A 72,089-nucleotide genomic window follows, 5' to 3' on the forward strand; every position below is an offset into this window, starting at 1 on the left:
GCAGTCACGATGTACCTGGTGGCAGTCATACTAATGATGGTTGACTTGTGATATTTTCTCATTGTACTTGAGAATTTCTCAAGATCTAGCTATCATAGCATTATCTTATCAATTACAGAGGTGCAGCAAGTACAGTGAGGAAACAAAATAATTCTTAATTCTGTCTGTAGGCTATTTATTACAACACTATTTTTTCCTTTGATGGTGTTTTTTATCTACAAACTAAGGCAGCCTCAATGGGCACAATATTCTCCCCTTCTTTAGCGAATTTATTTTAGTGTGGTGGGAGCAGCAAGCCATTTTTAATTTGAGTAATCCATTCTTTGATAGCATTATGTAGTATGGTGATTACATAGACAACCTCCTCATCACTTGCGAGGGCCGTCTATGTGGCATTCCAAGTTTTACTGACTATATAAATAATAATTACTATAGAACTTTTATAAACTGCAATACTTGTTATGTTATTTATCTGGTGGATAATGAGAACTGCTATATCCATTATGTAGCTGTATAATAGGTGCTTTAAAGAAACAAATATGAAAACACTTATCAGATATAGGTAACCTACAGGCTACCAATCCGTCTTCGGTTTCATGCATTTCACTTAATATAAAAAATTAATTGTGCTCTACAAGTTCGACGTGAATATAGATATGGTAGTATCTATTTCCAGGAATGACATCAATCGCCACCAGCTGATCACTACAATTGTTGTTGTGTATAGGATATACACTAAACTATGAAATACGGAAATAGTGCAATAACACATTCACAATGGGTAAATAATTAAAAGGGGTTTATTATACTCACAAACGAGCTTTAAAAAATAGGCACATAAAAATACAAGTTAAGCGTGGCATCTACCATCAAAACAGCATTGAGCCTTGTGAGTATAATAAGCCCCCTTTGAGTATTCACCTGCTGTGAATACATTATTGCACTATTTCTGTATTATAGATTCCATAGTATAGTGGATATACTATACACAACAGCTTGGATTGAAAACACAGTGATCGGCTGGTAAGGATTGACCTTTGTTTCTGGAACCTGAGGTGAAGCAATACTACCATATCCCTCTCCATGCTGAACTGGTAGAGCTCAATGAATATTTTTATTGCCTATGACTTTGGAAGAATTTTCTTTTACATAAGTTGCTGCTCCCAGTTTTTATATTCTTGTGCTATTGGACAGATGACCTTTTCGATTATTATTGTTTCCTGCATTTTACTGCTGTACATGGCGGTGACTGTTCTGGATTTAAATATTGTGAAATAGAGAGAGTTACTGGACCTATTAGGGGGGAGACCACAGGCTTCAGTTGCTGTATTGTGAGGCGTATTGGATCATCACATCGGCAACTCGACAACCGTTAGGTCTCAACATCAAAAACGATAATATTTACTATTAAGCAATATTAGGGTCTCATATCAGCATCTTTCGTCTTATTGACAACAACTGTTCAGAAATATTATATTATATTATATACTGTTATGTTCAAATATATATGCTTGTGTTTAAACAATTCTACAATGTGTATGTAACTCCCCAAAAAATGGTTTCGAGGGGGGTAATTATATGGCTATGACATTTTAATTGATGGTTGATAATCAATGTACACTCATTTGTACACACTATTTTAACTTTCACTTTTTACTGATAACTATGCTATGACTAAGATCATATAAGCTCGAAATGCATGATCTGTTATACTGTATTGGCCTTTAACCTTTTGAAAATAAAACTTGTTTTTATGGACAGACATAGTGATGGATTTTTCCTTGAAGTTTGATCCCTTTGTGCCAGCATATCCGAGTCACATGTTCAGATTCTGCGATTTACAACTGAGATTAAGGTCCTGCTGCATCTAGTTAGTAGCGTTCCTGCGCTACACGTGTATCTATCACCTGGTAGAGGCCTTTATTTTAGAGCATCTATACAATGTGTTGCTCAAAATTTTGAGAGGGTGAAGGAGTCATAACATTGGCTTACTTATACACTGAGAAGTTTCGAGAGGGTTCACATATCCTTATTTGCAAACAGCACAGGGAATCTTTCGGCTTTGTCGAATCTTACGGATGCTCTGAAGAAGAGGTGTCAAGTGACAGATGCTCTTATATAGCTTTTGGCCTTAGCCTCTCTCAATGTTTTTAGTGTATTTAATTTATAATCACACATAAGGCACAAAATACATTTTGGTTTTACTTAGACTATGCATCTGCACAGCTGCAATAATAAATATGGACACCAGATGGAATATCAAATGGCATAGATTGCACTAGATGGGATATTAAAAAATTTGCTCTTGTCTATATTATACTATATGAAGCTGTTGATAGAGAGACATTAAATAAAATAAAGTTGTCTCATTATCCTTTATATCATAAGTATCACAATATTGTACTACATACTAGATGCATTTTGGATAAAAGTTTCTTAGAATTTATGGAACACTTAGGCTTTTTTAGGGATTAGTAAAACATTGTTGATTTGCACCAAAAACAGCACCACTCCTATCCATAGGTTTTTGAAGCTCAACCCCTTTTACTTCAATGAAGCTGATCTGCAATACTAGACACAACCCACAGTCAGGTGCGGCTGTTTTTGGAAGAAAGCAGCAATGTTTTACTAATCCTGGACAACTCCTTTAATAAACCATAATGCAAGAAGTATAGTATGTTCTTGCCTTAGATCAGGTAGAGGACAGCTACTGTATTAATAGAATTTAAAAGGGTTCTCCACTTTTGACAATACCTACTTGTTAGAAGGGTCCCTTGACAAAAAGCTGTTAAAAAAGGAACCTGGCAGTTAGTATTTAAATTCCCTACCACATCTGCACAGGAGAAATTGAGCATTACACATTTCCCAAATCAATGGGTTGTCTGTATAATGCAGGACAAGACAAGACAAGACAAAACAAGACAGAACAGGTCCTCTGGAGAGAGTCTCGCTCTTTGTAACCGCTTTCTTCTCTGGCCAAGAGATAGGGATACTAAACAGAGGACCCACCACTATTTAATAGGAATTCCCTAATTGAGTATTTGAAAATGGGTTTCCGTTGCAAAAATCGCAACATTTGCTATTTTTTGCGAGTTTTACCTCCTCTTTGAATTCAATGAGAAAAACTAACAACAAAAGTGAAGAGCTGCGGAAAAAAATCTGCTGAGAAAACGTTCATAAATTGACCTTTTTTTTAAATTTGTGCTTTAATTTTGCTCATATCAAGACTAATTATATGGCTATATGCATGTATATAGTACTGTGCATAAAGTGATTCATTCTTCATCATCATGTAAAAAAGAGGAAAAGGCTTAATTTAAAAATTGTCCTGTAAAATTATGATAGTTTTACAATAAACATAGGGCTTGTTCACATCAGCGTCGGCCTTCGGTTCATGGGTTCCGTTAGACCTTTCTGTCGGAGGAACCCATGAAAGGAAAGCCAAACGGAAACCATAGCTTCCATTTGCATTACCATTGATTTCAATGGTAATGCTTCCATTGCAATTGGTTTCAGATTTATTTACATTCCGTAAGGTCTCCGTTTTTTTAGCGGAAACAATAGCGTAGTAGACTACGCTATTGTTTCCGCTAAAAAATAACGGAAAGCTTATGGGATGGAAACAAACAGAAACCATTAGCAACGGAAGCATTGAAATGAACTGTAATTCAAACGGAAGCTATGGTTTCCGTTTGGCTTTCCGTCAAGCTGTCATGTGCAAGGGAGAGAAACTGCACAAGACTGGAAGTGAGGTGAAACCGGAGTAAGATCTGTTGAGAGGAGTGGGTTGTGCCAGCATTCGTTGCTGCAAAGGCAGACGCTGTGGATCCTGCTAGGTAGTAAGAGCTAGTAACCTTCACCAAACCCAACGAGTGATTTGGGCTTAGAAGAGACGGAGGCCCGGTGTTTGCTGTAAGTGGTGATGGACTACATCCAGAGGAAGAGAGCTCCTCTACTGAGGCAGGTAGAGGCTGTGGATTCCTTCAAGAAAGAGTGACCAGAGGCTCATCTAAAGAGAGCAATGTTACACTGTGTAAAGAAAGTGTCATTAGTTGTGCTGTGGACATTTAGAGTTTAGTAACCGCCAAGTCCTGTTCCAGCTGAGAGAATGTAACTGCCAAGCCTTGTGACCATTAAGAAACAGTGATCGCCAAGCCCTGTCCCCACTAAGAGACTTTAATCGCCAACCCTGTGCCCTTTTGTGTCTATAACGTTTAAGACTGTTGCCTCCAAGTGTAGTGAAAGTAAAATTTCTGTTGGCAACTGCTATGTCCGACTCCATTACTGCGTCATCTTTGATGGGGTTCCATGTCAAACCTCTAAAGCACAGCATCTACTACTTGCGCATTACAGGTCGACACTTGTTTTAGTCTTTAGCCCTATCGTCCTGAAGCACGTAAGTAGATTTGATTTAGAATCATATTTTCTGTGAATTGACAATAAAGAATATGGAGGAAATTCATTTAGATGGGCATTTCATATGCCAGTTTTAATAAGATAAAAGCAGGAGTAAGATGTTGCAAATTTATTAAGAGGAGCACACCTCATAATTAATTTGTTGCATCTTCGGCCGTTTGTGCGCTACCAATTGAAATTTCCACTATATTCTATGCCAGTTTCTAGCATAATTTATAGTAAATGCGTCAGGCACAGGGTGACCAGCTCCTTTTTCTAAGCTCCACCTACTTTTAAGAAAAATGTCGAGAGCAGCGGAAACGATCCAAAAGTAAAAATTTTTACAACTTTTGAGCCATTTGCAACTTTTCTACGGCAGAAAAATGGCAAAGAAAAGTTGATAAATTCCCCTTATATGATTTTACACACTTTGGATTCGGAAGCTGTAAACAATAAGGTGCAGTTCACACTGAGGTTTTTTACGCTGATTTTGACGCAGAAACCGTGTCGAAATCAGCAGCAAAAAACGTCCGAAACCGCATCCCATTGCCTTAAAAAAAATAATCCACTGTGGTCTTTAGTCGCTCATAGTAAAAAAAAATAGCGGCATACTCTTTCTTGCCGTGGTTCTGCCTCTGACCTACCATTGAAATCAATGGGAGGCAGAGGAAGCGTTTCTCGCTGCATTTTTTGCCCGCGGCGCTCAATGGTTGAAGAATTTGCAGGCAGGTCAAAATCTGCCACACAATTCCATTAAGGAATTTTCAGGCAAATTTTTCTGCCTGTATAAAAAAACTCAGTGTGAACAGGGCCTAAAACTATCCTTTGTCGTTGATCAAAATTGATTGTGGAACATAAAAAGCATTATCACTGACTTAATCTGGACCAGATATGTACATTCAATTATATAGGTAATAAACTGCCTAGTTATTTAGAGTTGAAGAAGTTAATGGAATGAGTAGCGGTCTACAGTGGTTCTGGATTAAAAGGGTTTTCCGAGTTTGGCAAAATCTGACAATGGGGAGGAAATGCCATAAAACAATAAAATATCTATTACTCACCTGACAAATACCTAGGCGTACCAGCACAGTTGCTTTGGTACTCCCTGTTGCTCTCTGTTGACAGTGTTGCAGCGATGACATGCCTGGATACCCACGTGATCACTTAAGCCAATCACTGGCCTCAGCTGTCCAGTGCCTTATACCACTGACGCCAGTGATTGACAGGATAAATCACGTGGGAATACTGAACGTCATCGCTGCAGCACTGTCAACAAAAAGCGGATAGGGCTCAAGAGCGCAGTCAGGTGGGGCCTTGTCGGAGCGTCATCATTATTAGAAAAGCTCCAGCACTTCCTGAATAATTCATGAGGTTTGAACTGCACCATTTAGTACAGATTTTTTAATTAAAGTATATTAGTAAGATACTTAGTTTCACATAAATATATTATTGCAATGCAATTTTTGGTCCCCTTTAAATGTACTTTTAATTTTATTTTGTTTATTCTAAAATGGCCCAAAGGCCCCTTCTTTCCTTTTTTTATACCCTTGACTGAAAGGATTGGATGGAGTGGAGGCTTATTTCTCAGAGCTTCCATTAACCATGACATAGATGCGAGACAGAAAATATACAAGCAGTATTCTTTTTTTTCTTTTTTGTTCTACATACACTATAATTTTATAACTATATGGTACCATTCTCTAACCAAGATTTAAGTTAAATAAAATCTAGCATGACTATAGCGAGTGTAAGAAATTACTGAGCACTTGTGAACCCTGTCAAGCCATAAATACTACCTACCTACTAATACTATCTATCAAGCGCTTCTCAGCACTACTAAACAGGTTAATTGCACTTTCTACCATCCAACAGATCAGAAGAAGCATCTGGCATTTCCATCCTAAAGTGTTTGCCTTTGGACCAAGAGACTAAGGGCATGACCACACATGGCGGAATTCCTCCGCAACTGTCCGCATCAATGCCGCACAGAATCTGCGTTGCAGATTCTGCAGCGGATCTGCACAAAATGTGCAGAAAATTGATGCGGACTGGCCGCTGCGGACTGCAGGAAAAGTGCTTCTCTTCTCCCTATTCAGTGCAGGATAGAGAGAAGGGACAGCACTTTCCCTAGTGAAAGTCAAAGAAATTCATACTTACCGCCCGTTGTCTTGGTGACGCGTCCCTCTTTCGGCATCCGGCCCGACCTCCCTGGATGACGCTCCAGTCCATGTGACCGCTGCAGCCTGTGCTTGGCCTGTGATTGGCTGCAGCCGTCACTTACACTGAAACGTCATCCTGGGAGGCCGGACTGGAGACAGACGCAGGGAGTTCTCGGTAAGTATGAACTTATATTTTTTTTTACAGATACATGTATATTGGGATCGGTAGTCACTGTCCCGGGTGCAGAAACAGTTACTGCCGATCGCGTAACTCTTTCAGCACCCTGGACAGTGACTATTTACAGACGTCTCCTAGCAACGCTCCCGTCATTACGGGAGCCCCATTGACTTCCTCAGTCTGGCTGTAGACCTAGAAATACATAGGTCCAGCCAGAATGAAGAAATGTCATGGTAGTAAAAACAATACGCTCCGCAGCACACATAAGATCTGCGGACTTCATTGCGGAATTTTGACTCTCCATTGAAGTCAATGGAGAAATTCCGCCAGGAGTCCGCAACCAGTCCGCCACTGCTCCGCAACAGACAGAGCATGCTGCGGACACCAAATTCCGCTCCGCAGCCTATGCTCCGCAGCGGAATTGTACGCATCGTGTAAACGAACACTGCTAAATTAAAGTGAAAGTCAATGGAGAAACGGCTCCGCTGCGGATTAACGCTGCGGAGTGTCCGCAGCGGAATTTAAGTGAAATTCCGCCATGTGTGAACCCGCCCTAACAATCTGACCAGGAGTGGTGAGATGTGTCTGGTACTGACGTAGCCATCTTTATCTTGACTCTGCACAACAAAAGCCATTAAAAAGCCATTAAAAAAGTCAAGTTAAAATTTCTTGACACAGTGTATTTAATGCGTTAAAAGTCAAGATAAAGGCCCCATGCACACAAACGTCAAAACGCCCGTAATTACGGGCCCATAGACTTTTATTGGCCACGTGTACCTCCCCGTATGCTTACGGGAAGGTGCCCGTGCCGTTGAAAAATATAGAACATGTCCTATTTCAGGCCGTAATTACGGCACGGGCAGGCCCATAGAAGTCTATGGGGCTTCCTTAATTACGGGTGACTACGTGTGTGCACTCGTAATTATGGGAGCGTTGATAGGCGACGTCAGGGGATAGTCACTGTCCAGGGTGCTGAAAGAGTTAAATGATCGGCAGTAATTCTTTCAGCATCCTAGACAGTGACTACCGATCACAATACAGATGAACGTGTAAAAAAAATAGAAGTTCATACTTACCCAGAACTCCCTGCTTCTTCCTCCAGTTTGGCCTCCCGGGATGACGTTTCAGCCTATGTGACCGCTGCAGCCAATCACAGGCCAATCACAGGCTGCAGCGGTCACATGGACTGCCGCGTCATCCAGGGATGTCGGGCTGGATTTCGAATGAGGGACGCGTCACCAAGACAACGGCCGGGTAAGTATGAATTTCTTTTACTTTTATTACGGAAAGGGCTGCCCCTTCTCTTTATCCTGCATTGAAAGAGAGAGAGAAGGGGCTGAGGATTAGTGCAGTGAAATTTTGCAGCGAAAACGTGCCCGTAAATACGTTCGTGTGCATGAGGTCAAAGACGGCTACATCTGTAGCACTACTTTATTGATTACATGGTTCATGAGTGGATGGTAATTTCTGCTACAGTCATTCTATCTTTTATTTAATTAACAGAGAATTATATAGTATGTACATCTGTACCCAATAAGATACATGATCTACTAAACAGAGATACACTAATACCACCAAATGAGACTAACTTCGGGAAATAACACTAATTACACTTGTCTCATTTAGGGTAAGTCCACACGGTGCAGCCACGTTGAATTTATGTTGCGTTTTTAAACCGCAGAAAGTAATTTTTCAATAGAAGTCAAAGGTGAAATTTGTTTTATGGACAGACTGCTGCTATTATATTACAATGTGTTTTTTGTGCAGATAACTGCATCTTCATAATGTCCAACCGCATGCAGTTAATTACCGCGTTGCCAATGTTGTTGCTGAACTGCTTGTGTTTTTGCTAACAGTTCTGCAATGCCTTGTAATGAACTATATACAGGAAGCACCTAAAACTTTAAGGGGGGATTCACACAAGCGTGTTTTCGGTCCGTGCGGGCCGCGTGGTTTTCACGCGCCACGCACAGACCAATACAAGTCTATGGGGCAGTACAGACAGTCCGTGCTTTTTGCGCAGCGTTTGTCAGCTGCGCAAAAAGCGCGACAGGTTCAATATCTCCGCATATTTCGCGCATCACGCACCCATTGAAGTCAATGGGTGCGTGAAAACCACGCAGGTCGCACGGAAGCACTTCCGTGCGAACCGACTGAAACAGCGCACCAGCTGTCAAAAGGATGAATGTAACCAGAAAAGCACCACGTGCTTTTCTGTTTCCAAACATCCAAATGGAGTGTCTTTGAGATGAGCGAACCCGGACAATCGAACCGAACTTCACCGGGTTCGGCCGAACTCGTTTTGGCCGAACCCGGCAAAAAAATTTCCGGTACGCGACGTCCGGAGATAGTCACTGTCCAGGGTGCTGAAAGAGTTAAACTGTTTCAGCACCATGGACAGTGACTACCGATCCCAATAAACATGAACCTGTAAAAAAAAACGAAGTTCTGACTTACCGATAACTCCCGGCTTCTTCCTCCAGTCTGACCTCCCGGGATGACAATTCAGTCCAAGTGACAGCTCCAGCCAATCACAGGCCAAGCACAGGCTGCAGCGGTCACATGGACTGCCGCGTCATCCAGGGAGGTGGGGCCCGATGTCAAGAGAGGCGCGTCACCAAGGACGCGTCACCAAGGACGCGTCACCAAGGCAACGGTCGGGAAGTTCTCGGTAAGTACGAACTTTTTCTTTTTTTTTTAACAGGTTGCTGTATATTGTGTTCGGCATTCACTGTCGAGGGTGCTGAAAGAGTTACTGCCGATCAGTTAGCTCTTTCAGCACCTTGGACAGTGACGGGCGTCGACTAGCCTCATCTCGATGATGGCGGCTGCGCGAAAATCACGCAGCCGCGCATCATACACGGATGAAACACGCAGCTGTCAAATGGTTTTTGCACGCACAAAACGCTGCGTTGTTTGCGCGCGCAAAAACGCAACGTCCGTCTGTATCTGCCCTAACACGGGTGAAAACGATGTCCATAAACTATGTGCTTAAAAAAACGCAACAGAACTGCAGCATTACAGAGACAAAAAAACTCATGCAGTTGACCGCTTACGGTTTTCAAAAGCAACAAGACCACGTCAATGACGCACCGTGTGGCCTTATTCACACGAACGTGTTAAACGTCCGTGGGACGGCCATTGAAACAGCGGCCATCCCACAGACCCATTGTTATTCAATGTGGCCATTCACACAGCCATTATTTCAGAGCACCGTGTGAAGGGTCCGTGAGAAAATAGGACATGTCCGTTCTTTTCACACATCACACATCCCTCCATAGACTCTCAACTATGGGGGATGCGAGACATCGCGTCCCGCAGTGCAGAGCACGGATGCACCTCGGACAGTCGTTTTTCACGTCCGAGATGCGCAGCGTTCTTGTGAATCAGGTCTTACCCTTATGTTGGTTTCAATTGCAAACAATGTCTGTTTAACTTTATGAGGCAATGATTTGTTTCGCTCCGTTGTGAAGGACAAAGTATCTGTTTGAAATATACCTTTTTGATGGAATGAAGTTTATTATAATACAGTGATTCAATACAAAACAGTGTTTTCATCGGTTATATGATTTGAATTATTTGATTTGACATGTTTATTTTTTACTGCCATTTGATTTACCTGCAGCTGTGAAGGCTCCGCAGCGATGAGGCAGTTACTAATACTTCTACTTACTCACATGAGAGCAAACCTACAGTACGCTCTTAATAAACATATCTTAGCTGATTTTGATTACCTTCTAGTGGTACATTTATTTAGTTACATTTTGGTACATGACTCATTGTTAAATAAACAACTCGACTGCCAAACAGTTTATTATATGCCTTATTTAGGAAAAAGTTCACAGGTTGAAGTGTGCATGTGGGTGTCATCACATTAGAACAAAGATATAAAAAAAAACTAGGGCTTTGTAAAGTGAAGACAGAAGAAATGTTATTGTCAATCTGTTGTTTGCTAACTTTTGAAATAGGCCAGGATCACACACACAGTTTTGATGCAGTTTTTAGAGCCAAAGCCTGAAGTGGATAAAAAAAAAAAAAAAGGAAAGGATTAATTCCTAATCGCTGCAGCCAGTTTTGGCCTGATAGAGCACCATTATTCAAATCTGACATGTGTCACTTTATGTGGGAATAACTCTGTAGTGCTTTTACTTATCCAAAAGATTCAATTGTTTTCCTGTGATACATAGTACTTTTTGTTAGTGGTTAATTTTGGTCGATACATTCTGTGTTTATTTGGGGAAAAATACCAAATAGTATGAACATTTTGAAAAAATTGAATTTTTCTAAATTTTAATTGATCCGTTTATAAAGGAAGAGACCACAGAAAATAGTTAATCATTAACATTTTCCATATATCTCCTTTATGATGACATAATTTTTTAAATGTCCTTATTTTTTTTTAGGATGTTAGAAGGCTTATAAGTTTAGCAGCAATTTTTCACATTTTTAAGAAAATTTCCAAAATGTATTTTTTTAAGGACCAATTCAGTTCTGAAGTGGTTTAAGGGGCCAATACATTACAAGTAGAGATGAGCGAACTTATGAAAAGTTCGGTTCGGCAAGTTCGCCGAATTTCGTGCAAAAGTTCGATTCGGACCGAACTAGTTCTGACCGAACCTGTAATACAAGAAAGCCCCTAAAAATCGTGTATAACACTGTTTTAAAGCCCTAGAAGCCCTGTATAACACTCTTAGGTCACCCATGAGTGTATCCAAGTACTTTTGAGCTGTCTTTAATGCAAAGTTGGTGTCAAAGTTACGCCAACATGTATGGCTCTAGGAAAACGGATGGGACACGGAGATAACTAACAGAAACCACTGCACTTGTGCATGTTGTATGCTTAATGCATTGTTAAAAAAGGTACAAAAATTAACCATTTTAGGCGGCTGATGCCTGCCAGGGTTCATACATATAAGGTGGTAAAAGAAGAAGCAATGGCTTTTGACAAGCCCTCCAAAAATTGACCCTTTTTATTGGCAGATGCCTGCCGGGGTTCTTCCATACATGGATGTAAAAGCATTAAAGCAACAAGCAATGGCTTTTCACAAGCCCTCCAAAAATTGACCCTTTTTATTGGCAGATGCCTGCCGGGGTTCTTCCATACATGGATGTAAAAGCATTAAAGCAACAAGCAATGGCTTTTCACAAGCCCTCCAAAAATTGACCCTTTTTATTGGCAGATGCCTGCCGGGGTTCTTCCATACATGGATGTAAAAGCATTAAAGCAACAAGCAATGGCTTTTGACAAGCCCTCCAAAAATTGACCCTTTTTATTGGCAGATGCCTGCCGGGGTTCTTCAATACATGGATGTAAAAGCAACAAGCAATGGCTTTTCACAAGCCCTCCAAAAATTGACCCTTTTTATTGGCAGATGCCTGCCGGGGTTCTTCCATACATGGATGTAAAAGCATTAAAGCAACAAGCAATGGCTTTTCACAAGCCCTCCAAAAATTGACCCTTTTTATTGGCAAGGGTGAGTAGTAGCAGCACATTAAAAGACACTGGACGACAGTCACAGGACAAAGCCCTGTGGTGGGGCAGGCCTGCTTGTAGCAGACGGGCGGCAGTGGAGGTGTATTGGTGGTAGTAGTCGAGGTAGCCAACACAGACAGCAAGGGTGCAAGCAGTAGTAGCAGTAGTAGCAGCACATTAAAAAAAGAGACTGGACAGTCACAGGAGGACAAAGCCCTGTGGTGGGGCAGGCCTCAGGCCTGCTTGTAGCAGACGGGCGGCAGTGGAGGTGTATTGGTGGTAGTAGTCGAGGTAGCCAACACAGACAGCAAGGGTGCAAGCAGTAGTAGCAGTAGTAGCAGCACATTAAAAAAAGAGACTGGACAGTCACAGGAGGACAAAGCCCTGTGGTGGGGCAGGCCTCAGGCCTGCTTGTAGCAGACGGGCGGCAGTGGAGGTGTATTGGTGGTAGTAGTCGAGGTAGCCAACACAGACAGCAAGGGTGCAAGCAGTAGTAGCAGCACATTAAAAAAAGAGACTGGACAGTCACAGGAGGACAAAGCCCTGTGGTGGGGCAGGCCTCAGGCCTGCTTGTAGCAGACGGGCGGCAGTGGAGGTGTATTGGTGGTAGTAGTCGAGGTAGCCAACACAGACAGCAAGGGTGCAAGCAGTAGTAGCAGTAGTAGCACATTAAAAAAAGAGACTGGACAGTCACAGGAGGACAAAGCCCTGTGGTGGGGCAGGCCTCAGGCCTGCTTGTAGCAGACGGGCGGCAGTGGAGGTGTATTGGTGGTAGTAGTCGAGGTAGCCAACACAGACAGCAAGGGTGCAAGCAGTAGTAGCAGTAGTAGCAGCACATTAAAAAAAGACTGGACAGTCACAGGAGGACAAAGCCCTGTGGTGGGGCAGGCCTCAGGCCTGCTTGTAGCAGACGGGCGGCAGTGGAGGTGTATTGGTGGTAGTAGTCGAGGTAGCCAACACAGACAGCAAGGGTGCAAGCAGTAGTAGCAGTAGTAGCAGCACATTAAAAAAAGAGTGGACAGGACAGAATCCCATAGTAGCAGGCGGCAGCGGCAGCAGCAGCAGCAATGTCAGATCTAATCAGTGGCATCAGGCACAGGGGTTTTAAAATCCTCACCGATCCACGCTTGATTCATTTTCAGAAACGTGAGATTTTCCAAGCTGTTGGCGGACAATCTTGTTCTCTTAGGGGTGACGAAGCCCCCTGCTGCGCTGAATACCCTCTCTGACGCTACACTGGAGGGTGGACAAGACAGTACACCCATGGCAAACTGGGCCAGTTCTTGCCAATGATCCAATCTGCTGACCCAGAAGTACATGGGGTCTGGGATCAGCATTTCTGACGGAGAAAGGGCACAGTCCAAGTACGAGTGAACCTGGTTGTTTAGGTGCTGCACCTGGAGATGGTGAACATCCCTTTGGTGACTAGTGCTACGATGTGTGTCAGGTCGGGGTATTGGATGTAAAAATGTTGTCATCATATTTTCCAAACTGAATTGGCTGCTGCTGCTGCTGCCACGGCTGCCGCCTATTGCAGAGGTAGCTCTGCCAGAGGCGGTGGAACGATGAGACAGTGGGGAGCGGAGAGTGGCCCCCCGGTCAGACATGCTTGCAGCGGGTGTCTGCCGTTTGAAAGCCATGACAAGCTGGCTGCATAGCTTCTCTCTATAATAAGCCAATTTTGCCTCCCTCTCGGAAGGCGCAAAAAACTCCCCCATTCTGGCTTTATACCGAGGGTCTAAAAGTGTGGCTATCCAGTAGTCATCTCTTTGCTTCATGCTAACAATACGACAGTCAGCGCGCAAGTAACGAAGCATACAGCTCGCCATCCTGGCCAGCGTTTCAGAGGGCCCGGTTGGTTCCATCTCCGCCCCATACTGCCATGGTTGTCCATCATCAAGGTCGTCGTCAGACTCGTCATCACCACCATCACTGTCATGTTGTGCGGCTGCCTCGTCCCCTATCCCTTCCTGTGATTCCATCTCCAAATCCAGCTCCTCTTCAGGTCCTGTTTCCTCATCCTCCTCCTCCTCCTCCTCAACATCCATAGCCAGATGTGATCCTTCCTCCATCCTTTGCTGAATCATCGCTGTGAGCGTTTGCTCCATAATGAATATCAGCGGCATAACATCGTTCATTCCGCTAGCGTCACGGCTCACAAATCGTGTGGCCTCTTCAAAGGGCCTCAAAACGCGACATGCGTCTCTAACCAGCTGCCAGTGCCTGAGCTCGAAATTACACTGGCTCCAAACGCTGCCCGTCTGCTGCATCAGGAAATCATTCACGGCTTTCCGCTGTTCGTACAGACGGTCCAACATGTGCAGGGTGGAATTCCATCGTGTTGGAACGTCGCAAATCAGGCTGTGTTCTGGGAGATTGTTTTGACGCTGCAAGTCCAGGAGGGCGTGCTTAAATGCATACGAACGTCTAAAGCGAACGCAAACCCTCCTGGACATGGCCAGCACACCCTTCAAACAAACATATGACTTTAAGAAGCGTGTTATGACCAGATTGATCACATGTGCCATGCAAGGAGCGTGTGTCAGGTGACCTAGACGCAGTGCAGCCACAAAGTTCTTGCCGTTATCAGAGACAACATTGCCCAGTGTGAGTTTCAGAGGAGACAGCCAGCGTGCGATTTCCTCCTTGATGCACAGCAGCAGCTCCTACCCTGTGTGGCTTTTCTCGCCCAGGCTCAGCAGGTGTAAGACAGCGTTGTGGCGCTTCAACTTGCACCTATGAAAAGAGGAGGGAGGAGGAGTGGAAGATACGCTGTGTCCTGTCGGGGACGGGAAGACCTCCAAGGAGGAAAGCAAGGAGGAGGAGGAGGAGTAGGAGGAGAAGGATGGTAGGCGCCTGGTGTCCGGAGTTGAACTAGAAACATACAAGCGTGGAGGTGGTAATGCCTGGCATTGCTGCGGTGGTGCATCGGACTGCAAAATATTGACCCAGTGGGCCGTGAAAGACATGTACTGTCCCTGCCCATAGTTGCTGCTCCACGTGTCGACGGTGGCATGTACCCTGCTGCACACGGATAATTGCAAGGACTTGGACACCTTTTCCTCCACATGCTTGTGCAAGGCAGGGACAGCTGTTTTGGAGAAGTAATGTCGGCTAGGTATTCGCCACCTAGGCTGAGCGCACGCCATCAATTGCTTGAAGCCGGCGGAGTCGACCAGGTGGTACGGCAGCGACTGCACCACCAACAACTTAGCCAGGTGTGAATTAAGCCGCACGACAAGTGGATGACTGGGTATATATTGTTGCTTATTGGACAACGATTCCGTAATGGATAACTGACGGGACATAGGAGGAGCACTAGATGACAGTGATGATGATGATGACAACGACATGGTGGATAAGGCCTGGCTACTACTTAGATGACAGGGACTCGGAGCACAAGCAGCAGCGGAAGAGGGGTCTTCATTAGATGTACATGATGGTGGGGCATGTTGATTGTCCCACATGGCCTTGTAATGCCGTTCCATGTGTTTACGTAGAGCAGTAGTTCCTACATTGCTGCCCTGCCCACGCCTTACTTTCTGCTTGCAGATACGGCACTGTGCCATGTTTTCCTCCTCCGGGAAGGTACAGAAAAATTGCCACACGGCAGAGTACCGTAAAGAGGTAGTACCACGTCCACCACCACCACCACCACAACCACCCGAGCTTGCCCCTTGTATGGCAGGCTTTTTTCGGGAACCTACACCAGCATCTGTGTCGCCGTCACCGGCTCCTGAGCTGACCCTACCGCTGCAACGTTTTGCAGATTGACTTCTGCCCCTACCTCGGCTTGGCTGTTTATCACATCCAGTGCCGCCACTACTACCCTCCTCCTCTGACGCCGTCATCACCTCGTCACCTGGTTCCCACGTCCTGTCTAAAACAACATCATCATCATAGCCTTCCTCATCATCCCCGCCACTTCTGTCACTGTGTTGTGAATGTGATGTGACATCATGGCGGGCTCCATGCCCCCCCTCATTACTGCGTCTGCCACCACGGCTACCACCACCAACACCCCCACTACCGCAGCTATGCGTCTCGGTCACCGCTTCCACCTCCACCACCGCCGCAACACACTCCGTTGGCTGACTCGCGGAAAACAAATCATCATCATCACTATGTTGTTCAGTATCTTCCTTCGCACCCGAGGAGATGTCTCTTAGGACTCTCAGGAAAGATGGCTTCCCGCTAGGAAGGGGGAGCGAAGACATAGATGATGGAATGGAAACGCTAGAAATACCTATATTACTACTGTCACCGTGCCAAGGAACTGTAGAGGATCTGGAATCCAACGAAACCTGGCTTGAAGCCAGATCGTCAGAGTCTTCCTGCTGAGATGACCGCGAGCCAGCCAACCAGCCCACAATGGCCGTATTGTCTAAAGTAACCCGCCCACCGGAGGAGATGGACAAGTCTGGCTTGCTGATACTACTACTAGCAGGCACATGGCAGCTGCTACTAGTGGAACTGGGCACATGTCTTGTGCCACAAATGCTGCTACTGGGTCTGGCACCAACAGATCCAACATTTGGACTGGAAGAGGAGACGGCATGGGTGTTTCTTCCTCTACCGCTTCCTTTCACAACCTTTTTTTTCCCAGACATTTCAGAGCCCCTTTTAAAAGCGTATTCACACACGGACACTGGCTTGGCAAATGGCAATGAATGAGAATTTCAATCAGCCTCGCTGCAGTGCACTCAGGGAATGCTGGGCGTTGTAGTACTTCTAGGCTGCCTGTATGGCAAGTTGGATTGTTATTCCAGGGAATGGGATGAGCCCCTTTTAAAAGCGTATTCACACACGGACACTGGCTTGGCAAATGGCAATGAATGAGAATTTCAATCAGCCTCGCTGCAGTGCACTCAGGGAATGCTGGGCCTTGTAGTACTACTAGGCTGCCTGTATGGCAAGTTGGATTGTTATTCCTGTTAATAACGGCCAGGGATGAGCCCCTTTTAAAAGCGTATTCACACACGGACACTGGCTTGGCAAATGGCAATGAATGAGAATTTCAATCAGCCTCGCTGCAGTGCACTCAGGGAATGCTGGGCCTTGTAGTACTACTAGGCTGCCTGTATGGCAAGTTGGATTGTTATTCCTGTTAATAACGGCCAGGGATGAGCCCCTTTTAAAAGCGTATTCACACACGGACACTGGCTTGGCAAATGGCAATGAATGAGAATTTCAATCAGCCTCGCTGCAGTGCACTCAGGGAATGCTGGGCCTTGTAGTACTACTAGGCTGCCTGTATGGCAAGTTGGATTGTTATCCTGTTAATAACGGCCAGGGATGAGCCCCTTTTAAAAGCGTATTCACACACGGACACTGGCTTGGCAAATGGCAATGAATGAGAATTTCAATCAGCCTCGCTGCAGTGCACTCAGGGAATGCTGGGCCTTATAGTACTACTACTACCACTACTACAAAGGCTGCCTGTATTGCAAGTTGGATGCAATGGGGATGAGCCCCTTCTAAAAGCGTATTCACACACAGACACTGGCTTGGCAAATGGCAATGAATGAGAATTTCAATCAGCCTCGCTGCAGTGCACTCAGGGAATGCTGGGCCTTGTAGTACTACTAGGCTGCCTGTATGGCAAGTTGGATTGTTATTCCTGTTAATAACGGCCAGGGATGAGCCCCTTTTAAAAGCGTATTCACACACGTGACACGGACACTGGCTTGGCAAATGGCAATGAATGAGAATTTCAATCAGCCTCGCGGCAGTGCACTCAGGGAATGCTGGGCCTTGTAGTACTTCTAGGCTGCCTGTATGGCAAGTTGGATTGTTATTCCTGTTAATAACGGCCAGGGATGAGCCCCTTTTAAAAGCGTATTCACACACGGACACTGGCTTGGCAAATGGCAATGAATGAGAATTTCAATCAGCCTCGCTGCAGTGCACTCAGGGAATGCTGGGCCTTGTAGTACTACTACTACCACTACTACAAAGGCTGCCTGTATTGCAAGTTGGATGCAATGGGGATGAGCCCCTTATAAAAGCGTATTCACGCACTGGCTGAGTAGTGAGTAGTGGATGAGCCCCTTCGATTTCTGAATTCCTGCCTTTTAGATTCCTAAAGCTTTCCCTTACTGCACAGAGATGCTATCCCTACAGCTCCTGTCTGTAAAATGGCCGCTGAGCTCCGTGCATAGACTTTTATTGCAGGCTTGAGCCCGCCCCTATGCTGCCTCCCGATTGGCTGGGAGAGCCGTTTGCAAGGCATTATGGGGTAGCCTGATGTCAGGTGATCTTCTGTAATCCTCCATTTTAGATGTAACATGTGGCAGGCGCCAAAATGTAGCCGGGTTCGGTCAAAACGGATTTCGGCCGAACCCGGTAAAGTTCGGATTCGCTGCGAACCGAACTTTTCCTGAAGTTCGGACCGAAAGCGGGATCGGTTGTCCCGGTTCGCTCATCTCTAATTACAAGCATTCCAGAAATCACCCCATTTTAAAAACTGCACCCCTCTACGTATTTAAAGGTTTGTTAACTCTTTAGGTGTTTAACAGGTATTAACCCCTTACTGCACCGGTACGTCCTACATTGCAGTGCTTTAAGGCACCGGGACGTACTGGTGCATCCTGGCTAAAAACTGTCACCCTGTCAAAGGACAGGGTGACAGAACTGTGCTTATGACAGTTGATCGGCACAGTAAGACGGCAGGGGACCAATCACAGCGGTCCCCGGTCAGCGATTGCTGTGATTGGTCAGTCACAGCAGACTGACCAATCACAGCTCCACGAGAAGGTGTATGGGATGGCGCTGGCTCAGAAGCTGATCCAGCGACATCACCGCCGGTTATCGGCTGTTCGACAGCCTGCTGTAACGGCCAGGACTGGAGCAAGGCCATTCCGTTCCGGCCAATTAACTCCTTAGATGCAGCGATCAAGGCATCGAAGTGTCTTCTAGCCTGTCGGCAACCATGATGGTTGCCACGGATGTCAGCTGTTTGTCACAGCTGACATCGTGCGCTAACGGCCCGGAGCTAGGCTCCAATCCGGCCGATTAACCCCTTAGATGCAGCCATGGCCGGCCTTAGCTATGTGCGACACGTGCGGTCGCACAGGGCGCCGGCCGCCATGCTGCAAGGTGGGCGCCAGTGGGTACGAGCAGAAGAGAGGAGAAATGTTCCTCCCTCTGCACTGCTGCGTGAAGTGAGCGCTGATTGGAGGAGCAGCAGCAGGTGCTTCTGTCTGCTCCTCCAATCGGCATAGCCTGTACTGCAGTGTCACAGACACTCAGCACCTGCAGCTCCTTCCTGCTGTGCTGCTGCCCCAGTGAAGACTCCTCCACGGAGCTCCAGAGTCAGGTACGTGCAGCAGCTTTAGATTAATCTATGATATACAAAAAAATGGGACATAGAATGTAATTAAAACCACAGATTAGGTGGTGGGTAAAATACCCGTTCCAAACAGGACGCAACCAGGTCAGAGAATGCTGTTGATGGGAAGTGCCCAGGTGTGTTTAAATAATGATAGCCACTCCCACTAACCTTGAGGGGAGTGGTGTGTTGGGCATGGAAGTAAATGTGTAATAATAATAAATAAATAAATAATAAAGTACTGTGTATAGTGCACATGCGAGCTTGCGTTTTTTTGGCCAAAACAACAACTAATACCCCATGTTTTTTCATGGTTACTTACATTGTACATACTTTTTTTCAGGACGCGCCCGGGTCTTATGATGCTGGGATAGCCTGGTGTGCGGATGTTTGGCACTGCATGCAGGGCAGCCCGCTCTCTTACAGTATGGGCGTTATAAATAGGCTGTTATTCGGCGATATATGCTGTGCCTCACTATCCAAACACTATGCCTCCATGTTTTACACTACACTCACTTTTTTTGTTTCACTCACAGCCCTGATTTCTACACACCACATTTAGTCATGTCCCCTATACCTCACATGTGCACTATACACAGTACTTTATTATTTATTTATTTATTATTATTACACATTTACTTCCATGCCCAACACACCACTCCCCTCAAGGTTAGTGGGAGTGGCTATCATTATTTAAACACACCTGGGCACTTCCCATCAACAGCATTCTCTGACCTGGTTGCGTCCTGTTTGGAACGGGTATTTTACCCACCACCTAATCTGTGAGTATGGCCTTTTCTGTGGTTTTAATTACATTCTATGTCCCATTTTTTTGTATATCTTAGATTTTGGAACGAAAAGTTCTAGGTAGGGACTCGCAAGTGTGGGGATCCGTGACGTGGATTGCGAGCTTGCGTTTTTTTGGCCAAAACAACAACTAATACCCCATGTTTTTTCATGGTTACTTACATTGTACATACTTTTTTTCAGGACGCGCCCGGGTCTTATGATGCTGGGATAGCCTGGTGTGCGGATGTTTGACACTGCATGCAGGGCAGCCCGCTCTCTTACAGTATGGGCGTTATAAATAGGCTGTTATTCGGCGATATATGCTGTGCCTCACTATCCAAACACTATGCCTCCATGTTTTACACTACACTCACTTTTTTTGTTTCACTCACAGCCCTGATTTCTACACACCACATTTAGTCATGTCCCCTATACCTCACATGTGCACTATACACAGTACTTTATTATTTATTTATTATTATTACACATTTACTTCCATGCCCAACACACCACACCCCTCAAGGTTAGTGGGAGTGGCTATCATTATTTAAACACACCTGGGCACTTCCCATCAACAGCATTCTCTGACCTGGTTGCGTCCTGTTTGGAACGGGTATTTTACCCACCACCTAATCTGTGAGTATGGCCTTTTCTGTGTTAGATTAATCTATGTCTATTTATGTGCTGTGTGAGGGAGGGGGAGAGAGGGGGCTTTATTTGATGTGTAACAGGATGTTTTTTTTTTTTTTTTTAAAAGATCGATTTTGTGGGGGAGGGGAGGCTGGGTTAGAGGTACTTTGAGTGTGTATTTTTTACAGATCGATTTTGTGGGGGAGGGGACATTGCCCTAAATGCTATAGGAGTGTGGGGGGATTCTTTATACATGTATTTTGTGGGGAGGGGGACTTCTGTATAGTTTATTTAGTGGTGTAGGAGCTTATTATGAATCATGGGGGAGGGGAACTTAGCGTTATGTATGGGGAGAAAGGATTCTTTAGGGTACGGCCACACGGAGCGGCCCTCACACTGTCGCAACGCGGCCAACAACCGCGCTTGGCACTATGTAGGAGCGGCTGTCCAATACCTCGTTAAGGGGTATTCCGGTTACACTCGCGTGCGCACTGCCGCTCCATTCATTCTCTATGGGAGCGCCGGAGATAGCCGAGTGCAGTGTTCTGCTTTTTCCGCCGCTCCCATAGAGAATGAATAGGAGGTAAGTTGTTGTAATTTGCAAAATCGTGCGGCCATAAAGGGTGTATTAATTCATGGCCGCATGTTAACGCTGGTAAACCGTCCCTTTATCTGCAAAATCGTGCGGCCATGAATTAATACACCCTTTATGGCCGCACGATTTTGCAAATTACAACAACTTACCTCCTATTCATTCTCTATGGGAGCGGCAGAAAAAGCAGAACACTGCACTCGGCTATCTCCGGCGCTCCCATAGAGAATGAATGGAGCGGCAGTGCGCGTGCGAATGTAACCGGAATACGTGCGGCCACTAACAGGCTGTTTGACAGCCGCACTGAACATGGTGGCGGCGTGGTTGTTAGCTGCGTTGCGACCGTGTCAGGGCTGCTCCAGGTGGCCTTACCCTTAGGCTGGATTCACACGAGCGCGTGCCTTTTGCGCACGCAAAAAACACGGCGTTTTGCCTGCGCAAAATGCATTTGACAGCTCCGTGCGGCAGCAGCATATGATGCGCGGCTGTGTGCTTTTTGCGCAGCCGCCATCATTATGACACTCCATTTGGATGTTTGTAGCACGTGGTGCTTTTCTGTTTTCATTCATCCTTTTGACAGCTGTTGCGCGAATCACGCTGGTCGCACGGAAGTGCTTCCGTGTGGCATGCATGGTTTTCACACACCCATTGACTTCAATGGGTGCGTGATGCACAATAAACGCTCAAAGAACGGACATGTCATGACTTTTATGCAGCGGACTCACGCAGCATAAAAATCACGCACATGACTGCACTGTCCCATAGATTAATATAGGTCCGTGCCAGGCGTGTGAAAATCACGCGCGTTGCACGGACGTATATCCCGTTCGTCTGAATAAGCCCTTAGAGATAATATTTGTGGGGAGAGCAACTTGATTATAAGGGTAGGAACACACAGGGCGGATACGTAAAACTACACAGTGTGTACGTCCTGAGAACCGCAGGGAATTTCACCTGAAAAACAGCACCAAATTTTGGTGCAGTTTTTTTGGCAGAAAGACTTCAGAAATAAATGTAAAAAAAACTTCTTTCACTTATTATTGTAAGGCACGAGGTGTGATGAATTTAACCTCCATGTGCCTCACATTAATAGTAATTAACCCCATCATGTACCTCACACATTAACCCATTATGACTGAGAAACATGATGGGGTTAATTACTATTAATGTGAGGCAAATGGAGGTTAAATTCATCATCACACCTCGTGCCCCACATCAGAAAATGGAAGAACTTTTTTTTATTACTGTTGGCAAAATATCGTTTTGGTATCGAAATTGCAATACTACACGAAGTATCGGTATTGAAGTCCAAATTCAGGTGTCGTGACATCCCTACTACCTACAAAGGGGCTATGTGGCATGACCTACAAGGGGGCTGTGTGGCATGACCTACAAGGGGGCTGTGTGGCATGACCTACAAGGGGGCTGTGTGGCATGACCTACAAGGGGGCTGTGTGGCATGACCTACAAGGGGGCTGTGTGGCATGACCTACAAGGGGGCTGTGTGGCATGGCCTACAAGGGGGCTGTGTGGCATGACCTACAAGGGGGCTGTGTGGCATGACCTACAAGGGGGCTGTGTGGCATGACCTACAAGGGGGCTGTGTGGCACGAAACTACAAGGGGGCTGTGTGGCACGAAACTACAAGGGGGCTGTGTGGCACGAACCACAAGGGGGCTGTGTGGCACGAACCACAAGGGGGCTGTGTGGCACGAACCACAAGGGGGCTGTGTGGCACGAACCACAAGGGGGCTGTGTGGCACGAACCACAAGGGGGCTGTGTGGCACGAACCACAAGGGGGCTGTGTGGCACGAACCACAAGGGGGCTGTGTGGCACGAACCACAAGGGGGCTGTGTGGCACGAACCACAAGGGGGCTGTGTGGCACGAACCACAAGGGGGCTGTGTGGCACTACCTACAAGGGGGCTGTGTGGCACTACCTACAAGGGGGCTGTGTGGCACTACCTACAAGGGGGCTGTGTGGCACTACCTACAAGGGGGCTGTGTGGCACTACCTACAAGGGGGCTGTGTGGCACTACCTACAAGGGGGCTGTGTGGCACTACCTACAAGGGGGCTGTGTGGCACTACCTACAAGGGGGCTGTGTGGCACGACCTACAAGGGGGCTGTGTGGCACGACCTGCAAGGGGGCTGTGTGGCACGACCTACAAGGGGGCTGTGTGGCACGACCTACAAGGGGGCTGTGTGGCACTACCTACAAGGGGGCTGTGTGGCACTACCTACAAGGGGGCTGTGTGGCACTACCTACAAGAGGGCTGTGTGGCACTACCTACAAGAGGGCTGTGTGGCACTACCTACAAGAGGGCTGTGTGGCACTACCTACAAGAGGGCTGTGTGGCACTACCTACAAGAGGGCTGTGTGGCACTACCTACAAGAGGGCTGTGTGGCACGACCTACAAGGGGGCTGTGTGGCACGACCTACAAGGGGGCTGTGTGGCACGACCTACAAGGGGGCTGTGTGGCACGACCTACAAGGGGGCTGTGTGGCACGACCTACAAGGGGGCTGTGTGGTACTATCTACAGGGGGCATCTGTGAGTGGTGGGCTGATGGTCATTTTACTGTGAGTGGGGGGCTGATGGTCGTTTTACTGTGAGTGGGGGGCTGATGGTCGTTTTACTGTGAGTGGGGGGCTGATGGTCGTTTTACTGTGAGTGGGGGCTGATGGTCGTTTTACTGTGAGTGCACGGGCTGATGGTAGTTTTACTGTGAGTGGGGGGCTGATGGTAGTTTTACTGTGAGTGGGGGGCTGATGGTCATTTTAGGGTATGTTCACACGGCAGCGTCCATTACGGCTGAAATTACGGAGCTGTTTTTAGGAGAAAACGGCTCCCGAATTTCAGACGTAATGGCATGTGCAGGCGCTATTCGCTGCGTCCATTACGGATGTAATTGGAGCTGTTTTTCTATGGAGTCAAGGGAAAATTACGTCTCAAGAAGTGACAGGCTTTTCTTGGACGCGGGCGTCTCTTTTACGCGCCGTCTTTTGACAGCGGCGCGTAAAAAAAATGACCGCACAGAATATCGTAAGACCCATTCAAATGAATGGGCAGATCTTTGCCGACGCTTTTGAGCCGCATTTTCGGACGTAATTTGGGGCTAAAACACCCGAATTACGTCCGTAAATAGTGTGTGTGAACCCAGCCTTACTGTGAGTGGGGGGCTGATGGTCATTTTACTGTGAGTGGGGGGGGGGGCTGATGGTCTTCAAGTGGTTTCCACCTCTGACCTCCAATTGAAATTAATAGTAGGAAGAAAATAGCTTTGGCGCTCTTTTGGAGCTTTTTTTGCTGCGTCTTTTGCATTCGCTTCAACGGCTTAAAAAAAACCGCTAAAAAAACCCCATCAAATAACGCTGTCAATTCAAAAGCAGATTTTTTCTGCCTTACAAAAAAACGCTGTGTGAACATACCCTAAGAATGTAGTGCTTATTTTTAGCTATTTTCTGTCTTTCTCTAAACAATTTTTGGTAGGGGGCCCTGAGGATTTTTTTTTTTTTCCAGGGGTGGCTCAAGTCCGAAAAGGTTGGGAAACTCTGTAACAGGCTACAGAGGCGCCTGCAGCCTATGAGGCGCAGGGACAGGATCCCTGCGCAGTCGGCGTGATGACATCTCTGGATCAAGCCGGCCTACGCAAGGATCCTGTCAGGTGGAGGTGGGGGGCAGTATGGCACTGTCTACAAGGGGGAGGTGGGGGCTGTATGTCACTTTCTACAATGGGGAGGTAGGTGCTGTATGACACTGTTTACGAGGGAGGTGGGGCTGTATGACACTACAAGGGGCAGATGGGGGCTGTATGGCACTACAAGGGGCAGATGGGGGCTGTATGACACTACAAGGGGCAGATGGGGGCTGTATGGCACTGTCTACGAGGAGGTGGGGGATTATGGCACTGTCTACAGGGACAATCTACAGGGGGCACTTTCTACTAGGGGGGCTGTGGGGGCATTATACTCTGTGGAGGACATCATACTGTGTAGGGGCACTACAGGGGACAATATAATGTGTGTGGCACTTAGGGGGCATAACACTGTGTGGGCACAATTAGAGGACAAAATACTGTGTCCTTGAAGGCGTTATAATATATTACATTATTAAATATTATACTGTGTGTGGGGCACTAAAGGGGCATTACACTGTGTGGGGGCACTATATAGGGCATTATACTGTGGGGAGGAATTATGCTTTTTTATGGGGCATTTTTTATAATGGCGTGGGGCGCCGAAAGATAATTTCGCACGGGGCGCCATCTACCCTAAGGCCGGCCCTGGATGCAGCTATCGCTTCATCTAAGTGATTAGATCGCACCCTAAGGTTGCTAATGGCAACCATCGGCACCCGCAGGGCTATTTGTTAGTCACCTCCCCTCCCAAAACAGAATAAAAAAAGTATCTAAAAGTTGCATGTACCCCAAAATTATACCATTATAAACTGCAGCCCGTCCCGCAAAAAAACAAGCCCTCCCACAGCTTTTTTGATGGAAAAATAAAAAAGTTATGCCTCTCAGAATATGGTGACACAAAAAATAAGTAATTTGAAACAAAAGTGATTTTATTGTGCAGACGCTGCAAAACATAAGAAAAACAATATACATATGATATTGGCGTAATCGTACCGACCCGCAGAATACAGTAAAATTGTCATTCATAGCACATGGCGAATGCTGTAAAAAAGAAGGATTAAAAAACTTCAGAAGTGCTCGTTTTTGGTCACCTTGCTTACCAAAAAATGAAATAAAAGTGATCGAAAAATCGCATGTACCCCAAAATGGTACCAATGAAATCTACAGATTGTCCCGCAAAAAATAACCCCTCACACAGCTCCGGTGGAGAAAAAAATAAAGAAGTCCTGGTTCTCAGAATATGGCGATGCAAAATGTGCATTGTCTAAAAGTGGATAACATCTGGCACCATTTATCAATGCGACACCGGCCACATATCTATGAAATATATTATTTATTTACCGCATTATTATACCATCTTATTATGCTCTGATGTACTCTGCACAGCTTACATATGGCCCACATCATAAACTGAAATACCAGCAAAACCCCAAACTAAACTACCACTAAGCAAAATCTGCGCTCCAAAAGCCAAATGGCTCTCCCTCCTTCTGAGCCCTGCAGCTTACCCAAACAGCAGTTTACGTCCGCATATATGGCATCGCTATACCCGGGAGAACCCGCTTAACAGTTTGAGGTATCTGTCTTCAGTGGCATGAACTGGGCACAACATATTGTGCACTAAAATGGCATATACCTGTGGAAATTTGCAATTTTCACTTTGCTCCATCCACTAAGCATTCATTTCTAAAAAAAAACAAAAAAAAAAAATGTGTGGTCAAAATGCTCACTACACCCCTTAATAAAATGCCTTCAGGGGTGCAGTTTCCAAAATGGGGGTCACTACTTGGGGGTTTGTTTTACTATTTGACCCCAGAGCCCTGCCATTGTGGGCTAATGCTGCGAAAGTCATCAAAATAGGCCTGACATGCGCCTTTAAGCCCTGTCATATGTCCAGGCAAATGATAAATGCCTTGAGGGGTGTAGTTTACAAAATGGGGTCACTTATCTGAGTTTTACACTCTACTCTGGTACCTAAGGGAGCTCTGCAAATGCGACATGGCGCCCGTACACTAGTCCAACAAAATCTGCGCTCTAAAAGCCAAATGGCGCTCCTTCCATTTTGAGCTCTGCCATGTGCCCAAACAGCAGTTTAGGGCCACACATGGGGTATTGCCGTACTCGGGAGAAATTGGGTAACAAATTGTGTGTTGTTTTTTCTCCTATTACCCCTTGTGGAATAAAAATTGGGTGCAAAACGACATATTTTTTGGGGAAAAAATAATTTTTCATTTTCACTGCCTCATTCTAATACAATGATACCTGAGGGATCAAAATGCTCACTACACCCCTAGATGATTACCCTGAGGGGTATAGTTTCCAAAATGGAGTCACTTCTCAGGGGTTTCTACTGTACTGGTACCTCAGGGGCTCTGCAAATGCGACATGGTGCTCAAAAAACCATCAACCAAAATCTACATGCCAAGTAGCATTCCTGCCATTCTGAGCCCTGCCGTGTGTCCAAGCAGCAGTTTATTACCACATATGGGGTATTGCTGTACTCGGGAGACATTGCTTTACAATTCTTGGGGTGCTTTTTCACCTTTATTCCTTGAGAAAATAAAAAAATGCAACATTTTAGTGGAAAGAATGTTGATTTTCATTTTCACTGCCTAATTCCAATAAATTCAGCAAACAAACAGTGGGGTCAAAATGATCACTTTACCGCTAGATAAATTCCACGAGAGGTGTAGTTTCCCAAATGGGGTCACTTTTGTGGGGTTTGCACTATTTTGGCCCCTCAGTGGCTTTGCAAATGTGACATGGCACCGCAAACCATTCCAGTAAAACTTGAGCTCCAAAAGTCAAATGGCACTCCGTCCTTTCTAAGCCCCGCCGTGTGTCCAAACAGAAGTTTATTACCACATATGGGGCATTGCCGTAATCAGGAGAAGATGCTTTACAAATGTTGGGGTGCTTTTTCTCATTTATTCCTTGTAAAAATTAGAAATTTCTACATTTTTTTAGAAAAAAGTAGATTTTCATTTTCAAAGACTAATTCCAATAAGTTTAGTAAAGAAACTGTGGGGTCAAAACGCTAACTATACGCCTAGATAAATTTCTTGAGGGGTGTAGTTTTCAAAATGGGGTCACTTTTGGGGGGTTTCTACTGTTTTGGCACCACAAGACCACTTCAAACTGACATGGTGCCTAACATATATTCTAAAAAAGGCAACCCCAAAATCCACTAGGTGCTCCTTTGCTTCTGAGGCCTGTGTTTCAGTCCATTAGCACACTAGGGCCACATGTGGGATATTTCTAAAAACGGCATAATCTGGGCAATAAATATTCAGTTGTGTTTCTCTGGTAAAACCTTCTGTGTTAAAGAAAAAAAATTATTACCAATGAATTTTGGCACAAAAAATGAAAATTTTTAATTTCCCCTCTACTTTTCTTTAATTCCTGTGATGCGCCTAAAGAGTTAAAACACTTTCTGAATGCTGTTTTGAATGCTTTGATGGGTCTAGTTTTTAAAATGGGGTGATTTATGGGGACTTTCTAATATATAAGGCCCTCAAAGCCACTTCAGAACTGAACTGGTCTCTGAAAAAATGGCCATTTGAAATTTTCTTGAAAATGTGAAAATTGCTGCTAAAGTTCTAAGCCTTGTAACGTCCTAGAAAAATAAAAATACTTTTAAAAAACGATGCAAACATAAAGTAGACATATGGGAAATGTTACATTTTCTCAGAATTTTTGTGGTTTTTCACAAATAAAACTGAATACATCGACCAAATTTTACCACTATCATAAAGTACATTGTGTCACGTGAAAACAATCTCAGAATCGCTTGGATACATAAAAGCATTCCAGAGTTATTACCACATAAAGTGACACGTCAGATATGAATAAAATTGGCTGTGTCCTTAAGGGCAAAACAGGCTGTGTCCTTAAGGGGTTAAAGTGAAGTGGAGATGAAATGTACAACTTTTTTTATTTTTTTATTTTTTATTTTTTTTCAAATATTACATTTTAATCCATTTGTTTCAGTAACACAGCAGGTGTTAGCAGAAAAACACAACTCAAAATTACCCAGATTCTGCAGTTTTCAGAAATATCCATGTGGCCCTAATGTGCTATGTGACTGAAACACAGGCCTTGTGGATTTTGGGGCCTCTTTTTTATTAGGATGTTTTCCAGGCACCATTATTGGTTTGCACAGGCATTGAGGAGTCAAAACATAAAAAACACAAGCAAGCACATATCACTGGCCCAAGAGTGGCCCATTTTTAACCTGTTTACCTCTGCCTACCATATAAAGACGGTAGAGGTGACTTGGCTTTAAATCTTGCAGTGTTATACCCATTAAAGTACCAGAGTCCAGTTAGTAAAAATGAACAAAACAGTGGTTGGATCCATTAATTCAGTAATGAATATGAATAATGTCAAGAATTAATAGTCCCACTTGGGGCCTGTTAACACCAGTATCAGTGTTTTCATTGTTCTGGCGGGATTACCAATGCGGAAATAAAGTAATAACAAACACAGACGTAAGAAAAAAGTGTTTTATTGAAATAAAAACTGCCCAACACAACCCTCTCTATCGAAGTAGCCCAACGAATCTATGATGTAATCTAAACGGTGCAGCGGAACCTGCAAAAAAAAAAGGTCTATAACGTAAAACACATCAAATAAAAAATACATAATTTAGTAACACCTTTTCTTTAAGGCCTAATTCACACGACCATGGTTTTTTGTTCATGTGCTATCTGCAATTTTGAGGATAGCACACGGACTCATTCATTTATATTGCCCCATGCACACAACCGTGATGTTCACGAATCCGCTAGCAGGTCGCAAAAACTCAGGACATATCATTTACTGTCCGTATTTGTGGATCATGTGACCTACTCAGGGGGTGTCATGTGCACGGGGTATAAGCAGTCAGTCGCTCTGACCCCCCCTTGCAGTATATTTTCTGAAGGCTCAATAGGGGAATGAGCATATGACTGACTACTGAGGGCTCTTTGGGGAAGAATCATACTGTATAATCCTCAAATCCCTCGATCCTTAGGGTATGTTCACACGGCCTATTTACGGACGTAATTCGGGCGTTTTTGCCCCGATTTACATCTGAAAATAGCGCCTCAATAGCGCTGACAAACATCTGCCCATTGAAAGCAATGGGCAGACGTTTGTCTGTTCACACGAGGCGTATATTTACGCGCCGCTGTCAAATGACGGCGCGTAAATAGACGCCCGCGTCAAAGAAGTGACCTGTCACTTCTTTGGCCGTAATTGGAGCCGTTATTCATTGACTCCAATGAATAGCAGCGCCAATTACGTCCGTAATTGACGTGGCGTTCAAGCACCTGCACATGCCGTTACGGCTGAAATTACGGGGATGTTTTCAGGCTGAAACATCCTCGTAATTTCAGCCGTTACGGACCCCCGCCGTGTGAACATACCCTTAGCGTCGGACGATCACTTTTTTACTAATGTTAAATAGGGGCAGGATGCTGAGCGCAGTGAGCGGTGCTCAGTATTTAAAACAGCACTCACCTCCCCACTCAGCCCGGCCCTCATCCTCATCATATTTTCAGCCCCTACAGCAAGCGGCGCTCCTGTCCCTATCTGGCGGCACGGGCAGCGCCAGGGGAGGGGCGTGTTCTAGCAGATGTGCCTATTGTCGCACGTCTGCTAGATAAAACAAACAGGCGCGGCCATGGCGGTCATTAATACAAAAGAAAAAAAAACTCGGAGGACCAGCCCAGGTGGCACATGCCCCTCTGCCCACTGGCCCAGTCCACCCCTGGATGAATCTCCTTTCTTTTGTTTTCTCTCCTCTAAAACCTGCATTAAAATTTAATTCTATGTAACTTTTTGTTTTTTCTCTAATAATAGGGCATCTTTTGTAGTCAGCAATGTACACATTCATACACAAGTGACTTATAAAAGGTTTAATCTGAGATTAACTGAACATTTCTAATGTGCTTGAGTCTGAAAAAAAAGCTGCACATTTAAAATTTACATAAAAATGAACTAATTAAGTTTTGATTTGTAATCAAGGATGATTCTCTGAACACTGGTAGGCAAGCTAGTTCAGACGATATAATCCACACACAATGCCACTGCTCAATTTTGTCTGGCCATATGAGATACATGAAATGTGCAGGCCTGCTGAGCGGGGAGCAAAACAAATATTCATAGTTATCATATATGTCCCTCAGGAAATTACCTAATTCTGCTAAGTTTTGTCATATAAATAGCATCTTTAGTCATTACATTACAATGTTATCTAAATGCTACATAGAGTGTCATTTAGTTTTCTACATAAACAACTATTATTTGTGTGATAAACTTTATATATGTCAGCAAATATACACTATATGGATAAAAGTTTTGGGACAAACCTCTTAATCATTGAATTCAGGTATTTCATTCAGTCCCATTGCCACCAATGTATAAAATCCAAGAATTCACTGAATTAGAGCGTGGAACCACGCAGTGGTTTCAGACGTAATTCGGGCGGTTTACGCCTCGAATTACGCAAAAAAAAATGGCTCCATTATGCCTACAAACATCTGCCCATTACTTTCAATGGGAATTACGGTGTTCTGTTCCCACGAGCCTTTATTTTACGCGTCGCTGTCAAAATACGGCGCGTAAAATGACGGTTCGTCAAAATAAGTGCAGGACACTTCTTGGGACGTTTTTGGAGGCGTTTTTCATTGACTCCATTGAAAAAGAGCTCCAAAAATGGCCGTAAAAAACGCTGCGAAAAACGCGAGTTGTTAAAAAAAGTCTGAAAATCAGGAGCTGTTTTCGCCAGAAAACAGCTCCGTATTTTCAGACGTTTTTTGCTGACTGCGTGTGAACATACCCTAATAGGATTGCGATAGTTGTAACAAGTCAGATTGTGAAATTTCTTGCCTCCTAGATATTCCATGATCAAGACAGAGACAAGCAATTATTCTCCCTATCCTCCCAAATGAGCAATTATTATCAACAAGTGTGAGTAATGCGCATGCGTGCTCTGATCGGTACAGTCTGAGCATACATGCTCTGCTTATATACACAAAAGGAGCTGCCTGCAACAGCCAAACCCAATTTCCCAACTACCACTGACAAGGAGAATAATACTCTTTAATAGCTACGTATAGCTGGACTAACCACAATTATGATTAAAATTATCACCAACCTAGATCGGACATACAAGTATGTAACCTGATTGAACAGGCATGTATATGTGTAACATAGAGATGTGTCGTCCCTAACCAGTTAAATTGTTTAACAAATAGTGGTTAGCAATAAGTCCGATCAACGGCAGTGTCTAAAACATTAACAGCCCCCCCGACATGTTTCGCTAACAAGTAGCGTCTTCAGGGGCACACGGGGCTAAGCCTTAGCCCCGTGTGCCCCTGAAGACGCTACTTGTTAGCGAAACATGTCGGGGGGGCTGTTAATGTTTTAGACACTGCCGTTGATCGGACTTATTGCTAACCACTATTTGTTAAACAATTTAACTGGTTAGGGACGACACATCTCTATGTTACACATATACATGCCTGTTCAATCAGGTTACATACTTGTATGTCCGATCTAGGTTGGTGATAATTTTAATCATAATTGTGGTTAGTCCAGCTATACGTAGCTATTAAAGAGTATTATTCTCCTTGTCAGTGGTAGTTGGGAAATTGGGTTTGGCTGTTGCAGGCAGCTCCTTTTGTGTATATATGTATTGTGCCCGCCAGCTACCAGGGGTCACATCCTTGTTTGTTTTACATGCTCTGCTTGGTATAGTCCGACATAGTGGTGGCCACATGCGGGCAAAACCCCTCTCCCTTGCTGTGGCCAATAACCGCATGATTTTACCTGCAGAATAATGTGGCTGTTGGCCTCCACAAGTGAGCGGGGTATCGACCCCTTACTTTTAGGGATTTATAAAATCCTCATGCTTTGCACCTCTTTGCACATTATTACAAAAACCTTTGGTAAAGCCAAATTTAAAGTGGCAGAACCAACTAAAATTACATTCACTGGCTGCATGCTATTCATGTCAGTATGCACAGCATGTCACCCTGTGACCAAATGGCTAGGATTAGGTCAAAACGACAAGTATTAACATGTCATCCTGCCATGAATTTCTAACTCACCCAAACGCCATGCGAGCCAGGCAGCACAACAAGGCGCCAACAATAATGTGCCTAGGGCAACATTAACTCTTAATACGGCCCTGATCGGTGAAAGGGAAAAATACCTGGTGTCCAGTGGGCAAGCAATGTGAGCTGCTCTTGATCAACTTCCCCTTACCTAAAGATAGAGGACTGCGTGTCCATGATCTTACAGCTATACAGTCCTCTTAATGATCAACCAGAGTGCTCTAAAAACTCTAGCCATTGAATAAACTAGAGAAGGCAACTACCTCCTATGTGGCTACCCTCTTATGGGTCCAAGCCCTGGACCATGAGTGCAAGCCCCTAAGTGTCAGGCCCTTGGTGGTCTCCCCTTCAGCAGTGAGGAGTAGTGCGCATATCCCTAAGGCCAACACTGTCAGCATCTGAGTGCAGATGTACAGATTTTGACTTCCCCATGCATCTTAAAGAGGCTCTGTCACCAGATTTTGCAGCCCCTATCTGCTATTGCAGCAGATCGGCGCTGCAATGTAGATTACAGTAACGTTTTTATTTTTAAAAAACGAGCATTTTTGGCCAAGTTATGACCATTTTCGTATTTATGCAAATGAGGCTTGCAAAAGTACAACTGGGCGTGTTGAAAAGTAAAAGTACAACTGGGCGTGTATTATGTGTGTACATCGGGGCGTGTTTACTACTTTTACTAGCTGGGCTTTCTGATGAGAAGTATCATCCACTTCTCTTCACAACGCCCAGCTTCTGGCAGTGCAGATCTGTGACGTCACTCACAGGTCCTGCATCGTGTCGGCACCAGAGGCTACAGTTGATTCTGCAGCAGCATCAGCATTTGCAGGTAAGTAGCTACATCGACTTACCTGCAAACGCCGATGCTGCTGCAGAATCATCTGTAGCCTCTGGTGCCGACACGATGCAGGACCTGTGAGTGACGTCACAGCGTGATCTCTGGAGAACACGGCTGTGTCTGCACTGCCAGAAGCTGGGCGTTGTGAAGAGAAGTGGATGACACTTCTATACACAACGCCCAGCTAGTAAAAGTAGTAAACACGCCCCGATGTACGCACATAATACACGCCCAGTTGTACTTTTACTTTTCAACACGCCCAGTTGTACTTTTGCAAGCCTCATTTGCATAAATACGAAAATGGTCATAACTTGGCCAAAAATGCTAGTTTTTTAAAAATAAAAACGTTACTGTAATCTACATTGCAGCGCCTATCTGCTGCGATAGCAGATAGGGGCTGCAAAATCTGGTGACAGAGCCTCTTTAAGACCCATTGGAGTTATTTAGACACGAGAATGCGGATTAAACATAGATATGCAAAATGCTTATGCTGCAGACTGTTGCATCTGTCTCTAAGGTCCAGTGGCAGCAGTAATAGATATACACTTACCTACATTTTCCTTATGTTCTACACCATATGGGACTTACATTAACGCATTAAATAAACAGTGGCTAGATATCTTATCTTGACTTTTTGAATGATTTTTCACTGGCTTTTGTTGTATGATAGCACGCTGCAGCAAGTTTATCAGAATCAAGTTAAAGATGGCTACATCCGTAGCAAGGAGTTGGATAAAAATAGGGTTTTATATTGTAGGGGCTGACACTTACTAACAAAGGGCCCCTGTGGAAGAAGTGTGTATAGGCCCCCCACCCTCCCTTTAGTTCCAAAAGAATTAAACAAATAACAAAGGCAGCATATAAAAAAATATAAATAATAGAAACAAATGCACAAATGACATTCATACTACATACACTCTGCTCACACAATGAACACCACATACGTTGTTCACCCTACACACTATAAACATGTCACTTATGCTGATTTCACACTACCCACAAATCACATTGTAATAATTATTTACCAAATTGTTATCGCCAAGTGCTGAGCCCTAGCAGAATCACTGCAGGCAGAAGAGAGACACTGGGCCAGATTTAATGTTTTTAATTTAGACAGCTTAGAATTAGACTAGATGTGCTAAATGGTATTATAGTAGGTTGGTGGAGAGAAAAATGGATCTATCTCGGCGCTGCTTAGTGGTACAAGTCGGTGGAGAAACGAGTAGTCTCTTGTAATATTGATGAATGTTTTTATTGCAGTAGCAACGCGTTTCGACGCCGAACTGGCGTCTTCATCAGGCATAAAATTGTTTTAAAACAGGACAGTATAAATACACACCACTGAGTAGTGATTGGCCCAATTCAGATGAGGCAGAAGTTGACATAAAAAAAACGCCCAAAAACTCTGGGGGTCAAAGTTCAAGATAAAAATAGGCAAACAACAGAGAAAACAATATATACTGAGATTAAAACAAATGGTACTTAGTTAAATACACAATTACAATGTATAACGGAGGATAAGCTGAAAAGGGATACGTGTCACATCTGGATTTGCGGAACTAATGTGAACGCAGCCTTTTATTGAAAAATAGGATATAGTTCCCAAAACAGTGTTAATAAAATTAGGACGGCAAGATGTGTGTTTGTTGTTGTTTACTTCTCTCAGAATTAGGTATTTAGATAGTGTGTCGGTTTCAGTTTCTTAGTGTTTGAATCGTTGTCAAGGAGACCATGTAAACTACGGTGGCCGGGAGGGACCAAAGTTAGAAGGTGGGGCGCATGTGGTGGAACGCATGATGGTCCGCACATTGACACGCAAACCACGGGGGTTCGTGTGGATGTAATAGGAGAAGAATGAAGAAACTCTGCTGGGGATACGTAGGTAAGGGGAATACATTGTAATACAGTAATATAGTAATATATGTGTATATGGGAGATAGTTGTAGAGATGTTTTTACTTCAATTGTCTGGAATTTGAATAACGGGAGCAACGTAAGTTTTACTAGTAGTGTATTTATAACAAGTAGATTGGCTATAGAATCGTGAATGCATGAGGGATAGATGCTGTTGGTAGGGTTAGTCCAAGGCTGATTCCGAAATGTCGTTCAGGCCCCTTGGATGTAGTGTGTCCATTTTAAAAATCCAATAATTTTCCCGTTGTTTTAGTTTATTGAACCTATTTGGAACATCTGGATGGATGTGTTCTATAGGAGTAATACTGATTAGGTTAAATTGGCATTTATGTATCTGAGCAAAGTGGCGAGATACACTGTGTTTCACGAAGCCGGTGTTGACATTGAAGCGGTGGTTATTGACCCGGGTCCTCAGGCATTGGGTGGTCCTGCCAATGTATTGTAGTTGGCATGGGCATTCAATAAGGTAAACAACGTATGAACTGCCGCAATTGAGGAATGTTCTGATAGGGAAAGATTTGTTGGTGACTGTGGATGTATATGTGTGTTTTTTGTTACTAATGATATTACAGCATAGGCAACGGGAATGACCACATTTATAGGATCCTTTCAGATCGGACAGGAAATGTGTGTTTGATGATACTTGCTTCTTGATTCTACTAGGGGCTAGAATATTTTTGAGGTTTAGGGACCGCCTAAAAGTGATACTGGGTTTAGCCAGGATCAGGTCTTTCAGAAAGGGGTCACTCTTGATGATGTGCCAATGTCTGCCCAAAATTGTCCTGATAGTTTTGTTTCCTTTGTTATACGTGGTGATGAAATTGGTGTTGAAGTTTTTAGCAGGTCCTGAGTTTTTGAGGGGCGGATTTAGGCAGGAGTTTTGTGTTAGTTCAGTGGCCTTAGTTCTTGCACCTTCTATTAGTTTTAGGGGGAAGTGTTTGTCGATGAAACGTTTTTCTAGTACATTGCACTCTTTTTGATAATGGTTATCTGTACTGCAGTTTTTCCTGATTCTCCTAAACTGGCCAAAAGGTATGTTTAAAATGGTATTATAAATGGATGATAAATTTGGCCCATCTTTAGACACTTCTGTCTAACTTTATACCACCTCTCAGTTGGCTTACTTTGGACCACTTTTTTGCACTTAAATTTAGGTGCAATTTGGTGCATCTGAAACCACGCCCATGCCCCTTTTCCACTAAGCCACATACCCCTTGCTGGGTGAGTCACAAAAACTGTCTGTAAACACTTTATAAATGGGGAGCACGTCATGTGCGCCAGTATTCTGCCTCAATTTGAGACAGATTTCTGGCGCATTTTGATTAGCAAATCTGCCCCATTATGGGCTAAGCCATGCCTTCAATAGTCTTAAGCCACACCAACTTATAGTATTAAATCATGCCCCCTTGTGACGCTGCAAAACTACAGCAATCTTCCATGCCTCCAGCTTTGAACATAGTGCTGTCCAGGACTATGGGAATTGAATTGTTGGTTCCTGCTCCCCAGAATCCTTAGGGTATCTCTGCAGCTACTTCTGATCCTCATATTGGCGGTTAGGGCGGCCGCCCGGGGCCCAAGGCTCCCAGGGGAAAAAACTGATCTAGGGCTGCTACCTGTCGCGGTCAACAGTCCCACCTGCTGATGAGGAGGAGGTGAGGGGCATGTGCCAGGGGAGTCAATTTTGGCCAGGGAACAGGGGGCGGGCGGCACAGCACATCAGCGGTACAGAGCAGACTGTCAGAGAGAGTGATGCGCAGGTGCTGGAGTCTCCCTGACAGTCTGCTCCTCTGTGCTGCTGTGCACTGTTTCATCTGTCTAAACCTCCAGCAGCTGCCTGATAACGGCAAGACTGCAACTAGGGGGTGAAGGACCTGTGGTGACATCACAGTCACATGATTAAGGTCCTGGAGGCTGTACACAAGCACAAGCACCGCAGAGGCAGAGGCTCTGGTAGGTGGGGTATGTGCATATAGGGAAACATAGTGTAAGTCTATATAGTGTGTGTGTGTGTATATAGTGTAAGTCTATATAGTGTGTGCTGTGTGTATAATGTAAGTCTATATAGTGTGTGGTGTGTATAGGGTTTATAGTGCATTAAATGTAAGCCTATATAGTGTATATAATGTAAGTGTGTGTGTATATTTCATATAATATGTGTGTATATATTGTATAGTGTGTGCTGTGTGTATAATGTAAGTCTATATAGTGTGTGTGTAGTGTATATAGTGTAAGTCTATATAGACTGTGTGTAGTGTATATAGTGTAAGTCTATATAGTGTGTATATAGTGTATATAATGTAAGTCTATATAGTGTGTGTGTGTGTGCATAGTGTATATCTTGTAAGTCTATATAGTGTGTGCTGTGTGTATAATGTAAGTCTATGTAGTGTGTGCTGTGTGTATAGAGTTTATAGTGTGTATAATGTAAGTCTATATAATGTAAGTGTGTATATAGTGTGTGGTGTTGTATATAGGGTGTTTAGTTTCAAAATGTTTGTGTGTGAAATTATTTCCCACCCATATAGCCCTCTGCAGTCAGTCAAATGCTCAGAACCCCCCTGCAGTATAATCTCCTCCATAGAGCCCTCAGTAGTTATTATACTGCAAGGGGTGGTCAGAGCGTCTGAATGACTGCTGAGGGTTCTATGGGGGATAACTCCTACCCCCCCAGAGCCATAGGAGTCAGAAGCTCAGATCCTCCCATAGAGCACTCAGCAGTCAGTCAGATGCACTGGGGAGGGGTGTCTAACTGCTTAAAGGGTAACAAAACTTTTTTTTTTTTAAATTTACATGTCATAGTGACATGTCAAAAGTTCTGATCGGTGGGGTCCAGGGCACCGAGACCCCTCCACTTGCTAAAACAAAGTGGCAGAAGTGCTCAGGTGAGTACTGTGCCACTTTGTTTCTGATCATCTTTCCTCTGATAGCCGAGCAAGCGGTGTACGGGCTCAATAGAAAGTCTATGAGCTCGTATACTGCTCCAAGGAAAGACGATGAAGTGGAACAACGCTCACCTGAGCACTTCTGCCACTTTGTTTTAGTGATCGGTGGGGGTCCCATCAATCAAAACTTCTGACATATCACTATGACACGTCAAATGTTTTTTAAAAGTTTAGTTTCCCCTGGGGGACTGAATTTATTGGTCTGAGATAATGTATGTGCCTGGGGTCTTAATTTGCTTCGGAGTTTGGTCTGGGGTATAAAACAATTTAGGGTGTTTAGTTTCTGATTTTTTGTGTTCCTATAGACACTGAAAATGGCTGCAGAATCGAGGAGCAAAGATTTCTCATCAGGAAACTCTGCAGTCATCAGGAGAAGTCACCATAGCGGTCTGTATCAGATGGAGAAGAGAAGAAAAGAGAACGACTCCCATCAGAGAAGAAATCACTTTCGAGTAATTTGATTTATAGAAGATCTGTCCCCTTTCCTGACATGTCCATTATAGGAAATCCTTGTATTCTATAAAAAGTCTTTGTGTACCCAGGACTAATAGTCAAATGCGTGTTACCATTTCCATTGTCAAGAGGATGTGTGATACTGTCAGCGATGGTTGGAGACTGTCACTATGTAGAGACACTGCCCTTTGTCAAAGGGTATCGTAACACTCATTTGTCAATGCTCACACAGAAAGGTGGTGTTTAATATAGACACGGCGTGGCAGGGCGGTGGTGGAGAAGGGGAGGCCAAGCTTGTGGAACAACCCAGGGCCTATGGTTGACTTAATCCGCCACTGCTCCCAGTATTAATTGTTAGACTGGTTTTTCTAGATTATAGCAGCTACTGACTGTTAAACTGGCTCATATTTCCAGGCTCAGCAAAAGTGTCAGCTGTACACAAAAGAAATTGTATCATCTCAGCAACCTCTATTTGAAATTAAGCCAGCCGCGCGATTATCTATGTGCAAGGGTCTGGCTGCTGACCCCACTCTATGAGATCCATATGACCAAATAGGGCATATGTAGAAGTGTTGTCTTAGTGAGACAACAACTTTAATGACCTTTCATGTGGTATAGAAAACAACATTAAAGGGGTTTTCCCATCTAGACATTTATGTGTCAGATAGGTGCAGGTCCCACCGCTGGGACCTGCACCTAGCTCTATAACAGAGCCCCCTAAACCCCGTTCTACTACTATGTGTTGTAGATAAATAGTGTGATTTCTGACCATGAATTCCAAAAACAGCATAGCTCGCTGAGCTACGCTGTTTCCATAACTCCCATAGTAGTGAATGGCAGATATACGGAGGCCGCGTCACTTGCAAGCTACTCTGTTTCCTTAACTAACATTCAGTTCTATGGGACTTACGGAAACAGCGTAGCTCAGCGAGATACGCTGTTTCTGTAATTCATGGTCGGAGATCACACTTTTCAGCAACAACATATAGCAGTAGAACAGGGTTTAGGGAGCCCCATTCTAGAGATAGGTCCAGATGCCAAAGGTTGGACCCACATCTATCTAACATTTATTACGTATCCAGTGGATATGTCTTAAATGTCCCTGATGGGAAAAACCCTTTAAGTAAGTATATCGGAACAACTTGCTGCAAGCAGTTCTTTACAAAACTTACCATTCCAAAGAATCGATTGCGCTCCAGAATGACCAACCCATAGGCAATGCACATAGTAAGAAGTGTATTAAAATTACTGCAGCAACCTTGGCATGTCATACAATTTGACCTTGAAATAAAAAATTCACAATCAATCTTCAGTGAAGAGTATATTGTATACATAGAGTTAGGTAAAACAAAGCAGTTTGCTGCTAAATCTACTTATCTAAATTGTTATGGACATAAGCTTTCCTGTGGGGTAGGACGTCTTTGGAACGTTGGAGGAAAACAGCCAGGGATATGAGACTGCGTGTGCAGGGCACTTCTTTGCAACGTAATTTGAGCTGTTCTTCATTGAACTCAATGAAGCACAGCTCAAGATTTACGAGCGTCTCAGAGCGTCTCAGACGCCTCGTAAATTACGAGGAGGAGCATTTACGTGTGAAACGAGGCAGCTGTTAACAGAATGTCTTTTCACACGTAAATGCCTCTCATCGTGTGAACATACCCTCAAAGTTTAGTTCAGTTGAACTGTAGGGAATTTGTGGTTTGCGGCCAGACGTTAAAATGCAGCAAAATTACAGCCATGTGAAACCAACCTTATACTGTAAGAGCCTTTCCGTATGTGCTGACATTTGAGGATGTACAGCAAAATAAGGGCTTGTCCACACGTAACGTATCTGCTGCGTATTTTCCGTCCAGAATTGCAGACGAAAAATACGCAGCGGAATACAGTAGCAGCAAAGTGGGTGTGACTTAACAAATTTTTTCCACACGCCGCAGAAAAATTCAGTCCAGAAATTCACCTGCAGTGCGTAATTTTGGTTCCGTAGAATGTCAATTATTGCTGCGGAAAGTGGACTGATTTCCTGCGGTTTTCTGATATACTGCATAATTTGCTGCGAAATTTCTTACAGGGGAGAAATGACATCAAAGGAAGAGGAAACAACACCATCACACAGCCCAAAACGAGCCAAAAATATGCACCAAAAATCGGCATTATTTTCAGCAGTAAAAAACGGTGTGTATTTTCTGAAGCAGATTGTCTGCTAGTTGATGCGTAACTGCTGCGGAAATTAACTGCAGCAAATCCATGACGTGTGGACAAGCCCTAAATGTGGTGACACAACATTTTATAAACTATAAATTTATTCTCTGGAATCTGTATAGTCAATTAATATCTTTTTTCAGATAAGTAGGCTTTGGCACCACTAGGAATATTCTAATTAAAAAACAAATGCCATTTAAGAGATTATGCTTTGTGTGTGTGTATATATGCAGCTATTATACACATGTGCAGGTTCAAAATGCCCACTACTCAGGAAAAACATCCTGGCAGAGCTCCCATAAGTCATTTTCCCAACCATACAGAAAATTGTGGAGCTGTTAAATAAGGGCATGACCACACATGGCGGAATTCCTCCGCAACTGTCCGCATCGATGCCGCACAGAATCTGCGTTGCAGATTCTGCAGCGGATCTGCACAAAATGTGCAGTACATTGATGCGGACTAGCTGCTGCAGACTGCGGGAAAAGTGCTTCCCTTCTCCCTATCAGTGCAGGATAGAGAGAAGGGACAGCACTTTCCCTAGTGAAAGTAAACGATTTTCATACTTACCGGCCGTTGTCTTGGTGACGCGTCCCTCTTTCGGCATCCAGCCCGACCTCCCTGGATGACGCGCCAGTCCATGTGACCGCTGCAGCCTGTGCTTGGCCTGTGATTGGCTGCAGCCGTCACTTACACTGAAACGTCATCCTGGGAGGCCGGACTGGAGACAGACGAAGGGAGTTCTCGGTAAGTATGAACTTATATGTTTTTTTACAGATACATGTATATTGGGATCGGTAGTCACTGTCCCGGGTGCAGAAACAGTTACTGCCGATCGCTTAACTCTTTCAGCACCCTGGACAGTGACTATTTACAGACGTCTCCTAGCAACGCTCCCGTCATTACGGGAGCCCCATTGACTTCCTCAGTCTGGCTGTAGACCTAGAAATACCTAGGTCCAGCCAGAATGAAGAAATGTCAAGTTAAAAAAGCAAGACGCATCCGCAGCACACATGACATGTGCATGACAGCTGCGGACTTCATTGCGGAACTTAGAATCTCCATTGAAGTCAATGGAGAAATTCCGCCATGAGTCCGCCACTGCTCCGCAACAGACAGAGCATGCTGCGGACACCAAATTCCGCTCCGCAGCCTATGCTCCGCAGCGGAATTGTACGCATCGTGTAAACGAACACTGCTAAATTAAAGTGAAAGTCAATGGAGAAACGGCTCCGCTGCGGATTAACGCTGCGGAGTGTCCGCAGCGGAATTTAAGTGGAATTCCGCCATGTGTGAACCCGCCCTTACAGTAGCACAGTTCCCCTCAACTAGGGCTGGCAAATTTTATTTATTAGTGTTGTGACTTTAAACTTTTTACTGTGTTCTTACTTTTACTTCCCTATGGGGGCTGCCATTTTTTTTTTCATCTCTTAACAACACATATAGAGATGGAATACGGCACATACAACCCCATAGAGAATGCGAACGGGAGCCGTTCCATTCTCAGAAGCGTACGCCGTCTGTGTGGGAACGGCGCATGTGCCGCTCCCACACAGACCAAAACTAAGCTCGTTCGTAGAGTGAAATCCGGCGCCATTTTCATGTGGACCGTAAGCCCCTGCCAGACAGTAAGATGACGGCTTCCGGCCATATGTTCAATGAAGCGAAGGCGCAAGGAGCGTAGACCAGCGGAGGCGGCGGCGGCAGGAGCGGGTAATTTGTGTTCGTGTATGTGATGTGTGTATTATGTTCCTGTACGTTCATGTGATACTGTCTGCTGAGCCCTGTATCTAATCCTCCTACACTGTGCAGTCGCTCAGAAAATGGCGGCACAGTGTAGGGGGTTTGAAGACCTTCAAACCCCTCCTTCCCCTGGTACTAGCCAGAAGAAGGGAGGGGGGATTGTGTGAGGACACTAGAGGAGAGTGTGTCCACCCCAAATTTGCAGCATAAATCAATGAGGTTACTTTACCACAGTGACCATGCTGCAATTTTGGGAACTGCTCCCTCTAGTGACCAGCAAAAAAAAACAACATTTTCTAGCGACACATTTCCTTTAAGTGTGCCAACCATCTTACCCTGGAGATGGCGATCCTGTGAGCTAACTTACCCCAAGTTGTCACTATATAAATATATATATATATATATATATATATATATATATATATACACACACTATATATATTTATTATGTTGCATTACTCAGAATATAGAACCAATGGGAACATGGACACAGAGAAAAAAAGAATTTTCCCAACATATAGTAGAGGCAAATGAAATAACAAAAAGATAAGGCATTTAATAATTGTTTCAGATTATTTTGTATGGCTAAAATCTGTTTTGACAATTTTTTTTCCTTACGAAACCTTACTATTTTTATTTGTCTTTAGGCAGTACAGCTACTTATTACTTTTTTGTTATTGAATGTTCACTCATCATCCCCTCCTTTTCAGTTCAACACTGTAGATTAGATTCCGCTTTTTTCACTGTGCCTTACATCTCACACTGATCTCCGTATAATGACCTTGTCAAGCTGCACAGCTTGTCACAGTTTAGCTGAAGAAGCTACAGTTTATTTTGTATGATTTATTTTCAGCTTCGAAATGAAGTAAGTTATACAGTATGTCATAGTCAGGGCCGGCATCAGGTTGGATGGCACCCTGTGTGTAATTCTACCATATACAATGACAATGTTCCACAGTCAGCCATATACGTTCTTTATTACTTATTGTGCTTTGCTATCTTGCATCTTGGTGTGGAATCTGGGTTTGCACCCTGCTGGTGTTCAGAAGTCCTAGGCAGCAAAGATTACCAGCCAACCATAAATCATCCCCTATTTCTTCCCTATAGCCCTCCAAAAGAGCTGCTGTATTTTTATGTCAAATTTAGTCAATATATATTATGGCAGTGTCTTGTAGACACTATACAGTAAGAAACGTTTTATGTATGTGAATGGATTGGTTTTGGGTTGTATGTATTTAACCCCCTTCCCGCTCAATAACGTACCGTTACGTCACGGGCGCTAGTGTCTTAGCACCTTTCCACGTAACAGTACGTGATGGTGATGAAACTGACTTAGAAGCTGAGCCCGTGCATCACCAGCGGGTGTCCGCTGTACATTATAGCGGACACCTTGCTGTAACAACAGGGACCGGAGCTAGCTTCGATCCCCAGCACTAACCCCCTAAATTCCACGCTCAAAGGCGACCACGACATCTAGGTGGTTTGTAACCAATTGACACACGCATTTGCTTTGGAAACCGGAGGCCTAATACCGGCCTCCTAGTTTGCCGAGTACAGAAGTCGATTAGGCTCTGTCTGGAGGTAGGGCATAAAAGCCTTCAAGAAGATGGCTCAGAAGCTGAGGCAGAGCCTAATAGGCTTGCTGTCAGTGTAAGGGTATGTTCACACGCAGTGACCAAAAAGTTTCAAGGGAAAACAGCTCCTGACTTTCAGACGTTTTTTAAGCCACTCGCAATTTTCGCTGTTTTTCGCTGCGTTTTTTTACGGCCGTTTTTGGAGCTGTTTTCAATAGAGTTCAATGAAAAAACCCTCCAAAAACGTCCCAAGAAGTGTCCTGCACTTCTTTTGACGAACCGTCATTTTACGCGCTGTATTTTGACAGCGACACGTAAAATAAAGGCTCGTGGGAACAGAACATCGTAAAACCCATTGAAAGCAATGGGCAGATGTTTGTAGGCATAATGGAACCATTTTTTCAGGTGTAATTCGAGGCGTAAAATGCCCGAATTACGTCTGAAAACAGTGCGTGTGAACATACCCTAAGACTGACAGCTCTAATGCATTGCACTATGTAAGTAGTGCAATGTACTAGAATAGAGATCAGCAGTAGTACAAAAAAAAGTTACAAACACGTTAACAAAAATGTACAAAATCATAAAAATAAAAGTTACAAGTTAAAACACAAAAACTTACTTTTTCTAAAAGTCTTTTATTATAGGAAATATATAAAACATTAAAAACACACATATTTGGTATCGCCGTGTTTGTAACGACCCAAACTATAAAACGATTACGTTATTTTTCCCGCACAATGAAAACCGTAAAAAAAAATAAAAATATATATATATATATTTATGAATAACAACAATGCCAGAATCGCTATTTTTTGGACAAAACCCCTCCCAAAACATAGAATATAAAGTGATCAAAAAGAATTAAAATGGTACAGATAAAAACTACAACCCGTCCAGCAAAACAGAAGCGCTTACACAGCATTTTTTGACAAAAAAATAAAAAGGTTATGGCTCTTAGAATATGATGACAAATTGATTTTATTGTGTAAGCACTGTATAACATAAAAAACGATATACATATGGTATCGCCGTAATTATATCAACCCACAGAATAAAGTAAATATGTAATTTATAGCACGGTGAAAACTGAAAAAAAAAGAATAAAAATTGCTGGTTTTTGCTCACCTTGCTTGTCAAAAAAGAAATAAAAAGTGATCACAAAGTCGCATGTACCCCAAAATGGTACCAATGAAGACTACAGATTGTCCCCCAAAACATAAGCCCTCACACAGCTCCTCTGGAAAAAAAATGAAAAAGTTCTGGCTCTCAGAATATGCTGACACAAAAGTGGGATAAAATCAGGCACTATTTATCAATGCGACACTGGCCACATATCTATGGAGTATTATTTATTTACCCCATTGTTATACTACCTTATAATGCCCTGATGTACTCTGCTCAGCTTACATATGCCCTCACATTGTAAACTGAAATACCTGTAAAACCCAAAATAGAACTCACTGCCTGTATAAACGTTTAAAATGATTCTTTATTATCAAATTGATTAAAATTGGTAGGGCACAAAGTGCCAAAAGATCCAGGTACAGGCGTTGGCAACCAGATCAAAAGCGCAGACTGAATTGTATGTGAAACAAAGGAGACAGTCAGCACGCACCCATTCATGGATGCCTGATTGTATCAAGGTGAATTATCACAAAAACCAGTTCAGAGTGCTTAGCAAATATTGATGAAATCTGATTGCCACAGATTAGTTAGCAGGCACACTCCCAACGCGTTTCTGCACCATGTAGGGGAGCGTCCTCAGGGGTACGAGTTGCCTGATTTATTAACGTAGAGTTAAGAAAGAGCCTGTCAGCTGATATTCAGCTGTTCGTTAGGTGTAACGGCGCATATGAGACATCTGATGGTGGTCTAATGCGCGCCGAGGAAACTAGGAAGTTTTATCAACACAAGCCCCACCCATAGAGGCGTAGCGTAGTGTCGGGCTGTCCAATGAGGGAGTACGGCGTGTAGAAACCCACGCCCCCACACACAGGGCAGCCCATGGTAACCACGCAGCCAATGAGAGAGATGCATTAAGCATCGCTGGTAACAAGGGGGAGCTCAAGGTGGCCAAAACATACAGCGCCGATATCACGGCTGGAGTAGGCGCCATGTATGCGACACAGGAAATCTAGTGAGCACATCACTGCACACAAATCAGCACAAAAGCGTATCAACGGCAGAAGCCAAACAAGAAAAGGATCATCAGATCCATTATTAGAAAAACCGTACAAGGATGAAATCAGGAAACAGATCTCATGGCACACAGATGTCAGAGAGAAGTCAGCGCCAGTATATTACTAGATGGGCAGAGCATATTATAGGAAAGGAAGATAGGATATAGACTCGTTGAGGCCCAGTGGCTTGATGGTTTGCATCCTGAAGATCCACTGTGCCTCCTTCTGTAAGATACGTCTATCCCAATTGCCTCCTCTGGCAGGAGCATTGACATGTTCCATACCTTGGAACCTAATAGAGGATGGATCTCCCTTGTGATTGTCCCATATATGTCGAGAAACAGGAGTATCAGCTTTCTTCTGAATGTCACAGATATGGTCCCGAATTCTGCGTCTGAACTCCCTTATTGTTTTGCCAACATATTGCATACCACATTGGCACGTAATCAAGTACACCACCCCCCTAGTAAGGCAGTTAATAAATGACCTGTTGGAAAACATGACTCCTGTTACAGTGCTCTTGAATGTTTTGCTTTTCCAAACAGAGCTACATGCTTTGCATCTACCACACTGGAAGGACCCAGTAGCTGTGGTAGAAAGCCAAGTGGTGGCAGCAGGCATCTTCAGATGACTGTGCACCAATCTATCCTTAAGATTGCGGCCCCTCCGAAAAGTGATCAGAGGACGGTCCCCAACTAAGCCACCAACATCCGGGTCTGCTTTAAGGATATCCCAATATGAGGTAAGTATCTTTCTAACCTCAAAGTGTGCAACGTCGTAGGTACCAATAATCCTCATGGCATTATCCTTTTCTGGAGATATTTTAGGGTTCAATAGGGATTCCCTATTCGATGTAATGGCGTGTTGATATGCCGTTTTTAAAACGCCACTGGGATACCCTTTATGCTCAAATCTCTTTCTAAGACTATTGGCCGACCTTTGAAAGTCTGACAATGTGGTACAATTACGCCTAGCTCTAATGTACTGACCCTTTGGGATGCCCATTTTCAGGGGTCTAGGGTGACAACTATCCCATCTAAGAAGGCTATTGGTGGCAGTACTTTTCCTAAAGATTTGTGTCTGGATATGTCCCTGGTCAGTCTTCTCTATTTGGATGTCAAGGAATGTAATATGATTATCCTTAATTTCAGAGGTAAAGTAAAGACCCAGGTCATTGATGTTAAGAATTGAGACAAATTCACCAAATTCTGCTGTAGTACCCGACCACAGAATGAAAATGTCATCAATGAATCTTAACCATAGTAAAATGGAAGAGACATATTTCTCCATTTTATCGCAAAACACAAATTCTCTCTCCCACCAGCCCAGATAGAGATTGGCATAGGTGGGAGCACAAGGGCTACCCATGGCCACTCCCCTGAGCTGGTGAAAGAACTTTTGTTCAAAGATGAAGAAGTTGTGCTCCAGTACAAAACGCAACAAGATAAGCACAAATTGATTATGCGCACCAAACTGAGCCCCTCTTTCATTGAGGAAGTATTCAACAGCACCACAACCCAAAGAATGGGGGATGGAGCTGTAAAGGGCCTCTACATCCAAACTGGCCAAACGAACATTGGATTCAACTTTAATCCCCTCAAGCTTCCTAAGGACCTCCATTGTGTCACGCACATAGGACGGGAGTGCCGTCACAAAGGGCCTCAAAATCCTATCCACATAAATACTGGCGTTCTGAGATACACTATCGATCCCAGAGACAATAGGTCTTCCTTTTATTGGATTGAGACCCTTGTGAATCTTGGGAAGACTATAGAAGGTGGCTATCTGTGGACATTGCCCCACAATGAATGACAACTCTCGCGCATCAATGATCTTAGCCTGTTTGGCCTCCCCCACAATCTCTTTGAGTTCCGCCATATATTTAACTGTAGGATTAGCAGTCAGGATACTGTAGCACAATCTGTCCTTCAAGATGTTATGACACATGGTAACATACTGCACACGGTCCATCACAACAACATTACCCCCCTTGTCAGAGGGTTTAATTATGATCTCCGTGTCATTCTCCAGTGCCTTGAGTGCCAATGTTTCATCCCGTGATAGATTGTAATGTAAATGTTTATCTGCCTCTAGTTTCTGTAGTTGATTTGTGACAACCGTGAGAAAAACATCCAGCAGAGTATTGTCATTGATTGGAGGATTAGTGGTTGAGGGAGCCCTCAGATCAGTGAAGGGGCCCTCACCCACTCCTCGCTGCCCCTCATCCAAGAGTTCCTGCAGTACCCTGACATTTGCAAGATCTTCCTCCTGAATGCCCAGTTCAGCACATTGTCTCCTATGTTTGGGGGATGGCAGGCTTTCTCACAGCCGATATTAATGTGGAGAGATGGATGTGTGATGCGAGGGAGGTATTCTCTGAGAGTGAATTATTGCCACAGTCACACAATTTAAGTATCAATAGTGCATTCAAACATCTAACGAAATCATACAAGGATCACATTAGGTCATGGTGGGAGGTCCAGACCATTGAGACATATCTGAAGAATAACATCGTCCCTAGAGGGCTTAGAATTTCACTTACTCCTGCGGTTAGGTTACGTTCAGTGGATCTACTCAAGAGATGGGAGAAAGAATCGATTGATTCATCTCTCAGATTCATGGGTATACTACTGGATGAGGAAAAGAGCTTGCTGCTACGTAGCTCTAAGGATCTTAGGGACGGTATTGAGCTGGCCCAGAAGTTCTCTGGTACTGCAGAATTTGAAAGAAGAGAAACCACTCTTCAGCAAACTATAGAAAAATTTACTGCACATATCAAGGAACGCAAGCATTTCCAATACGTTCGTGATACGAATGACTTTAAGGAGGGTAGAATTTTTGAGTTTGGCCTGAAACAACCGGGGCATCAGGAGTTAGAGACTGAGTTATCTTCTTCTGAACCAGATCTATCAGATACGGATACTCAGAGGTATCCTCTTAGGACAGCCCGTAACAACAGAACCCAGGGTAAAACCTTCTCACGTGGTACCCCAAGAGGGAGAACTAGGGGAAGAGCCCCCACTAGGGACGGTTTTTTAGGCAAGAGCCATCCCATTCTCGACTACCTCCACAGGGACCCCAGGGACATCTAATGATGGGTTTCCCAGGTTTGGATGACGAAATGCAAATTATTAATGTATCTGGGAGAACCCTATCGCACTGGGAGACTATTGTTCTCAAAAAGGGTCTATCGTTTATTCCCACCAATCGATTTGATCTCTTCTCTTGGGTTAAGGATCTCAATTTATTTATTAGAAAACTGAAGTGGAGGAAGTTCTTCTGTACCCATGATAGGAGACAATGTGCTGAACTGGGCATTCAGGAGGAAGATCTTGCAAATGTCAGGGTACTGCAGGAACTCTTGGATGAGGGGCAGCGAGGAGTGGGTGAGGGCCCCTTCACTGATCTGAGGGCTCCCTCAACCACTAATCCTCCAATCAATGACAATACTCTGCTGGATGTTTTTCTCACGGTTGTCACAAATCAACTACAGAAACTAGAGGCAGATAAACATTTACATTACAATCTATCACGGGATGAAACATTGGCACTCAAGGCACTGGAGAATGACACGGAGATCATAATTAAACCCTCTGACAAGGGGGGTAATGTTGTTGTGATGGACCGTGTGCAGTATGTTACCATGTGTCATAACATCTTGAAGGACAGATTGTGCTACAGTATCCTGACTGCTAATCCTACAGTTAAATATATGGCGGAACTCAAAGAGATTGTGGGGGAGGCCAAACAGGCTAAGATCATTGATGCGCGAGAGTTGTCATTCATTGTGGGGCAATGTCCACAGATAGCCACCTTCTATAGTCTTCCCAAGATTCACAAGGGTCTCAATCCAATAAAAGGAAGACCTATTGTCTCTGGGATCGATAGTGTATCTCAGAACGCCAGTATTTATGTGGATAGGATTTTGAGGCCCTTTGTGACGGCACTCCCGTCCTATGTGCGTGACACAATGGAGGTCCTTAGGAAGCTTGAGGGGATTAAAGTTGAATCCAATGTTCGTTTGGCCAGTTTGGATGTAGAGGCCCTTTACAGCTCCATCCCCCATTCTTTGGGTTGTGGTGCTGTTGAATACTTCCTCAATGAAAGAGGGGCTCAGTTTGGTGCGCATAATCAATTTGTGCTTATCTTGTTGCGTTTTGTACTGGAGCACAACTTCTTCATCTTTGAACAAAAGTTCTTTCACCAGCTCAGGGGAGTGGCCATGGGTAGCCCTTGTGCTCCCACCTATGCCAATCTCTATCTGGGCTGGTGGGAGAGAGAATTTGTGTTTTGCGATAAAATGGAGAAATATGTCTCTTCCATTTTACTATGGTTAAGATTCATTGATGACATTTTCATTCTGTGGTCGGGTACTACAGCAGAATTTGGTGAATTTGTCTCAATTCTTAACATCAATGACCTGGGTCTTTACTTTACCTCTGAAATTAAGGATAATCATATTACATTCCTTGACATCCAAATAGAGAAGACTGACCAGGGACATATCCAGACACAAATCTTTAGGAAAAGTACTGCCACCAATAGCCTTCTTAGATGGGATAGTTGTCACCCTAGACCCCTGAAAATGGGCATCCCAAAGGGTCAGTACATTAGAGCTAGGCGTAATTGTACCACATTGTCAGACTTTCAAAGGTCGGCCAATAGTCTTAGAAAGAGATTTGAGCATAAAGGGTATCCCAGTGGCGTTTTAAAAACGGCATATCAACACGCCATTACATCGAATAGGGAATCCCTATTGAACCCTAAAATATCTCCAGAAAAGGATAATGCCATGAGGATTATTGGTACCTACGACGTTGCACACTTTGAGGTTAGAAAGATACTTACCTCATATTGGGATATCCTTAAAGCAGACCCGGATGTTGGTGGCTTAGTTGGGGACCGTCCTCTGATCACTTTTCGGAGGGGCCGCAATCTTAAGGATAGATTGGTGCACAGTCATCTGAAGATGCCTGCTGCCACCACTTGGCTTTCTACCACAGCTACTGGGTCCTTCCAGTGTGGTAGATGCAAAGCATGTAGCTCTGTTTGGAAAAGCAAAACATTCAAGAGCACTGTAACAGGAGTCATGTTTTCCAACAGGTCATTTATTAACTGCCTTACTAGGGGGGTGGTGTACTTGATTACGTGCCAATGTGGTATGCAATATGTTGGCAAAACAATAAGGGAGTTCAGACGCAGAATTCGGGACCATATCTGTGACATTCAGAAGAAAGCTGATACTCCTGTTTCTCGACATATATGGGACAATCACAAGGGAGATCCATCCTCTATTAGGTTCCAAGGTATGGAACATGTCAATGCTCCTGCCAGAGGAGGCAATTGGGATAGACGTATCTTACAGAAGGAGGCACAGTGGATCTTCAGGATGCAAACCATCAAGCCACTGGGCCTCAACGAGTCTATATCCTATCTTCCTTTCCTATAATATGCTCTGCCCATCTAGTAATATACTGGCGCTGACTTCTCTCTGACATCTGTGTGCCATGAGATCTGTTTCCTGATTTCATCCTTGTACGGTTTTTCTAATAATGGATCTGATGATCCTTTTCTTGTTTGGCTTCTGCCGTTGATACGCTTTTGTGCTGATTTGTGTGCAGTGATGTGCTCACTAGATTTCCTGTGTCGCATACATGGCGCCTACTCCAGCCGTGATATCGGCGCTGTATGTTTTGGCCACCTTGAGCTCCCCCTTGTTACCAGCGATGCTTAATGCATCTCTCTCATTGGCTGCGTGGTTACCATGGGCTGCCCTGTGTGTGGGGGCGTGGGTTTCTACACGCCGTACTCCCTCATTGGACAGCCCGACACTACGCTACGCCTCTATGGGTGGGGCTTGTGTTGATAAAACTTCCTAGTTTCCTCGGCGCGCATTAGACCACCATCAGATGTCTCATATGCGCCGTTACACCTAACGAACAGCTGAATATCAGCTGACAGGCTCTTTCTTAACTCTACGTTAATAAATCAGGCAACTCGTACCCCTGAGGACGCTCCCCTACATGGTGCAGAAACGCGTTGGGAGTGTGCCTGCTAACTAATCTGTGGCAATCAGATTTCATCAATATTTGCTAAGCACTCTGAACTGGTTTTTGTGATAATTCACCTTGATACAATCAGGCATCCATGAATGGGTGCGTGCTGACTGTCTCCTTTGTTTCACATACAATTCAGTCTGCGCTTTTGATCTGGTTGCCAACGCCTGTACCTGGATCTTTTGGCACTTTGTGCCCTACCAATTTTAATCAATTTGATAATAAAGAATCATTTTAAACGTTTATACAGGCAGTAATTTCACACCTTAGTAATTTAAACGTATACCTTTTCACTGTTACTCCTTGGAATATCTCTTTAATCCTTATCTGTTTGGGGGATGGCAGGCTTTCTCACAGCCGATATTAATGTGGAGAGATGGATGTGTGATGCGAGGGAGGTATTCTCTGAGAGTGAATTATTGCCACAGTCACACAATTTAAGTATCAATAGTGCATTCAAACATCTAACGAAATCATACAAGGATCACATTAGGTCATGGTGGGAGGTCCAGACCATTGAGACATATCTGAAGAATAACATCGTCCCTAGAGGGCTTAGAATTTCACTTACTCCTGCGGTTAGGTTACGTTCAGTGGATCTACTCAAGAGATGGGAGAAAGAATCGATTGATTCATCTCTCAGATTCATGGGTATACTACTGGATGAGGAAAAGAGCTTGCTGCTACGTAGCTCTAAGGATCTTAGGGACGGTATTGAGCTGGCCCAGAAGTTCTCTGGTACTGCAGAATTTGAAAGAAGAGAAACCACTCTTCAGCAAACTATAGAAAAATTTACTGCACATATCAAGGAACGCAAGCATTTCCAATACGTTCGTGATACGAATGACTTTAAGGAGGGTAGAATTTTTGAGTTTGGCCTGAAACAACCGGGGCATCAGGAGTTAGAGACTGAGTTATCTTCTTCTGAACCAGATCTATCAGATACGGATACTCAGAGGTATCCTCTTAGGACAGCCCGTAACAACAGAACCCAGGGTAAAACCTTCTCACGTGGTACCCCAAGAGGGAGAACTAGGGGAAGAGCCCCCACTAGGGACGGTTTTTTAGGCAAGAGCCATCCCATTCTCGACTACCTCCACAGGGACCCCAGGGACATCTAATGATGGGTTTCCCAGGTTTGGATGACGAAATGCAAATTATTAATGTATCTGGGAGAACCCTATCGCACTGGGAGACTATTGTTCTCAAAAAGGGTCTATCGTTTATTCCCACCAATCGATTTGATCTCTTCTCTTGGGTTAAGGATCTCAATTTATTTATTAGAAAACTGAAGTGGAGGAAGTTCTTCTGTACCCATGATAGGAGACAATGTGCTGAACTGGGCATTCAGGAGGAAGATCTTGCAAATGTCAGGGTACTGCAGGAACTCTTGGATGAGGGGCAGCGAGGAGTGGGTGAGGGCCCCTTCACTGATCTGAGGGCTCCCTCAACCACTAATCCTCCAATCAATGACAATACTCTGCTGGATGTTTTTCTCACGGTTGTCACAAATCAACTACAGAAACTAGAGGCAGATAAACATTTACATTACAATCTATCACGGGATGAAACATTGGCACTCAAGGCACTGGAGAATGACACGGAGATCATAATTAAACCCTCTGACAAGGGGGGTAATGTTGTTGTGATGGACCGTGTGCAGTATGTTACCATGTGTCATAACATCTTGAAGGACAGATTGTGCTACAGTATCCTGACTGCTAATCCTACAGTTAAATATATGGCGGAACTCAAAGAGATTGTGGGGGAGGCCAAACAGGCTAAGATCATTGATGCGCGAGAGTTGTCATTCATTGTGGGGCAATGTCCACAGATAGCCACCTTCTATAGTCTTCCCAAGATTCACAAGGGTCTCAATCCAATAAAAGGAAGACCTATTGTCTCTGGGATCGATAGTGTATCTCAGAACGCCAGTATTTATGTGGATAGGATTTTGAGGCCCTTTGTGACGGCACTCCCGTCCTATGTGCGTGACACAATGGAGGTCCTTAGGAAGCTTGAGGGGATTAAAGTTGAATCCAATGTTCGTTTGGCCAGTTTGGATGTAGAGGCCCTTTACAGCTCCATCCCCCATTCTTTGGGTTGTGGTGCTGTTGAATACTTCCTCAATGAAAGAGGGGCTCAGTTTGGTGCGCATAATCAATTTGTGCTTATCTTGTTGCGTTTTGTACTGGAGCACAACTTCTTCATCTTTGAACAAAAGTTCTTTCACCAGCTCAGGGGAGTGGCCATGGGTAGCCCTTGTGCTCCCACCTATGCCAATCTCTATCTGGGCTGGTGGGAGAGAGAATTTGTGTTTTGCGATAAAATGGAGAAATATGTCTCTTCCATTTTACTATGGTTAAGATTCATTGATGACATTTTCATTCTGTGGTCGGGTACTACAGCAGAATTTGGTGAATTTGTCTCAATTCTTAACATCAATGACCTGGGTCTTTACTTTACCTCTGAAATTAAGGATAATCATATTACATTCCTTGACATCCAAATAGAGAAGACTGACCAGGGACATATCCAGACACAAATCTTTAGGAAAAGTACTGCCACCAATAGCCTTCTTAGATGGGATAGTTGTCACCCTAGACCCCTGAAAATGGGCATCCCAAAGGGTCAGTACATTAGAGCTAGGCGTAATTGTACCACATTGTCAGACTTTCAAAGGTCGGCCAATAGTCTTAGAAAGAGATTTGAGCATAAAGGGTATCCCAGTGGCGTTTTAAAAACGGCATATCAACACGCCATTACATCGAATAGGGAATCCCTATTGAACCCTAAAATATCTCCAGAAAAGGATAATGCCATGAGGATTATTGGTACCTACGACGTTGCACACTTTGAGGTTAGAAAGATACTTACCTCATATTGGGATATCCTTAAAGCAGACCCGGATGTTGGTGGCTTAGTTGGGGACCGTCCTCTGATCACTTTTCGGAGGGGCCGCAATCTTAAGGATAGATTGGTGCACAGTCATCTGAAGATGCCTGCTGCCACCACTTGGCTTTCTACCACAGCTACTGGGTCCTTCCAGTGTGGTAGATGCAAAGCATGTAGCTCTGTTTGGAAAAGCAAAACATTCAAGAGCACTGTAACAGGAGTCATGTTTTCCAACAGGTCATTTATTAACTGCCTTACTAGGGGGGTGGTGTACTTGATTACGTGCCAATGTGGTATGCAATATGTTGGCAAAACAATAAGGGAGTTCAGACGCAGAATTCGGGACCATATCTGTGACATTCAGAAGAAAGCTGATACTCCTGTTTCTCGACATATATGGGACAATCACAAGGGAGATCCATCCTCTATTAGGTTCCAAGGTATGGAACATGTCAATGCTCCTGCCAGAGGAGGCAATTGGGATAGACGTATCTTACAGAAGGAGGCACAGTGGATCTTCAGGATGCAAACCATCAAGCCACTGGGCCTCAACGAGTCTATATCCTATCTTCCTTTCCTATAATATGCTCTGCCCATCTAGTAATATACTGGCGCTGACTTCTCTCTGACATCTGTGTGCCATGAGATCTGTTTCCTGATTTCATCCTTGTACGGTTTTTCTAATAATGGATCTGATGATCCTTTTCTTGTTTGGCTTCTGCCGTTGATACGCTTTTGTGCTGATTTGTGTGCAGTGATGTGCTCACTAGATTTCCTGTGTCGCATACATGGCGCCTACTCCAGCCGTGATATCGGCGCTGTATGTTTTGGCCACCTTGAGCTCCCCCTTGTTACCAGCGATGCTTAATGCATCTCTCTCATTGGCTGCGTGGTTACCATGGGCTGCCCTGTGTGTGGGGGCGTGGGTTTCTACACGCCGTACTCCCTCATTGGACAGCCCGACACTACGCTACGCCTCTATGGGTGGGGCTTGTGTTGATAAAACTTCCTAGTTTCCTCGGCGCGCATTAGACCACCATCAGATGTCTCATATGCGCCGTTACACCTAACGAACAGCTGAATATCAGCTGACAGGCTCTTTCTTAACTCTACGTTAATAAATCAGGCAACTCGTACCCCTGAGGACGCTCCCCTACATGGTGCAGAAACGCGTTGGGAGTGTGCCTGCTAACTAATCTGTGGCAATCAGATTTCATCAATATTTGCTAAGCACTCTGAACTGGTTTTTGTGATAATTCACCTTGATACAATCAGGCATCCATGAATGGGTGCGTGCTGACTGTCTCCTTTGTTTCACATACAATTCAGTCTGCGCTTTTGATCTGGTTGCCAACGCCTGTACCTGGATCTTTTGGCACTTTGTGCCCTACCAATTTTAATCAATTTGATAATAAAGAATCATTTTAAACGTTTATACAGGCAGTAATTTCACACCTTAGTAATTTAAACGTATACCTTTTCACTGTTACTCCTTGGAATATCCCAAAATAGAACTCCCACCAAGGAGAATCTGCGCTCCAATAATCCAAATGGTGCTCCCTCCCTTCTGAGCCCTACAACATGCCCAAACAGCACTTTACGTCCACATATATAGCAGCGCCATACCCGGGACAACCCGCTTAAGAGTTTTGAGGTATTTGTCTTCAGTGGCACAAACTGGGCATAACATGCACTAAAATGACATATTAGTGGAAAATTGCAATTTTCACTTTGCACCATCCGCTGTACATTAATTTTCTAAAGAAAGACACCTGTGGGGTCAAAATGTTACTACACCCCTTAAAATGCCTTAAGGGGTCTAGTTTTCAAAATAGGGGACACTACTTGGGGGTTTGCTTTACTTTTTGACTTTAGAACCCTGCAATTGTGGGCCAATGCTGCGAAAATCAGCCAAATAGGCTTCAAATGCGCATAATGGTCTTTCACTCCTGAGCCCTGCCATATGTCCAGGCAAATGATAAATGCCTTGAGAGGTGTATTTTCCAAAATGGGGTCACTTTTTGGGGGCTTTTACTGTTCTCTGCTACCTCAGGGTTTTTGCAAATGTGACATGGCACCCAAAAACCAATCCAGCAAAATCTGCATGCCATATAGTGCTCCTGCCGTTCTGAGCCCTGCTGTGTATCCAAACAGCAGTTTATGACCACATAATCAAAAATTTAGGCTCCAAAATTTAAGCTCCAAATTTTAAGATCCAAAGGCCAAATTGCTCTTCTTCCCTTCTGAACAACAGTTTATAACCACATATGGGTATTATTGGACTCGGGAGAAATTGCTTTACAACTATTGGTGTGCTTTTTCTCCTTTTATTCCTTATAAAAATGAAAAAAATCTGAGCTGAAACGACATTATATGAGGAAAAAATTTTGATTTTAATTTTCACGGCCTAATTCCAATAAATTCTGCAAAAAAAAACATTTTAGCAGCATTTAGATTTATTCTTGCTAAAAACTGCTTCTTATAGTCCGAAAAATACTGTATAGGTCCCTCAAAGCCATTTCAGAACTGAACTGTTCCCTACAAAAATAGGTTTTGGAAATTTTCTTGAAAATGTGAGAAATTGCTGCTAAAGTTCTAAGCCTTGTAACATTCTAGAATAATAAAATGTTCAAAAAAACAATGCCAACATAAAATAGACATATGGTAAATGTTAACTAGTAACTATTTTGTGTGGTATTACTATCTGTCTTACAAGCAAATACATTAAAAATTTGAAAAATTATATTTTTTTTAACATTTTCTCTGCATTTTGTTTTTTTTCACAAATAAACACTGAATGTATCGCTTCAATTTTACCACTACCATAAAGTACCATGTGTTATGAGAAAACTATCTCAGAATCACTTGGATAAATAAAAGCATTACAAAGCTATTATGACATAAAGTGACACGTCAGATTTGAAAAAATTGGCCTTGTCCAAAAGGCCAAAACATGCTGTGTCCTTAAGAGGTTAAACCAATCAAAAAGGACAATGTGTTGCAGTCTGGGTTTTCTTTTCTAAGCTGCTGACTAGTTGAGTGGGATTATGTGATAGACTGTGTGACTTCACAAAAGTTCTGCTCTTGTATATGAGAGCTAGAGAAGGCAGCAGTAGCATCCTGGACACACAGAACTCACATCCACATGACAATAATCTAAAACTAGGAGCAGCTTTAAAATTAAATATCTGGCAGTCTGAAAATTGATGTTGGAATGGAAATTGTAGCCAGAAACTTAGTGCAATTTTTTACACAAGATAACCACCAACATGTAAAAATATTTTTTTCCATGTCCTGTCGTGCCGTGCCCGTAGCCTTCAAGTGTCCTCTGGGATCAGCTGTTATCACAAGGGGGAAGCTCTGTGCAGTCATTTACTTTTCGTGCCATAGTAAGATCTATTATTTGCATGGCTCTCTGCTATTGCTCATAGTGGTGTCCCGAGCAGGTTTTTTTTAGGAATGCCCACATAGTATTGCAAAGTGAGCTTTAATGGCACAGAGAAAACCCAACAACTAAAATCTTTACGAACCAAAATTTTAGCTCATCAATTATCATATGCACATTTGAATGCTGTGAAATTTTAAAACATTATATCAAGACCATATTCAGCATATATAGGGAAGGCTATTAAATTTTTTGAATTCTGTCCTTTCTTGCATGCTGACGATTTAACAAAATTACAAATAATAAAAATTAGAATAACTGGCCGCAAGTATATGGCCCTTTGATGACAAGCAGGACTAACTTCATGTTTATGCCCCTTTTGATAATGAGCAAGTGTATCAGTCCGGTCACTTGACGTGAGTCAGTAACGTAAGGTCAGGTGACTGGACTGTGCCAGCTCAAGTCGACCAGTCCGTTCACCTGACCTGAGTCAGTGACGTGAGGTCAGGTGACTGCACTGGTCCCGTTACCACACAGTGCTGAGCACGCTGGCCCCACTTCCAACTGAATCTGGGTTCAATGTTGGCTCCAGCATTCACTGTGCCGCGAGCGTAGTGACGTCATCGCGCCTGTCTGCGCCAAGTCACTCACAGCACAGTGCAGAGGAGGAGAAGGTTCTCCTTCACCCGTCGTGTGAACGGGATAGGTAAGAAATTATGCTATTATTTTTCTATTAGGTACATATATATGTGGGCATTATACTGGGTATGGGAGGGGGGCTCATATGGTAGCGACTGAGGGGGCATTATACTGTATGTGGGCATTATACTGGATATGAAACAGCTAAAGGGGACATTATAGTGTATGGGGGCGTTATACTGTATGGGACAGCTATGGGGGCATTATACTGTATGGGGGCATTATACTGTATGGGGCAGCTATGGGTGGCATTATTCTGCTTGGGGCATTATACTGTATGGGGCAGCTATGTAGGGCATTATTATACTGTATGGGGCATTATACTGTATGGGGCAGCTATGGGGGACATTATACCGTATGGGGGCATTATACTGTATGGGGGTATTATACTGTATGGGGCAGCTATGGGGGCATTATACTGTATGGGGTGCCTTATACTGTAGTGGGCCGCTATGGGGGGCATTAAACTGTATGGGGCATTAAACTGTATGGGGCATTATAGTGTATGGGTCATTATACTGTATGAGGGCATTATACTGTATGGGGAAACTGGGGGAATTATACTGTGGTGGTCAGCTATAAGGGCATTATACTCTGGGGTGGCATTATACTGTGGGGGCAGCTATGGGGGAAGTTATACTGTGGGGGAATTCATGATGTCTGTCGGGCAAGGCAGCTGGGCATAGGCGTGCGCAGGGGTCTGGTGGTGTTGGGGAGGGGTAAGGGTGCCCAAGCTGAATTCTTTCACCAGAGCTCATGGGGCTTTAGCTGCGCCGCTGCAGGCTGGCACACAGAGTGGACCTGTAAAGGATCTGCCAGACACAGCTTCTTTGTCGATGCCCGTGGTTAATCAGTCTGCATCTGTTCCTAGGTCTGATAGAGTGACTTGATCTGCTTCTCCACTCAGGCTAGTAGGCTGAGGAGTGGGAGAACCTATCACAGCCTAGCCAGACGGTTCTAGCTCCCGCCCTTGGTCTATTTATACCTTCATTTGCTGCTTGTCCTTTGCCTGTGATTCTCTTGTTTCCTGCCTCTGCTGTTCCTGCTATTACCATTGACCTCTGCTTCATATTGACCCTGCTTGACTGACTATTCTCCTGTTCTGCTTTTGCTCCCGTGTACTCTCCTGGTTTGACTCGGCTCATTCACTACTCTGTTGCTCACGGTGTAGCTGTGGGCAACTGCCCCTCTTTCCTTGCTTTTTTGTTCCCTTGTCTTGTTTTGTCTGTCGTGCACATAGTTAGCGTAGGGACCGTCGCCCAGTTGTACGCCGTCGCCTAGGACGGGCTGTGCACGTAGGCAGGGACTGAGTGGCGGGTAGATTAGGGCTCACCTGTCCGTCTCCCTACCCCGACATTACAGGACCAGTCCGGTGTCGTGTCGTGTCGACTCCCAGGCTGGCACAGTCCAGTCACCTTACCTCATGTCAGTGGAGTGAGGTCAGGTGACTGGACAGGTCCACTCCTGTCACAGCACGCACCGACCTTTCTATGACTGCTGCTGCCGCCGTGTCATTCTTACCTTGGCTCTGTCCATGCGCCCTACTTACTCGAGTGAGGTCAGGTGACTTAAAAGGGCTTTTTCATCAAGTTCATTTATGATATATCCACAGGCTATGTCATAAATGCTCGATAGATGTGGGTCCCACCTCTGGGCCCCAGATCTATCTCAAGAACAGGGGCCCTAAACATCATTCTACCTCTTTATGTTGTGGCTGAATCATGTGATTTCCGACCATGAAGAAGAAGAAGAAAACAGCGTAACTTGCTGAGTTACGCTGTTTCCGTAAGTCCCATAGAACAATAGTAGCTACGGAAACAGCTTAACTCACATGCTACGCTGCTTCCGTAACAGTCATTCACTACTATGGGATTTATGGAAACAGCGCAGCTCAGCGAGCTACACTGTTTTCTTCTTCATGGTTGGAAATCAGCTGGAACACAGAGAGGTAGAATGGAGTTTAGGGGGCCCCATTCTAGAGATAGGTGTGGGTCCCAGAGGTCGGACCTGCATCTATCTGACATTTATGACCTATCCTGTGGATAGGTCATGAAAGTCCCTGATGGGAAAACCCCTTTAAGTAAGTCGGAACAACTTACTGCTGCGATCAGTTCTTTTCAAAACGTAACATTGTAACGAGTCGACTGCGCTCCAGACTAACCGACACAGTAGTAACATCATCAATTCCGGCTAACCTCACACGCCTCACCAAAGTGAAGCAGTTCCAGCCATCACATTAGGGGTGAGTTAAATAAATGTTTGGCCAAATATAGCAGGCTGATTTTTAAGTTGATAATTTTGTATGGCCCGCGAATGATGTTAGAAATATCCAAATGGCCCTTGGCAGAAAAAAGGTTCCCCACCCCTGCCATAAATGTATGATAGGTGCGGATCCCATAGCTAGGACCCGCCTCTATCTCCAGTACGTCTCTCTCTCTATTGATTCCAAAGGCTGTTACAGAAAGAGCCAGCCACCTCTCTATTGATTCTCCGCATGGATGTGGAGGCCGGTTAGGGCCTCACCAGGTGTGAAAGGGAATAGGATGACCCCTATTCTGGAGATAGGTGCAGGTCCTAAGACTGGGACCTTCATCTATCAGACATTTATGGAATGCACCTTTCATAACATGCAAAGTTGGCCGTAAACACTTTATACCTGCCTCCCCTTTACTTCCTCAGTCCTGGGATTAATAGATGGAACATAAAATAAGTTTTTATAGTAATATAGTTTTATTTGCTAATAACCTGCTTAAATCTGTATGCAACCAGGACCTGAATTTCTGTAATTTCTTTTATTTTCATGAACACACAGCATAGAAATAATGCAATACGACAGTCTCTATTTGCATAGCCGCACCCTTTATTTTCCTGACCACCTCCACAGATATTGGGCAAACTGATGGTGGCCAACGTCAGAACCCTAGACCCAGCAACAGGATGTGGTAAGTAAATGGAGTCTGGGGTTTGGATAACTTTTGGGGTGTTGTGTCTGAATTAATTTTGTGGTCCAGGCTGTGGTCTTGCTTTTTTAGAGGTTTCTGGGAGCTGAATTAATTTTGGGGTCTAGACTGGGATTTGAATGAATTTTAGTTGACTGTCGGGGGTCTAATTATTTTTGGGTTCTGATCTGGGGTCTGAATAAATTTTGGAATCTAGTCTGGGGTTAGAATTTTTTTAGGGGTCTAGGATCTTACATTGAATGAGCTATAAGGTTGTTTGTCTAAGCTTGCTGTTTCTGCTCTCTTGAGATTACTACTGGATTTACTGTTAGGCTGGGTTCACACGACCTATTTTCAGGCGTAATCGAGGCGTATTATGCCTCGATTTACACCTAAAAATACGGCTACAATACGTCGGCAAACATCTGCGCATTCATTTGAATGGATTTGCCGACGTACTGTGCTGACGACCAGTAATTTATGCGTCGTCGTTTGACAGCTGTCAAACAACAACCCGTAAAATGACTGCCTCGTCAAAGAAGTGCAGGACACTTCTTTGAAACTTAATTTGAGCCGTTTTTTAATTGAATTCAATGAAGAACAGCTCAAGTGTACGGCCATCAAAGACGCCTCGCATAATGCGAGGAGGAGCTTTTACGTCTGAAACGACGCAGCTGTTTTCTCCTGAAAACAGTCTGTCTTTTCAGACGTAAAAGCCAGTTCTCGTGTGCACATACCCTTACTGACCTTGCTTGAACTTGACGATTCCTGTCTGCCACCTGCCCTGACCTGTTTACTCTGACAATCCACTGCCTGCGCTGACCTCTGGCTTAGCTAACCGTGAGTGAATATCTGTCGCCTTCTCTAAACTATGCTAGTACCGGACCCTGCATCTTATCTGCTGTTATTGTACCTTGTCTGTCCATGTTGGGCGTTGATAACGGAAACTACTCTGGGGGTAGTGACCTGGGGAAACTAGCGGCCAAGTCCACATCTCAGTACAGAGGTCAAAGTGTAAACACTTAGCCATCCCTTAGATTCCGCTTCCATGTTTAGCCCCACATCAAATCCATTGACAGTGGGTCCACACCATCCTCTGTAGGCCCCGTATGATTATTTTGTGACATATAGTCTTTTGACACTTTGCTCTGGAACATGAGGAAAATGCTGATTCCCTAAAAGTAATACTTATACAGCAAAGAAATAATTCACTCTCACGATATAAAAGGTTATGGAAAATATAAATGTATTGGATATCTCCAAATGGCCTGAATGAGCGAGTAACATGATTATTTAGTCTGCATAAATCCTCACTGGTTAGTTTTACCTTTTTTTTTTTTTTTGTGGTTTTATATTCATGTCTTCTGTGTTGATAAGGTGTTATAAGTAATTCCTGACACTATTTGGTTTTACTAAACGGGATAAGGGAAAAATTATCTTCTAAGCGAGCTCTTTTATAGAGAGATAACGATATAGGAAAAAGTATAGAAGGGTTTCAAGTCCGGAACCTCACTTCGAGTATTTTGTGAGTGAGCAAGGTGAGGTGTGTCTATGGAGCTTTTAGTTATATAATCTGTGTTGATACTAAAGTAACTTATCATTTCTGGTGCAGGGGAATGGCTTGATACGTGTGTTTTCATACTGGCTTTTTTATTAAATGCTAACCTTTGGATAAAGACTAGTGGCCTGGTTGCTGCAACAAAGGATTGTTTTGTCTCTCATTCCTGCAATAGAGGAGAGTCTGGGACCTGGCTCTCCTCACCGCTATGAGTATCATATTGACATATGGAGTATTGGTTCTGCTGCACTGAACCTCTATAGATTCGCTTCAATATTTTTGTTATATTTTCCTTTATTGCATGGATACAGTGTGACAGGATTTTAGCCTCTCAAACTGGAGGAAGAATTTTGCAATGAACACTTTGTGAGTGATAGAACACTATCACTCACAGAGAGTAAGTGAATGAGTACAACATTGACAAAAGATCAAACTAGATTTATTGTCCTTAGTAGCACTTCTTATATTTTTGTTTTATTTCTGAAGTGCATATAGCAAATGGCTCCATAATACAGTGTCCCCAAAGTGCCCCATATAAAATTGTAAGTGGCTCCCTAAGAGCCCCATGTAAATTTGTGCATGTATAGTGCTACTTAAGTGCCCTATATAGTAGTGGCAAATAGTTAGTGCCCCATATAGTGCTAAATATATAATGCCCTGTAATATATAGTGGCCAATTTAAAATACTCCCTCATCCTTTTTTCCATCAGGAGTCCGGCACAGCCATCTTTCATCTGCTGGCCAGTTAGTCTGAGGCCTCATGGTGACAGTCTTGATTAGTCATAGCATCACACCGGCCAGTGTGCAGCAGCACATGGTGCTGTACAGGCTGCTGGCCAAAAGCAGCCAGCAATCCATGTAGTCAATGGTGGGGCAGAGACCAAACGGCTCCTTTCCACCTATAACGGGACCTGCATGCTTTTAAATTCTGTTAATCCGGGTGGCCGACAAAGAGTCTCTTCGTAATCACAGGAAAAAACCAAACCCCCTTAGCGCCAAGATTCTCACCCTTTTATACCATCTGATTAGGCTAAACCTCTTCTCTCCAAGATGTGCGGCTATGTGTCTATTCTTGTGTATCCCAGAGGCCTCTGCACTACAGTACATTTTACATCCCACAAAATGGAGCTGGGAATGACCCTGTCTGGAGCCCATAGTACCCATTACAAGCAGAGGTTACCTTGCATTTAAAGATTTCCGCCCTAGAGAAAGTCATTCGCCATCCGTTCACATAGAAAAACATATAATTACATGATCACTTTTCAATTACAGTGTTTACCCCTCTTACACACCTGCTAACATTTACAAGATAGTGCATAAGTCTGCCCAACTTGGGCATCAATCAAAAAAATTTATTTTCTTTAGGAGCCTATGCCGCGCTTTGCTAAGCGCCACCCTAGGCACTGGACCTCAAGTGCCTAGGAAAGTACGTGCCTGGTTTAGAGTCTGAATTTATTTTAGGAGTCTGGAATGGGTCTGAATCAATCTTGAAAGTCTGGAGTCAGAAAACCATCTGGGACAAATCAAAAACAGCATACAGTAAATAACTTGAACAGGAACCAAGGAACCTTGCTCTTCAGGCAAGGTGTGGCAGCCTATGGCCAAGCACCAATGAGCTGACATGCACTTGTTCCTAATAATAATATTCATAATCTTTATTTATATAGTGTTAAAACATTCCACACCACTTTACTATTCAAGGGTAGATGTACAAACAAAAATATTACATGGTGAAAAAATAAATTAACAATTCAAACAAGAGGAGTAAGGGCCCTGCTTACAAGGACTTACAATCTATGAGGAAATAGGGGTAACACAAAAGCTTGTTTTGTACAATGGACCAGCTATCTTTTATAAAAATATGGTAGTACACATTAGGGGCAAGGAGTGTGGGGAATGCAGTTGATTGAAGCGATCAGGTTTTGAGGACTAATGTAATAGGGGGATGGGGTAAAGCAAAGGAGTCAGATTAGGAAATGTGATAGGCCTGTCGAAAAAGATGTGTTTTCAGGGTGGGTTAAAGACTGTAAATTTTGGGAACTAATCTGATTGTCCGAGGTAGCGCATTCCAGACGACTGGTGTAGCACGAGAAAAGTATTGGAGACGGGAGTGGGATGTTCGGATTATGTAGAATGTCAATCTTAGATCGTTCGCAGAACTTAGAGTGGGTAAGGTGGTAGACAGAGAAGGAGAAGAAATAGGGAAGTGCAGTACTGTGAAGAGCTTTGTGGGAGAGAGTAATACGTTTAAATTGTATTCTAAATTGAATGACTACCAGTACAGTGGCTGGCAAAGTATAGAGGCATTGGTATAGCAGTTGGTCAAAATTATGAGCCTGGCTGATGTATTTAGGATAGATTGAAGAGGGGAGAGTTTAGTGAGGGAAAGACCAATTAGTAACAATACCCAAGGCAAGAATAAATCAGAGCGACAATAAGGGAACATTCAGACTAGCGTAATACTTGTCCTTGTGCTGTGCGTTAAAATCACTCACAGTACACGGAGCCATGCAATTCAATGGGGCCATTCCTACATGCGTTGTTTTTCACGCAGGGTGTGTGCGTTGCGTGAAGCTCACTGCATGTCCTATATTAAAGTCTATGAGTGCGTGAAAACCACGGACAGCACACGGACGACATCCGTGTGCTGTCTGTGTTTCATTCATCAAACACATTGAAAAGCAGAGGAATAAATGTAAAAAAAAAAAATGAAGTGCTTGCACGGACGTGAAAAACGCATGCGACACGCAATGCACACTGATACCAATACGCAACGCACACGGACAAGAAATGTAGAGAAAACTATGCGTGAATTTCGCCTAACCGTTTTGTCTGTTTTATCCAGGGTTCTTTTGAGAGTTACATTGAAAGGTTTGGCAGCCAGATTGGGACAAGAGAGAGAAGAAATAGGGGACAATAAGGAGCTATAAGTTGCTGAGTGTTAATGGAATGTAGATTTATTTATGTCTCATAGGTATGTATGTGTGATAGGTAAGTATATCCTGAGGAGGCAGAGAATTTTTGATAGTGAAGAAAGAGACCCGGAGGAATACCAGATCAAGTGAATTCCCATCTTCATGTGAAAATTAGTAAATTGTAAAAGGCCTTGGAAGAAGGTTAAAGATAGGAACTAAAAGGCAGATGAGGAGATTGGGTTATCAATGGGGATGTTAAAGTCACCCATATTGAGAGTGGGTATTTCAGAGGATAGGAAATGTGGAAGCCAGGCAGCAAAGTGATCGAGAAACCGGCAAAGAGAATGGGTGGAAGAGTTTGAGGGTGTTGATCTCAAAGGTAAGAAATGACCTTTAAAGTACAGTGTGGGGAAAAAATTATACATACTCCTCCACCCTGCCCGTTCTCAGGTCTGGAGCATGAAAGAAGTGTAGACCACCATGAGATAGAGAAACAGGGGAAGCAGTGCCAGCCTGTTGAAGTCATGTATTTGTAAAATCCTTGAGTTTGAAAAAAATAAATTATGGATAATGGTGAGTTTGTTACACATGGACCGAGAGTTCCAGAGCGCACAGTTAAAGGAGACAGGACAAGACATTCAACGAATGTTAATAAGATTTGCAGGATTTCTATGTGAGGTAGGTAAGAGGTTGTACTTAGTAGTTGAAGAGGGTGGACCAAGGTTAGGAGAGATGTCTCCTGCAGCTAATAGTAGAAAGTGAATAGTGCATGGGAGCTGTATATGGGTGAGGGAGGGAGAGAGGCACTGATGTGGATAGAATCACCAAAAGCATAAATGGGTGGTAGGTTTGAAAGCAAACCACAGCTAAAATGAAGACAGAGGCAATAAACATGGTAAGGGTTCGTTGGAGAAGAAAGATAGATGAAAAAAGTATTATAATTATTGAAATGTAGTCAAGTTTGCTTGCTTAGCTCAAATAAAATACCAGTTTCATACACTGCCATGTATAACTGCAGGGACACTTTGACACTTGACATGACAAGAATGACTTCTTCTCTTGAGCCTACCCCTGCATAACTACACCCCCCTATACTAAATTTTGATTTATCGGGGAGTAAATGCCTAGAACTATAGAATGTCCAATTTAGCTTGTACAACTATTAATCAAATAAACTTAACACATGAGTTGGAAATACTTTGCAGAGATTAACAAACAAACTTGCTCGCCTGGATGGATCATAAAACATTTAACCTTTAAGATGTCGCATGTGTGTGTGACTCTACGGAGAGTCCAGAGTTGGTTGCTGTTTGACAAGGAGAGACATAAACTTAACTGTAGAAACCAGTGTCAGGCAGCTGCTGCTAAGACCAACAAGATCATGAGGTGCATCAAAAGGGACATAGATGCACATGACGAGAAAATAGTAGTACAATTTTATAAATCACTAGTCAGACTGCACATGGAATATTGTGTACAGTTTTGGGCACTAGTGCACAAGAAAGACATAGTAGTGCATGAGCAGGTTCAAAGGCGGGCAACTAAAGTAATAAATGGAATAGGTGGACTACAGTACCCAGAGAAATTATCAAAATGAAGGTTATTTAGTTCAGAAAAAATACGGCTGAGTGGTGACCTACGTTATATATACAAATATATCAAAGGTCAATACTCAAATCTCTCTTATGATCTATTTATACCCAGGACTGTCACTATAACAAGGAGGCATCCTCTGTCTAGAGGAAAGAAGGTTTCTACACAAACATACTGTAGAAGGGGATTCTTTACTGTAAGAGCTGTGAAAGTACAGAACTCTGCCAGAGGAAGTGTTATGATGAATCAATTGAAACATTCAAAAGGGGCCTGGATACCTTATTAATTTTGGTATTTTTATTTGATAACAGGATAAACTAACTTTTGTTATTAACAGGAGGGAGTAATAGGTAATTGTCCTATTGTGTACACAAAAAGAGGAAATTCGTTTGAAAACTCTCTTGATTTTTAAAACATTTTTATAACTCCGCTATAATTCTTGACAACAAGTATAAAATATAATCTTTCTAAAATGAAGTGCTCGGTTTCAACCACTTTAAAGATTATATTAAGGATTACATAAATACCCATTCCATAATTTAATGTTGTTTTTAAGCAATCTTCAAAGTAGATCTTAACTACAGCTTAATTAAATCATTTTTGCTCACCAAAAATCAAAACATGCAACATACAAAAGTAAAACATATTTCAATTTTTAATGATCCATTTGAAAGATTCTGCTTACAAAACAAAAAGAAAATGAACTGTATCTAATGATTCTAAGTCAAGAACACAGATCTTCATACTGAAAGCCTAGGTTGCTGCATAAATATTAATCACTGGAGTTTACTTGCACAATAAGAAACAGATAGTTCTTTTGCATGCGGTCGTTGGCTATTTTTAGCATGTAAAATGTTGAAAGCCTCTGTAAGCTAACATACCATACATTAGAGGAAGCTTGAATTTTTAAATGCAGTGAGGTGACACATTATTTGGTTGTTCTCCGAAAGACATAAGACATTAAAATAGACATTGTCAAGCCATTGAGTCACTTTTGATTATCGTAGCACTATACAACTACTTGACATAACATGCACTCTTCCACTACAGTAAATAGAAAAATTACTGGAGCCAGGAGAACCCTGACACTATTCACTATATCACTTTCAGAATATGACTACCACTATACCAACATCAAAAAATAATATATTTGCAGATTCTTCTTAATTTAACAGCATTATGGGATTAAAATTGAAAAACAGAACCAGAGACAGATTTCCTGGTAGGCACCAAGAGAAGTACCTGTAGGCATCTCTGCCAGAAGACCCCACTCTATTCATCTTGTGTCCCAGCATTTCAGCACAGCTTTATCCCCTTCTTCTCTTTGTAACACTATATACAGTACACCATTCAGCCATACCATTAAAACTACCTGCCTAATAGTGTGTTAATCCCCCTTGTGCTGCAAAACAGCTCTGACCCATCAAGACATGGATTTTACAAGACCTCTGATGGTACCGTGTGGTATCTGGCACCAAGATGTTACCAGCAGGTTCTTTAGGTGCTGTAGATTGTGAGATTGGGCCTTCATGAATTGCACTTTCTTTTCAAGCACAACAGACAGATGCTCAATCAGATTAAGATCTGGGGAATTTGGAGGCCAAGTCAACACCTTGAACTTTTTGTCATGTTCCTCAAACCATTCCTGAAAACTTTTTTTGCAGTATCCATGAAGGGATGTATTTGGTCTGCAACAATGTCTTTATAGGTGGTATGTGTCAAAGTTACATCCACAAAAATGGCAGGAGTCAGGACCCAATGTTTCCCAGCGGAACATTGCCCAGAGCATCAGACTGCCTCTGCCGGCCTGCCTTCTTCCCATAGTGCATCTTGTTGCCATTTCTACCCCAAGTAATTTACGCCCCAGGCTGCACACATGATGTAAAAGAAAATGTGAAATATCAGAGCAGGCCACCTTTTTTGATTGCTCTTTAGCTAAGTTATGATGATCACGTGCCTATTGAAGGCACTATGACAAGTCTGCAGTTATGCAGTCCCAAACTTAGAAAGCTGGGATGCAATGAGCATTATGATACCTTTCTATCATTGCCAGAACTAAAGGCTATGTACACCTTTGAAAATGTTTTTTGTTTTGTTTTGTTTTTTTATAAAAATATGTATCAGTATGTTTGGTGCAACTTTCGAATTACTTTTTGTTAAAAATTATTTTAACTTTTTGATATACAGCTGCCTTGTATACTGTATACAGAGCAGCTGTATCTTGCGCTAATACCTGAATCCGTCACGTCAGCAACACTGAGGAGTTTTAGTGTCTACGGGTCCTGTGTGTCTCTGAAACGCAGGATCCACCTGTTATCGATCACATCTAAGTTATGAACACAGAGGACCTGCTGACACTGAACACGTCAGTGCCGCTGATCTGACGGATACAGGTTTCAGCGCTAGATACAGCTGCTCTGTATACAGGATACAAAGCAGCTGTATCTCAAAATGTAAAAATAATTTTTAATAAAAAATAATTAGAAAGTTGCACCAAACACACTGATACACGTTTCTATATTTAAAAAAAACAAAACAGTTTTCAAATAGTATTTAACTTGTTAAGCAATTTTTGGTACAGTATCTCTATTGTGGGATTGGACCAGATGGTCTAGCCTTTGCATTAATGAGATTTGGAACCCTTCTAGTAGGTATTAACCACTGCATACCGGGAGCACTCCACAAGACCTGCCATTTTGGAGATGCTCTGTGTCATTAAGCCATCACAAAGACCTTGTCAAAATTATTCAGATCTTTAAACGTGCCCATTTTTCCTCCTTCAAACACATCAATTTCAAGAACTGATGGTTCAATTGCTGCCTAATATATCCCACCCCCTGACAGGCGCCATTGTAAAGAAATAATCAATGATCTTCACTTCCCCTGTCAGTGGTTTTAATGTTATGGCTGAACGGTGTA

Source organism: Rhinoderma darwinii, chromosome 2, assembly GCF_050947455.1.
Source record: "Rhinoderma darwinii isolate aRhiDar2 chromosome 2, aRhiDar2.hap1, whole genome shotgun sequence".
Taxonomy (NCBI): domain Eukaryota; kingdom Metazoa; phylum Chordata; class Amphibia; order Anura; family Rhinodermatidae; genus Rhinoderma; species Rhinoderma darwinii.